Genomic DNA, 72089 nt, shown 5'->3' on the forward strand with positions numbered 1-72089 from the left:
TTAGTCGGAATAGCTTTCTTGACTCTAGCAGGTTTGTCTACTAAATCCCAAACACCCAAACGTGCAAACTGCTGTAATTCCTCTTGCATAGCTTCTACCCAAGAAGGATCTTCAAGTGCCTTACGAGCTGTAGTTGGCTCAACTTGAGATAGAAAGCAATTGAATTTAGCAACATTCACGATTCCCGAAGAATGTAAACTAGTGTAAGCACATAATATGTTATTGTCACTTAACGAAGTAACTTGATGACGTGTACGAACGCCCACATCAAATTCTCCAATGATATTTTCCTGTGGATGATATCCATGAATCCGAAGAGTGGGATATTCAGGAACAACAACATTATCAAATAAGTTAGTGTAATATTCACCCAACTCGGGAGATGAAGCATTATCACTATCAAGATCAATAACTTGAACTTCAGCTTGATCAATAACAACTGGAGAGACAACTTGGGGTTCTTCAGTTGGATCATCTGGTTGAACTTCAACTGTATTAGAACTTGAAGATCTTGGAAAGTTCAAATGATCTTCAAAATATGCTCAAACCAGATCTTCATCGATGTGTTCAGTCGAAGGCGTAAAAGAATTAAATAAACTATCGTAGTCAAACATCCAGTCTGGACCTTTCCCTTGAGGAGGAGTTGTGTACTTTTGACAGTCCACATGATACCATTCTTCAACACAGCCAGATGTGAAGTTAAAAACCTTTTTCTTTGGAGATGCATATCCCAAGAAATACCCTTCGATAGCTTTTTCTTCAAATTTACTCGAATCCGTCTTCAACATTGTACACGGACACCCAAATGGTTCCAGGTACTTTAAATTAGGTTTTCTATTATTTAAGATCTCGTAGCTTGTTTTCTTGAGTCGTTTCACTGTTAGAACCCGATTAAGCGTATAACAAGCTGTATTCACTGACTCATTCCAAAATTGGACAGGAAGCTTTGAATCAGCCAGCATTGTGCGTGCAGCTTCAATCAGAGTTCTATTTTTCCTTTCAGCAACACCATTTTGTTGAGGTACATAAGGTGCACTATATTCTCGGTGAATACCCTTTTGAATACAAAAGAAATCCAATATAGTGTTTTTGAATTCAGTACCATTATCGCTTCGGATTCTCCTCACCTTTTGTTTATACAGTGATTCGATCTTAGTAATAAGGTTTTGTACCAAAACCGATGTTTGATCTTTTGAACTCATAAATAACACCCATGAATATCTTGAATAATCATCTGTCACTACAAGACAATACTAGTCTCCAGAAATACTCGCACGATTCACTGGACCAAATAAATCCATATGAAGTCGTTCAAGAGGAGTATCAATGGAATTCAATAACTTAGAGGGATGTGTCATCTTCTTCTGCTTGCCCTTTTTGCATGCAACGCAGTGATCAGATAAATCAAAATTCTTTAACGAGACACCCTCAACTAAGTCATTTGCCATTAAATAATTCATCTTTCTGACATGTATGTGACTCATTCTACGATGCCATAGAATCGAGTCTTTCTCGGTTGCTTTCGAGACAAAACATGTTTCGATCGATGTTGATATCTTAGAACTCATATTTAAGACATAAATATCATTTGATCGTGGTGATCACATGACGACCATGTCCTCTGGAATAACGTAACCCGGTTTTAAGATAAGACACTCTTTGTTAGTAAATATCGTAGTGTACTTTTTATCACAAATCTGCGATACACTCAATAAATTATGATCAACCTTGTCACAATAATTCACTTTCTCAAACGTAATGTGACCATTTGAAACTTCACCATCTTGTGTGATCATGCCCCCAGAATTCCCAGCAAACGCTACATAACCTCCTTGAATATTTCTTACGTTGGTTAATAGGTTGAGATTCCCAGTGATATGACGAGAACATCCGCTATCCATGATCCAGTTTTCACCAGAAATGGTCTTGGATGGACCCTACACACAAACAAAAGTGATTAGTTCAAAAAGGCAGCCCAGGCCTCAGTCTTGGGCACCTTTTGGTTTTCTCGTTGATCATTAACTTTAACAGATTTCAATTGTTGTTCAGCCACTTGCGAATAAGTTACCGGCTTCCTAGACTTTCGTCTTAAGTAAGTTGCCTGAACAATGTTTGAATTCTTGTTTTGACATATAGGTTCAGTTGGAATGAATTTTGGTTTCACTTGACCGTGTGTCTCATTGATATGAAGAACCTTCCGAGGATTCACATCAGAGAACAAAATATGAGTATCATCAGCAGACGACACAGGTCGTTTCAGAATCTCCTTGACCACTGGAATTGGCTTAGATTTGTCCTTGATAAAAGAATGAAAATTCTGATAGTTCTGCTGACTACAATTCCTCACAACATGACCTTGTTGACCACAAAGAAAACAACTTCGCATGTCTACACGATGTTGTTGCGAGATATTTGGAATGAATGATGCAGACGGTTGACGATGACTCACATTTTTAGTGATGCTCTTAGCAAACTCATCAGAACACAGATATGATATTTAATACACGGTGTTCGTTAAGTTTAAGTCTAGTTCGCTAGGGACGTTAGCGAACTAAGACTAGTTCGTTAAGGATTAAGTCTAGTTCGCTAGGGATGTTAGCGAACTAAGACATTATTATGTATTCCCTCCTGATTCATTAGGGGATGTTAACGAATCAGTAGGTGGTTCGTTGAGTTAAATTATGTAACGAAGGGGAAGCTGGTTCGCTAGGGGATGTTAGCGAACCAGGTCGCCTTCTATATATAGTGAACAACTGTTCACTTGTAATTAAATTTTTGAGAAAAGTTTCGGAGAGTAATAAGTTTATTCAGAAAAGTTTTGTGCAATTACTCTCTCTCAAGCTTCACATTAACGTTATTGATAATATATACACACATATACATAACATTAAATCAAGGTTAATTATGAGATAGATATTTAACAGTGGTAATCGTATAATTAACAGATCTGTGATCTGTGTTATTGTTATCGACTGTTAGATCCGGGATCCAACAATACTTAATCTCATGTAATCAATTTGTTTGACACGTTTAATACAAGTTTATAAAGTTCTGTGTATTCACCTTTCTTTGAAAAGATCAGCTTCAATACACTGATCGGTTCTTCCATAGCTATCTCGGACCTATAGTACGAGTATAACCTTTTATTAATACCAAATCCTTAATCCGGCTTATTACCTTTAGTCTCTTTTGTATAATCTTTACCTCGATTATATTTTCTTTTTAAACCTTTAGTTTAAATACTTTTCTTTCTTTTATAAGTTAAACCTCTAGTTTTACTTGTTTTATTTTTCTTAAACACTACGTTTCTTTTTCTTGAAGAAACGTATACTTTACATTACTTATTATTTAAGAATAATAATCATAAACTTAAACAATAATAATAACAAAGAATCACATTACATTTATATCTATTGAACCAGCGGATCAATCCAGATCTATAACAGATTAACCTAGATCTAAACCGTAATAGGATCTAATTCATGATTACTCTTAATTAGATTATATATATTATATATTAGTTGTATTAGGTGTAGTATATATTAATAGATTAACGAAGTTTGGATCGAGAGAAGATTTTGACCAAGTCTAGTCTTTAAATCAAAACTTAAAATATGCAGAGGACTAACCCTCTATATATAGACGATGGACTCAATTCGTTACACATGACATAACGAATTGGAGTCCAGGTCGTTACATTACAGACTCTGAAGGAAAACATAACGAATCACTTGATTGGTTATGCCCCATTTGTCAAAATTCCATGACGAGTGGGAACATACATAATGAACTACAAGCCCATTCGTTAAACATCCTTAACGAATGGGTGATACATTAAACAAACTGACTAGTTCGTTAAACATCCTTAACGAACTAGCTATACTTTAACGAACTAACTTAATAACATATATATCTTTTCCATTATAATAATAATAAATACAAAGACGATAAATACAAAGACTCGAGACGCAAAACCGTGCACTAACAGACACCCCCTCGTCTTGATCTCTTTGTCTTGTCTTTAATTTATTTGAAGCGCTTAGACTGCCAGTCCCGACAGCTGTAAATTCATACTCGTGATGCACACGAACGACACGTTGAAATTGCATCGCTCAGTCATAGTCTTCACGACGTTCCATCAATATTTTATTCTTAAATTGCACGTCATTGTCAGTCTCAGTCAAATTCACGAGCCACATTGGATCAATAATCTTAATTAGCTCGGTCTTTAAACCCTTTCCCAATACAATAACGGCCTCGCCAGTACGCTTATCATAATACCAACGATTGAGTGATAAATACATATGCTGATTAAGCGTATTGACTAGTACACGCTTCATCGTCTTTGGCGGTTTAACTTTAAGCACGAGCTTCCTCCAACCTATTCTTGGATCTATCTCGTCAATAAGTTTACGAATTGGAATCTGCGGCTTAAAGAATTTAAACCCTCAGTTGACCTCGAAAAGCAAATGCTGATGAAAACATTATGCTCGACGATCTCCACCACGGTTAATGAAAGGTCGACATGCGAGGGTTCGTACATCCCAACGCGGTAATTAGAGAACGTCAGTAATGTTTTCATAATACTGGACGCCGTTCTCCCAATTAAAGATACATACCTTTAATTCTGAATCATAAAGCCATGATATAATATCACCTCACACTTTTGACACGGTTTTGAATGAAGTCATCTGATTAGATTTAGCATGTGCAATGGCTTCCTGCTTTTGTTCTTTATCCATATATCTGTATGCATCGATAATCTTACGTGCCCGTTTGCTCCGGCACTTGAACCATTCAACAATATCATCAACTGACGGATAAGGCTTCGAGTTTAATCTTGTGTCAATGCCCTTACCCTTTGATACTTTTTCCAAGTGATCTTCGGCTGCTTTAACATTTTCTTCAGTAAATACAGGAGCACCCTGATCAACATTTGATCGTTGAAATAGATCAGGGTATTCCTCAGTCGTCACGTCCTCAATCTCGACCTCCTCATCTTCATAAATTAATGACGTGTTCATCGGAATCGTTGGATCATTCAAGACTTCCTTGTCATTCTCAACCTCCACATCATTCTCAGCCTCTAACACATCAAGTTCTTCATTATTTAAACCCATCAGTATAGGAATATGCTCTCGTGTCAAGGACCTATCAACGAACTGCCCTTTTTCAATCTCATCCATGTTGGCGGTACTCATGACCACACCAACCTTATAATCCATAAATAATACAGTATTAGCCTTTATCGACTCAATTGGTTTAACATTCGTAGAGTCCTGATAAACGACAAAACTGTTTTCCCAAATCACCAGCCTCACTCATACCTGCATTGGAAGATGAACCATGAGCTTGTTTCGGCTCACTACCTCCGGCACCCGAGACATCAGGATCATCGTCATCATTCTTCAGCTTCTTTAATGCATCGTCTTTACATGTAAGCTGCAGAATGAGATCCTCTTGTTCTTTCATCTTCACCCCTGAGTCGTAACAATCTCACGAAGGGCTTTTATCTCCTTTTGACAAAATGAGACATAGCTCATCAGCATACGCTCTTGAGCCATACGGCCAGCAACCATCTTATTTTCATAGAGATGAAGCAGACTCAAGAGCATATTCGTCTGATTCTCTGGAGGCATAGCATAAAATGATGGAGGCACCGGCTGTACAGGACCTTGAGGACGATTAAGCCTCATAAATGAAATATCCATAGGCGGTGGTGGCAACATCGTCGGTGTTGGTGAAACCACCGATGTAGCAGTAGTAGGCCTTGGCAATGTAGATAAAACAGATTGTGGAATCATGCCAAGCCTAGGATCTGAAGTGAGTGTGGTCGTCAATCTGGGTTTCGGGGTGCTAGTAGTAAGCGGCCCCGCCGGTCTATGAACAGCAGATGACCTTGGACGCTGAACTCCAAATGAAACACCAGCTCCTGCAGTGACCCGACGTTTAGATGGCTCACTGCTTGCCACCTCTTTTCCTTTTCTCTTTCATTGAGCAGCTTGAGCAACAGCTGCTCTAACGTCAGCACATCGTTGGTGATCATCCCCACCATCATCACCATCATTTCCATCACCACTGTTGTTCCCACCTGGTCCCTCTTCATGCTCAAAATCCGAATCCTCATGGATCCAGCGATCATCAGAAGGACATACATAATCAGGATCAGCTAGATGACCAATCAAGTGCTTATTCCGAGGATTTGGATCCTACCTGTACGACTTCATTCTTTTGATAGTATCAGCTGTCATATGTTCCAGTGGCAGCACATCATTCAGTATGGTTTGGTCAATTACCAAGTTTGGAATCAAATCTTGAACCATCAGCTGAATGAAACGTGGATACATTAGAAACTTCCCACGTCAATTCTTCATTGTACAGTTAACCTTAAGATCATAGAAGATCATCTTTGAGAAGTTGAATTGCTTGTTCACGATTAACGCAACAAATGCCGATTGAAGCATGATTCGGCATTCATCAAATCCACCCTTTCTCCCACCGAGGAAATGGATAAGAACATGTAATAGATACTTATAAGTGGGACAAACATATGCTTTGTTGTACATATACTTGTCAAGATCCCTAGTACAGAACACCCGATTAAATAAACCTCGTATCAACATCATGTCAAATTCACTGGGGTCGTCCATTGTGTCCCCTAACTGTAGAACCCGTCTAATCACACCGTGTGTAATGGTGATTGGCTGTCTGTTAATCTCGGCCACAAAGTGATCTTCTGCTTCAATATAACGTGCTGAGTTCCAGAATTGACGTACAATGCTGAAATGTACAGTCGGGCTGGCAGTTATAGCATAATGTATACGAGATCTCCTCAAGAAAGCTAGCATATCTCCAAATAGGTTCTCATCAACGAAGTTTGTACCGACAAAAGCACAAATGCTATGTTTTTTGTCGTACGGGAGCAATGGAAGATCTTGTTCTTGTTGTTGTTGTTGTGGCTCAGCAGCAAGAGGATCTTGAATAATATTGTTAGCCATAACTGAGAATAAATAAACCCAAGACTTATTAAAACAAATAATAAGTTAAAATTAATTTAAAAATTTTATTTTATAACAATTTAAAATGTCATTCCTTAGACAGACCGATTCGTTATAACGAACTGATGTTAACTTATAACGAGTTGACTAATTCGTTATCAAGTGAATTATACAAATTAGTCATAACAAATCATTGATAAAAAGAGAACGAATGATCAGTGATTCGTTATCAATTTCACAAAGGGGTTGATTCGTTAAACTTTAGTAATGAATTGATCATGAAGCAGTTTCAATTCGTTACCCTATGACGAATGGCCACTATAAAGCTTAATGTTTGACTAATTTAAGTCCAAGTCAAAATTAACAAGAACAATAAAAGTCAAAGTTCAAATCTGGAATCGATTAACACATAATCTACGTTGTAAAGCCGAACAAATGATTCCAATGATCTCAGAAACACATCGATATATGATTAGTGTTATCCATTATGACCTATTCATGATATAAAATAGGTAAATTTAAGTTTATTAATATAAGTTAAAACCGACTATATAATCAATCAATTGACCCTCTAAACGATTATGTAATCTGAAGAAAAGCATCACGTTTTGATCCCCATTACCTTGCGAATATGAAATAAGAATCAAAATAGGGTTTGGTTAAGGTCGGATTTTCTGGAAAATTTGGCCATAGTGACTTTGCTTAAGGTTGAAGGAAATGAATAGTAAAATGAAGACGAATGGGTTCACAGTTCCTATAAACAACGATGTGGCATAGCGAATCATCTGATTCATTTAAATTTGAAATAACGAATCAGTTGATTCGTTATCATAATTGTTACACGTGGCAAACGAATTAAAGTTAAGTCGTTAATGCTTAACACGAATTAATAACGAATTAGCAGAAATTCTTGCTTAGTTCATGCTTAATTTGTTAAGTTATGGGAACTGCCCGCATAGCGGAAGCTTCATAAACGCGGGAGAATAAATATGTGACGTTAGTAAAGACGGTTGTAATCAACTTCCTTCTAGAAGATTGATCGAAATATTCCCTGAAAGTAACATTCTCCCATCCTTGGAGAGCACTTGATAGTGCGGCCAATCAGGAGAGGGCAGCTGGACGTTTTGCTATAACCGTGCACATGGCTAGCTGTCACCTCTTATTAAATCTCACCACGTGTCCATTCAGGTAGAGAGAAGCATCTTCTAGACAGTGACAATTCCACCAATCATATTTCCTTGACCACCGGCTATAAATACTCAACTTATCATCACGAGGTATTCATTCACATTCCACACATTACATCAATCACTTAATAACGATACTTACTATCACGCCGGATGGTGGTTACGAGAAGACACCCCATCTTGTCACTCCCATAAGGAGCTCATGGTGGTTCTGTTATGCAGGTCACTCTTGTCGCAACTGGTTTGGCTCTAGACCTATTTTAACTTAACCTCTAATCTCACAACCATACATGGTGGAAATATAGATCTAACACATACTAGTTTGTGTCCGTGTTTCTTAAGATGTTAATTGTTTATTTTAGTCATTAGCTTTATTATAAAAGATATCACTTTAATTAGTTTATGTATTTGATAGGTTACATAGAAAATGATCTAAAAGGATCGAATTAGACAAAATGATGTAAGCTTAAGAAATATTATTATTTAACATAACATTATGTATAGAGTAGAGTAATTTATTTTAAACGTACGAAGATCGAACGAAATGTTATTTTGACTTTTAAGTTTTAAACGCAATGGAAATGGACTAATGAAACACTCATAATGGGTTGGGCCATAAACAAGTAAAGAGGGCAATTTGCAAAGAGTCGGTTGAAGGGAATAAAAGTCGAACGAGGTTTTTATTTTCTCGGTTGGAAGGCGCACGCAAGGCTAGCGCCTTGGCTGCTGCGTGGAATTGAGGGATCGGCTTGATTTTTTTCTTGTTAGCTGTTGTGCACTAGATCGACGTCTGAAAATGGAAAGGACAGTTTATTATTTAGTTTATAACTTTAATAAAGAATTGCGTAGTGACGGTATAATTTTAAAATGATTGCCTTAATTTTTTATCATAAACGGGTGTAAGGTTCATGTTAGCCATTTGTATTTAACCTAGTGTTTATGTTTATGTGTTTGACGTTTTGAGTTTGGAAGACATGTTTTATTAGAACGAGATGTCACTTATTGGTTTTAATTTAATCGTTAACAACCATAAGGTTAAGTGAATTTATAGAGTATGTTGGTAATTGTTTAAACATCTTAGCTCAGGTCTTTAATAGAATTAGTATCGTTAAGAAACTCAGCCAGATTCCTTAGTTTAATATTACTAGTATTTGTTTAAACAACAAGCTAACATGTGTTCTTATTCGGTTACGTGTTGTTAGCTAAACATAGCCGGATTCCTTGGCTTTACAACTACCTGTTTACCTTATCATTAAACAAGTTGTGTCTTTGTGGCTTTCAACTTGATAAAGTAATCATCTTATAAATTGTACTTCTAAACCTGAAACCAAGGTGTGATCACATTTTTATTAATTGTTTGCAAATCAAGTTCAATTTGGGTCTATGCTTATCAATCAACTTTTCAAATTCAGTTTGACATCGACTGTCAACTTAAGTTAGTTAATTTTAGTTTAAATAGTCAAATATTTTGTGCAATACTGACCACATGCTTATGTTATCACAATTTCCTACTTACTCCAGTTATCTAACTTAGTTAGGTTTTGTAACGAGCATCAGTAACTAAACAGATAAAAAGAATATGCGATCAAAATCTAAAAGTTTTTATGTCACAAAACATACTTCTCAATCAATATTTATAATCTAAGAATCAAGTAAAAGTCAAATATGATTATAATATAACATACAACTATCCATATGATTGGATCAAATTTATATTATATAAGAAATGTTGAAATATAACTATATAAATTGATATTTATTTAATTATATACTAGATAAATATCTAAATACGGTGTCACAATTAAGCTTTTTACTACTTAGGAACAAGAGTTTGATCATTTATAAAGTTAGTTCGATGAATAAACCAAGCTAGTGCTTTGGTGTGATGGCTTGATCTACCTTTTCTAACTACTCTTGTAATGCTTGGTGCTGAGTTTGACACCCTTTGATATCAACTTCCAATTTTTTAGTTTTGTGAGTTATCTTTCAAGTACTGTTTTATTGTTATACTAGGTTATTAACCCGTGTACGACACGGGTGGAAATATATAATACGTTTAACAACACTCGAGGAGACAATAACATGATATATAGTTGTTATTATAACGTATTATAAACAAAAAGTTGCTTCAACATAAGTACAACCAAAACAACATTGGTTCTACAATTACTATATACATAATACTTTTCATAAACAACAAAGTAACTTTCGTTTTACAATTATTTGATAGATAAAAAAAACTTGAAAATTAAAATTTCATAAATAACTAAATAGTTCCTTATAAACCACATTTGTAGTTTTATTTGTAACATTACCCTCCTTATCTAATATAAGCATTTTAACACCAGCTCTACTCTTCACTCGTGATAAAGCCACATATAGTTGACCATGTGTAAACACCGACTGTCGAAAAAGATGAAAGGGCTAATTGAGGAGTTGATATTAGATAGTATGGTTATAAATTTATTATAGTAATATTATAATATTATTATGTTAACTTTCTAGACTTTAATTTGTAAGAAATTCTTTAATATGAATTACAAATATAGATTGTATATTTCCGTATACGATGAGATATTTTTTTTTATGATATGACGTTTTTAAAATTAAGTAGTTTGTTTTTATGAAACATTTATAATTGTCGGTATTGTTGTATGCTTGTTTACCGTTTAAAGTAAAAACGGTTCAAAAAGACATCTCAAATTTATAACTTGTTTGTAAATTTGTAGTTTGATAATGTTAGGTTTCAAAAAACAGGAAGCCAGTGGTGAAAAAACGCGCGTTTATGTTGGTTTTACAAATCTAAATGTTACATTTTTACGATCAAAATAGTTTTAGTAAAGCAAAGATGTTTAAATATTGATAAGTTAAAACTTTATTTTTTATAATATTAAAGGAATAATAAACTTATAGTTATATTAATGTTAATAAGTTTGAAAAAAAAAATAAATAAACAAATAGTTGTATCTAGTACATAAACGTTGGTGTTGCGTATAAGTATTATAATAAATTTTCTTTGACTTACTTTTATTTCCTTTCAACTTATTTGGTAACTAATACATAGAGTTTTAGGAAATACATCATTTCCTTTTAAAATTTTTGTAACATTAAACTATATATTATTAATGACTTTCATCAAATTTTGTAAAATTATGTGTTTTGTTATGTGTGGTTGTTAGATAATTATTAGTGGTTTTCATCTTAAAGTGTAATGTAGTATTTAATAGTATGAAGCTAAATAAAGTTGATTATTTATGCTAATAAAATTATTATTCATGTTAACTTATAATACATACATTAAATTTAAAAAGTTACAAATGTATGTTAAAGAGTGAAAGTGTAATAAAAAATAAGTTTAGGTATTTAAGTTTAAGAAAAAAGTACTACATAAGTTATATTGAAAAGATATGTCATGATAAATATTGTACATGTAGATGTCCAAAATGGGTGTATCATTATTCAAATTGCATGTTGGTAGTACCAATGTAAGTAGTAATCAGTGACGGAACCACGGGAGGGTCAAGGGGTCCGTTGACCCTCCGGTGGCCAAGATTTGGTTAACCTATATGTTCAACATAGAAACACTTTTATAGTTTGACCATGCGAGATGCATCAAGATTTGCAGTTAGTGTGAAGAAAAATGAGTAAACATTAGCATTTACTAAAAACTCCGGTGGCCGGTGGTGTGCTTTGCGAGCGGGAGATGAAAAGGAAGAAGAAAGAGGATTTGTTTTTTAATAAATAATTATAAACTAATATTTAATGCATGTCACCATGTGACTATTAACCTGTCCAGTTTGATTTTTGACAACTCCAATTTTTTTCCTTTTATTTATTTTATCTTCTTTTGACATATATTTCATTTTTCTTCTTAGTTGTTTATTAAAAAGGATAGAAAGTTTAGTTTCCTCTTCAATTTGTGAGCTTACATTAGTTTATTTTAGGATTTCCACTTTATATATTTGTTATTATAATTTTACCGTCTTTTTTTAAATATAACTAGATAATACATTTTTATATGATGTAGAGATATCCTTTTTAGGTAAACAGCATTATAAAATGCTCAAACCAAACACAAAGGGTAGCTAGATCGGTTTAATAATAGTAGTAATAACAAAAATAATTCGAAAATAAGTTGAAATGTTAACACTAACTAATGTAGAAAAATTTTATTACGACCCCCCAATTAAAATTTTCCGGTTCCGTCACTGGTAGTAATGTTAGTAAGATCACGATGATAAAGACTCCCTAATTTAAAGTTTTATAAAAAAAATATGTTATATTTAAACTAACATTAGAAAGAATAAACATAGTAGTTGGTGTGAACTATAAACCAAGGAGAATAGAGAATACAAATATAAAACAACACATAACATTAGGAAAACACAAATTCATTGCTATCCATATGAAATTTAAACACGACAAATAAAACCAAATTGATAATGTCAAATAAAGGACAATAAACACAAAAACATCCAATCTCAAACCAAAAAAATAAAGTAAACATGCATGCAAAACGTTGCATTGATTACGAAATTCCAAATCCGTTCATTTTATATCTTTTGCATTCCAACGGTATCTCCCTCACCAACATTAGCATCAACAATTGGTTCTTCGTCAACCTTCGTCTTGTTTGCAGACATACAAGTGTCATCATGAACATCATAAGTGTCATCCAACTTGCGCTTGAGTTTTGCATCAACGATAGGTAAAGAAATAACCTTTTCGTCAAGCGATGAAAGACGGTCAGGAATAACATCTTCAGAAATTGAAATCAGAGTGAACTGGTTGGACGAAGGCGTACACATATTCTACGAAGAAGTTTAGAAAAATGTTTTTAGTCTACACATTTAGATGTCATGAAATATTATATTTAGACAAACTGATACATATTTCATTATTATTTTTAATGTCTTACCTTTTCGGTTGAGTTCAGGTCATAGATTTAAATCATTTATTACAAACCATGTTTGAATTAAATATTACCATCTTGAAAAACATTTATCACTAACTTCATTTTCCAAATTCAAACGTGTCATTTCATTTTAACATTAGCAAGCTTTAAATGATCTGAATCTCTTAAAAGAAACAAATCATTGGATTTCAATATTGATTTATGATAGTACTCGTGTTACACACGATGGAACATATTTAAAAACATGATATATATATGTAACATCATATAAATTTAATGAAATGCAAATGTTGTAATTATAAAAAAAATGATACTTTTACATGAATTATAAAACATCATAAATTATTTAAATCAAATACAAAACATACAAAGACTAACAAAGATAAATGAAAAGTTAAAATATTTTATAACTTTTATCATTAATACAATAATAAGCAAACAAAGGAAATTAGTCTCCAAAACAATTAAACAATTCTACAATGTTGATTCATCAAAAATTTTATCTCAATGTTGATTAAAAAGATGAACTTTATCTAAGACATTTTTACGCATTAATAGCTGTAATATTTATTACTCTAAGATGGTACCCGTGTTTATTTGCACATCAATTTAAATCATTTATTACAAACCATGTTTGAATTAAATATTACCATCTTGAAAAACATTTATCACTAACTTCATTTCCAAATTCAAATGTGTCATTTCTTTTTAACATTAGCAAGCTTTAAGTGATCCAAATCTCTTAAAAGAAACAGATCATTGGATTCCAATATTGATTTAAGATAGTACTCGTGTTATACACGGTGCAACATATTTAAAAACATGATATATGTAACATCATATAAATTTAATGAAATGCAAATGTTTTACTTATAAATAAATGATACTTTTACATGAATTATAAGACATCATAACTTATTTGAATCAAATACAAAAATATACAAAGAATAACAAAGATAAATGAAAAGTTAAAATATTTTATAACTTATATCATTAGTACAATAATAAGCAAACAAATGAAATTAGTCTCCAAATCAATAAAACAATTCTACAATGTCGATTCAACAAAACTTTTATTTCAATGTTGATTTAAAAGATGAACTTTATCTAGGACATTTATTACACATCAATCACTGTAATATTTATTACTTTAAGATAGTACCCGTGTTTATTTGCACATCAATTTAAAACATTTATTGTAAACCATGTTTAAATTAAATATTACCATCTTGAAAAAATTATAGTTAGTAACGTACTATCTTGAAAAAAAAATTAGCACACCATGTTGAATTAAAAGGTCTAACTTTTAATTTTAAAATGTCATATTTTGACTTCAAAATGTCAAAATAATATATATGCATATTTTAAAATCCAAAATGTATCCACTGTTTTTTCTTTTGCTTGAAGCAAACTTAAAACAATTAATAGTAACTCTTAATAACATAATAATGTATTTTAAGAGAATATTTAATTAAAAATGTTACAATAGTCAAAATAAATGTATGTTAATTTTTATATGGACATAATTTGTGAGTGCAAATCTTAAATTTAAAAGTACTTAAATCATGTTGATATATTTCAAGAAAGTTATATTTACTATGTAAATGTTATTTAAAATTTAAAACGATTTAATATGAATGGTCAAAAATGATTTAATATGAATTATCAAATACTTAAATCGGTTGGAAATTTATTTAGTTTATAACTTCTTCATTCGGGTTTTTTAACAAATAAAGAAAGTCAAACCATATAAATTGTAATAATGAGATAATTATGGTATTATTTCGGTCAAACCATATTAAGGAATGAGTTTATAAAAATGAAAAAAAAAAACTATATACAAATAGGGTAAACAAAAATAAAGAATTGAAGTTCTGAGTTGTTTTAACATTGATTACAAATTTGAATTTGTAATAGTATGAACGGTAACTTGTAATTTTATAACAAAAATAAAAATAATAGTCTGAATGGTACTTTCTAAGGTAGTACTTTTTGAAATATCTAGAACAAAAAATAGTAAAAGTAATGACATACTTGTAAAGTATAATTTTAATAATTTAACATAATCTGAAATATAATTTTTGGTAATTATTAAGATACGGTTATAGTCAATATAATAATGAAAAACATATATAGAAACAATTATGTTTGACAAACAATTATGTTTGACAAACAATTATTATGGACATTAAATAGAAATTCAAATTTAAATCATATACCAAAACTGTAGAGAAATACTACAGAGAAAATTAAGACCTTCATTTAATTATTTATGTAAAATAGTAAACTTATTATTATCTACCGATTATGGACCATTAATTTTAGAGAACTTATTATTATCTACCGATTATGGACCATTAATTTTAGAGAACTTATTATTATGGAAATTATGGATAATTAATTTCAAATTAATTTTTATGATATACCAAAACTATAAACAATTACGGTAAACAAAAATAAAGAATTGAAGTTATGAGTTGTTTTGACATTTAGAACGAATTTTGAATTTGTAATGGTATGAATGGTAACTTGTAATATTTTAAAAAAAATAAAAATAATAACATACTTGTAAAGTATAATTTTAATATGTTACCTTAAACATAATCTGAATGTTGGTATATATTCCATGTAAATGTTGGTCAAAACATTATTATGAACATTAATTAGAAATTCAAATTTATGGGAACTTATTATTATGTAAATTAAGTATAATTAAAGTATATAAATTATGGGATAATTAAAGTATTAAAGTATATTAATTACAATATTGATGTTAATTTGGTTATATATACAAAATGAATGAATGAATAAACATTAATTAGAAATTCAAATGTTAGTCAAACAATTAAACGAAACCTATTAAATAGGAAACATGTTAATATTTCGTGTAAATGTTAGTCAAATAATTAGTATGGACATTAATTTTAAATTCAAATTCAAATTTATATAATATACCAAAAATGTAGAGAGATACCATAAATAAATTCGATATCTTGATTTACTTATTTATGTAAATTAGTAAACCTGTTATTATGTATTATTATTTATAGATTATGGACATTTAATGTTAGATAAATTATTATTATGTAAATTATGGATAATTAATTTAAAATTAAGTTTTTATGATACACCAAAACTATATACAATTACGGTAAACTCATATAAACTTTGAGTTGGGTGAAATGATTGCAAATTAATTTGTATTTCATTAAGATTTAAATTTTTATATAAAAGGGAATACAATAATTATATTATAAAAGGTAGTAACAAAGTTCTATGTATGTGTAAATGTTATTTTATAATTATCATTGATATGGCCAAATAGTAAATGAGAAAAAAAAATGAAGTTAATTTGTAAAATCAGTTTTCTTTAAAAAATAAGGAAAGAAATTGTGTATAAAATGTGAATGAAATAAATTATATTAAGCAACAAAATTAGGAAATAGTTAATTGAGGAAGTCAATGCATAAAAAATGGGAATCCTGTTATGACCATAAATTAGGAAAGTCAAACTAAATAATTCGAATTAATGGAATAGTTAATTGTGTCATTCATTAAGGCGTCGGAAAACAAAATATACATCAAAGTATAGATTAATATTTAGCTTTAACTAAAATTTATGAAATTGAAATAATTAAATACATGAATATTCAAAAAAGAAAATCTATACATGATAATATAATAAAAATACATCTTATAAAGTCTTGATCAATTGTGAAATCATATTATATGAGTCGAAAAATAACCTGAAATAATAAAATCGAAAATTAATTTTGATATTATGGTTTTTTGAATTATAGTTAATAACCGGAAAATTTAAAAGATGTAACCAGAAAAACGATATTGTGACAATGACCATGGTATGTCGGATTTTTTTGTACAATTTCTAGAGAAATGAACATCTATTAGTCTTGGCATTGACCTGAAATTATAAAGTAGAATATTAATGTTGATATTATGGAATATTTGATTTTTAATTTGTAATCGGAAAAATTGAATGTCTTACCGGAAAATAAGAAATATGGTTTTTAACCATAGAATCTCCGATTTTGATACCGTCGATGGATGAACATAATTTGATCTAGAACATAGATTAACGACATGTCAAACAAAAGAACACGAAAAATTAAAAAAATACTAATAAATATAAAACAATCATCATTGTTATAAGTATAACACATAACCGGAAAATAATACCGTCAATCATTACCGGAAAAACGTAAACATGTCAAAAAATTGTAGGCATCGCCTTTCTTTATTAAAAACCTAAACTGATTTTAATAAAATTAGTTAACAATTAAAAGAAACATAAAAAGATTAGAGGAAACAATAACCAGAAGAAATATAATATTGCCGGAAATACATATATCAACAATTGGAATTTAATATATAATAGAAACTTACTAGAAAACAATTAATAAAGATATAGATTTGGATTTGCCGGAATATGGGAGAGGATGAAAGAAGATCCGGCTATTAGAGAAAGAAAGAAAAACATGATTAGGGTAAAAAATTAAGAAATGTTATTGTTTAAATATAAGTTAAAGGATGAGTTGGCATTAGTATGAAAGGAATTGTTTAAATATGTATAGATTGATTTTATTTTTGATTTATTTAATTGGTAAGAAAAATAGAGAAGTGCAAGATATATTTGGAAAGAAAGGAAATCATCAAATAGAAAAGTGGCATGTGGAGGCAAACTAATTTGTTTTAATAGTATAGTAGGATTAATGTGTGTTTTTCTTTTTTTCCCTTTAATCGAGTTCCTTGGCTACAAGATTTTTTTAGTTATTCTAGTTATGTGTTGTTTGATTATGTATTATCTTTTAAGTGTTGTTTAATTGTTATATTAATGCTTCTTTCTCTTAATCGAGTCCCTTGACTACAAGTTTTTTTATCTATTCTTTTTATGTTTTTATGTGTTGTGATTATCTATTTATGTATAAAAGTATGTTTTTTATTTTGTTTAAATATGATAATTATTTTTAGGTTTAGTTCCATATTTGTAATGAACCTAACTGATATCGAGCGAATTGATACCCATGTTTTTTCTTAATATCTTAACTTGACGAAATTAATTTTTCGGTTTAGTTTTGGTAAACAAACGTAGCCGATACGGCCCGAATTTTGGGGTCAACTCGCCACTGCAATGCCCGTCTATTATCGACCGAATAATTGTCGTTTTAAATATGTTGTTTTTTTGTATCAAATGCTATACGAGTTTCAATACTATTTTGAGCGTCTATTAGTTTATTTTTAGTGCATAATGCATATACCGGCACAAACCTAATCGATGGAAACCAAATTCGTCACTTTTATTATAAGTTGTATGTGTCTGTATACTCTTTTTGGCCGTTTAAAAACTTAATTTTTATTTAGTCTTGATGTTGTAACGAACTTAACAAATACTAACTAAATTCATGTCCCGACGCCGCAATGCGACGGGCAAGCCCGACCCAAGGGAGGGCGAGGTGGGCTACAGCCCAGGCCCACTCTCTCTTGGGGGCCTAATTATTTAGTAACAAACATATATCATATATAAAATTGTTTTATTAAAAAACATCAACTAATTGTAAATTGTGGAGTGGAGGCCTTCAACAGTTCAACGCTTGTTTCAAGAGCCTTCAATGCAAGTTCGACTCTTCCTCCAGTCATTTTTGTAACTGTTTTTTTCTTTTAACATAATACAAGCTAAAGGCAAAAAAATAAACTAGGCCCCTTTTAGCCCCAAAAACACACGTGTATCAAATTATCTAACATATTTAGTTATTTTTTTTTATTTGCGATTTGTTTTTATTGTTTATTGTATCGTATTTTTAATATGTGACTGACCTGAAGTGTTAGCCCATCTATATCATTATTTTACCATTGAATAAACCATTTAAACATTTAAATCGTTAATGTTATTATGAACGATATATTAGAAAGTATGAACTACGAGGAGTTGATCGAGAGCGTTGCTTCCAAAAATGCTACAAGGTTCACGATTCTTTTAAGTAGTTAAACGAAATCATTTTGCTATAATACTTTTATTTTGTTTAACGTTGTCACAATCCTTTAAATTATATATGAATTACTGAGTTTACATTTAAGGGGTGCATACTTTTTTATTAGCCTCGGGCCCAAAATTTTTAAGAGATTTTCAGAGACGGCCCTGGCGACGGGTTTATTACCCAGTTATATTAAATAGTAGCTAATGTATCTCCAAACCCCAAGTATAAAAACAATTCATATTCATTTTATTTTTTTTTTCTTTTTTCATTTTGAAATCATTAGTATATATAATACAATTTTTTCACTTACAGAATGTACATGATACATAAAAGTTTAAGAGTTTTAATTAATATTTTTTTTACCCTGTGTAATATACGAATTCTAAGCCAGTGAATTTAGTTTATAAACACTTTAATAAGGCAAAAATACCTGCTTTAAGTTTTAACCAAATAAACACTTTTGGTTCCTCATAAATCGTTAGTTGAATTTAGACCACCCGTAGTGGCAACGTTGCCACCAACGTTGAGGACGAAAACGCGGGGGGTACACCGCCCCCCTGCGTTATATGAAATTGATTTTTGGCTGCGTTGTATACAAAACGCGGGGTTGGTACACAAATAAAAAAAAATAGCCGTTGGGTGGGTGGGTCTTGTTGTTATGATGGTGGTGGGTGAGTTACAGATCGGAAAAGAAGGAGAAAAATGGTGGTGGTGGTGGGTGGTAACGGGATCGCCGGAAAAATGGTGGTGGTGGCCGGCGAATTGAAGAAGACGAGAAGGAGTGGTGTTATATATTTTTATTTTAATTTATAACCCACACCATTTTGTTATTGTAATTTTAAACACATAATATATTTTTTATTGCAATTTTAACCCCACACCATTTATAGGTAAATAAGTTTCAAAATCTCCATATTGGTAAACACTTTTTACCCAAACCTCTTTGGTAAAAAAAAACTTGGTTTATGTTTATGTTTATGTTTATGTTACTAATATCATAACTATATCAAATATTCATCGTAAAAATAATAATAATATTAGATTACTACATCCGTTTAATGTATTTTTTAATTTTAATGTAGTGTTTTAATTATATATTTAATTATTTAAATGAATTATTATTTAAAAAAAATAAAATTAATAATGACTGGGCGCCACGTGGTGCATAATCCCTGGATGTGGAAAGTTATGACTACAACCTGTTTTTGTATAAAACCATAACTCTGACTGGGCGTCATGTGACGCATAACCTCTGGATATGGAGCTTTATGACTACACATGTCTTACATTGAATAAGTGGATCATATCATATTTATTTATTCATAACTTTCTTACGCCCAACTAACCAACTTGGTTGAGTATTTATTTATCTTTTATTACACTTTACAAGCAAACTGAAGTGTTTTGGATTATTAAAAGTTAAAAGGCATATCTCACTCCTTCAGTCCACTTGCCCTCCTTGGTTTTTCAACTTGTCCATGTCTTCGAAGCTGCATGCAAAGAAACCAAAGAAGACCATCGCCGTTTGATTGTTAATTATCCATAGATTACTTCTAAGAAACAACTATTTAAAATCATCTACTAGCGTGTAAAATTGATAAAACAGAATGTGTACCTAGTCGAGAAATTTTCCAATCTTGATCACTGACAACTGTCCAAAAGAAATACCCCCCTATGTTAAGCGATCGCGCATACTGTACCTTTCTCTGTACCGAGTTAAAATCATCATATCCTATCCAAGAGGTTCCTGCAACAGAATAATAAGACACCGTTGGCTCGTCAAACACCACTCTCGCATTATTTTGGGCATTGAACGTTTGCACTTCTGAGTAAAGCATTGCCCCTTCATCCCGGTCCTATACCGGATGCTGGAGCGCCGATACCATTCACACTTGGATTCTGTAACTTCCACGTCCTGCCAAATAATGGCAACCCCATGACCAACTTTTCTTTTTGGATCCCAGCGTTGATCCATGATTGTAGCCCGTCACGTGTGCTAACTTGGCCATTTGGATCATATAGCGCGGCTGGGGGGCCAGTTGCACTAGGGGTCCATGGCCCGTAATAATCATAACACATTGCATTTATCCAATCCAAATTTCTTTTATGGATTCCACCGGATACTTTAGAACTCCATCAACTACTAACTTATAATTAGTGGCGGCTGAAAGAAGAAGTGGCGGCTTACCCGTTGACTTAGCTTCTTGGTTGACCGCCACACGCCACTCGTCAAGCAAGCGGCCAAAGTTGTCCATAGCGGTTTGGGTTTGGGGATATTCCCAATCTATGTCAATTCCGTCAAAGTTATACTTCCGTGCCACTTGTATTGTGGAACGGATGAAAGTTCCCCTCGAGTTTGGGCTCGAAGCCATGTTGGTAAAGGTTTATGTGCCAAATGAGCCACCTCCAATGGAAAACAACGTCTTGACGGGTGGATTTTTTCCGTGTAGGGTGGTGGTAAAGCTATTAAGCGCCGACGCTGTTGCTTGATCGATGTTGAACTGGAATGTGTCTTTGTTAGGGGAGAGAAAAGCATAATAAACATGAGTGAACAAGGTTGTGTCAATATTGGATGGCGGAAAACTATCTTGGGCCCATGTAGGCCAATAACCACCTTTGTTTGTAGCACTCATAGTACTACTATAAATGGTGAGACTCAATATCACAAGAAAGAACATAGGAGCTTTGAGGAATCCCATGGTGTTATAATACTCTAGGAATGTCATGATGATGTCTTATATATACTTGAGCTTCGTGGAATTCAACTACAAACAGTATTTGATACAATCCAATAAATGTGAACTTTCTCTTAACGTGGAAAAATTTGTAACGTGACGAAGAAAATAGGCAAACGATGACTTTTACAATGTATTTATTCTTTTATAGAATCAAATAATTATTAAAATATAGTAAGATTATAATGAAATAACTATTATAAACTGACAGGAGGGTTGTGACACCAAACTTTATCGGAAAAGCGTCACAAAAGACCTTACTAACGCATTTACGACACAATATTCATGCCGGAAAAACCCTTGTCGGAAATTCTTTTGTGACAGGTTCCGACGCAAATTTTTGTGAAATACAAAATAATTTTATTTCATAGTTTTGTGTGATCCTTTTGAGCAATGGATGAAATGAAGCGAAGATAGTCAAATTTTGTATTTTTAATAGTCAAAGGATGTCATCTTGCGGCTTTTGTTGACTATTTTTTACATCGATTATCCTTATGAGTGCATCAGCCAAACATCAATTATTTTCCAGAAGATCGAATGTTGACTACAACACCATCCCACCTAAAAGTAGGCCCTGCGCAATTCGCTGCACTAATAATTATGTATTAACGATCTCTCACTCTTTTTCCAACATGGTACAGTGATAAAAAAAAGTTTGGGTTTTTTAACATAGACTTAGGTTTAAAACTCACTAATAACACTTTAGAGGGACACGGATAGCTTAATGAAGAAATATTGGAATCTTTGTCATCTCCAGTTCGATTCTGATGGCGTCCAAGTTTTACCACCAGTAGGCACTCGGGCGGGTGGGTTTTCCCTGGATCTGAAGATAATTTTGAGGCGCTTAAAGACTTCGTGCCACTGGATTGGGCCAGTTGGCGGTTGCCTTTTACCATTGAGTCACCCCGTATGGAGTACCTAGGCAATTCTGTTTGTTAGCAATTATTTTTATCCACCTATACTATTAAAATAGTAGAGTTTTTTGACACATTGTCTTTTTATTGGTCGAACCTGATTGTTTCCACATATAACAAACACCTTTTTAATTTTCTTCATAATTCAAAAAGAAAAATAAAATGTCAAGTCTTTCTAGATTTTCTTTACATTTAAATATTTTAAATTTATATTGAATGCCAACTTATTTAAGATGACAACTAAACATATTTTTTATTTCTTTTGATGGACGTTTGTCTCGTGTATGATTTGCAGGCACAAAATATTAGTCACGTTTGCTCCTTATGTTCATTAAAGTTTGTTTGTTTAGCCCTCGGTCCTTTATTTATTTTGTTAGTTAGTATAGTTAATTCATGTTTTTGTCAATCCTCAAAAATTCACACACTAGAGTGCAAATTCTTTATTTTCTCCCTTCTTCTTCCCTGTAACTTGATCAAGTCTGCAACCCACCATTTACACCATCTTTTATGAATCATTAATTAGTTTTATCCATTTTATGTTACAACACAATGATATTATCATATTTTAGTGACTATTGATCATAAACAATGGCATAATTGCGTTTTAAGAAGCACTATGGTCATAAACTATGAAACGCAAACCGGACTTAATTTCTTCAAATTAGTTCGTTGTATGAACTGTTTTTTTATAAATTGAGACCTTTAAAACGTTCTCTGGCCCTGCACGAATCATTTGGTAACATCAATTTTACCAAAAACACTCTTTGTAATCGTTTTCAATTTTGGCCAGAGCTTGGAACGAACCAACCTCAAAACCTTTCAATTCATCCATAATCCGGGTAATTGCTTTGCGTGTTTTTGATAGAAATCATGTCGTGATCATTAACCCTTTATCAATTTCAACTGATAAAGGGTTAATCACACTCAGTTTGGGAATTCATATTCTAGGGTTCATGTGAGAATTAGGGTTTTCTTTTTCTGTAGTTATAAACAAAGTTACCAGTTTGGTACAAGTGGTAGTGTATTGTTTGTCTGGGTGTGGGAATCCAAGTTCAAATCCCTCCATGCCCATATATTTTTCTATTTGATTGACATTATACTCTTTCTATTTGTATTTAATAGATGTTCATATTATGCAATTGTTCATTTAAACTATATATATATATAGGGTGAGGATCCTAAGAGAACCCTCTAAGAATTGAGAACTTTGAGAACCATTTTGGTTCACATATTTTAGAAAACATGGGTTTTAAAAATCAATGGCGTTTTTGAAAATATAAAAAACTTGAAGGGGCAATTATGGAAACTTGAAAAATCAAAACAAATATTCTAACAAACCCCAAAATCATAAACAAAAATCAGATCCCGATAACTTCTCATACACTACGGAGATCTAGGCTCTCCGTCTCGCTCTCCACCGTTCTCCGCCGTTCTCTCCACCGTTCTCCGCCGCTCCAGTCGTGCTCCGCCGCTCCTGTCGTGCTCCGACGCGGTGCTAATTCCAGTCCCTGTGTATAACTAAGTAAGTATGTGTATAACCTCAGTCGTACGCGAGAACCTACATACACTAGATTCTTCTCCGAAAACGACAATTTTCTCGCGTTTCACGGTCCTCGTATTGTTTCTTCGCTTATTGTTATTATTAATACGTGATTGATTGATTGATTGTGGAGACTCTAAATAATAGTGTGGACGGATTATTATTATTGTTGTTATTATTATTATTATTAGTTGTTTGTTGTAGAAACTGCTTTGGATTGGTTTTGATTAGTTTAATTGATTTATTATTTGTTAGTTTCATTGCTCATTTATCATTTCAAAAAATTAATGTGTCTATGTTGGTTGTTATATAACTTGTTTTGATTTTGATATTGAGAATTGTTCATTGTGAGTTGATTTTGAAAACTAGTGACAAATCTGACAAAATACATTGCTAAATTAAGCTTGTGTAATAGATATTATAGTTAGTTGTTTGATAATTATACACGTATGTACAAATATGATGTGACTTAATTATACATATATGCATAATAATTATAATAAAATGAATGTTAATAACATGATAGGAAATATACGTAAGTGTATAGTTATTCATTAAAATTGTACACATATGTAATTAACAAAATATGATGTGCCTTTTTATACTAATATACATAATATAAATGTTTTTATATTGTTAATAATAGTAATGACTTTTTGTTATGCATATGTACATATATGATTTTACTCTATATTCATACATGGATGTTTATACGTATGTGTATAATAATATTATATGTATATGTATAATAATACTAATGAGTTTTTGTTTGTTAATTCAGGTCCAATTTCAGGCTAACAAAAATGGCTAAACGTAAGTGTTTAAACATCATGCTTTGTTTTGTTATTATGTGTTAATATTTATGATGTGTTTTAAAGTTTTGAAAATCTAATTTTATAGGTAAAAAAGTGAAAGGATAGCAATAAAAAGATCAAGTAGATATTCAAACACAAAAGATAATCCAATTGACGTTGAAGGTATTGCTTAATTTTATATATGTGTATAACGATGTTTTGTTTACACATATGTACAACACACGTTTATAATATGATCAACAAATTATACACATATGTAGAATCATTTTATATTATAATAATATCAAACAATTGTTGATGCTATTATAAACTGTTTGCACATGTGTGTATGATATGTTATATGCATACGTATATGTATATTGTAATTTTAAATTAGCTTTAGTTGTATATAAAACTGTTATATGTAAAATATGTGTTGTTGTTATGCAATGCAGAGACCGATGACTTTGTCGAACCGATTCGGAAGAAAACTGAAAACACATCTAAAGTTATTCAGAAAATGAGTAAAGACGGTGGAAAAAAGAACTTAACTGTTGAAGGTATTTCTTAATTTAATCTATATAATTTATCTATTGTTAAATCTAATTTTGCGTATTATATACATGTACGTATATGTATAACATGTTATGCACATATGTACAACACAAGTTTATAATATGATCAACATATTATACACATATGTACAATCGTTTTATATTATAATAATATCAAACAATTGTTGATGCTATATAAACTGTTTGCACATGTGTGTATGATATGTTATACGTATACGTATATGTATATTGTATTGTAAATTAGCTTTAGTTGTATATAAAATTGTTATATGTAATTGTTGAACTATAATTGTATGTTATACAATTATTCCGTGAACAAATAATTGTTGATGCTATTATAAACTTTTTGTACATACTTGTATAGAATGTTTTACATATATGTATATTAAACCAAATTTAGCATATTATATACATGTACATATGTGTATAACATTTTAGTATAGTATATTAAACCTAACTTAGCATATTAGATATATGTATATATATGTTTAACATTTAAGTATAGTGAGTAATATGTTTGTGTTAGGTATGTATAGATCTAGTTTATGGTACATGTTGGTGTTACATATATGTATATTTAGTAATTTATGTTTAGCTTATATGTGTACAACAATGTTTTGTTTTGTAATCGTACATTGTCTATGTCATGTACGTATGTATATATGGAGTAATAGTTCCCTTTGTACATATGTGTATAATTAGAAGTTAAATTCTCTATAATTGATATTGTTGGTATACGTTACAGATACTGATGAATTTGAAGAAAACATGCTGTTAAGGGATCTTGCAAACCCCAAATCAAAAAAAAAAAAAAAGAAAAGAAAATTGATTGAAGTTGAGAAAACTCAAAAAGGTAAAGTTATATACTTATATACTTCACTATAATGCGAAGTTTTTATTGTATGAATTTATTTTAACTAATTGAAGTGTGTTGTATGTAGGACAACAAAGGAAAACAAGGTTGACTTGAAGGGGAAAGGCAAAGCTGGAAAAACCGGTTAACAAAAACAAAATGTGTGGAATCCGTGCAAGAACATATCCACATACATTATACGAAACTGTTCAAAAGTTGACTCGAAGACAAAGAACTATGGTGAGACAGATGGGTTTTGGGAAGCTAGTGGAGAAGATTAATGCAAAAATTGGGCATTATGTTGTTGATTGTTTCAACCAAGAAGAAATGGCAATAATTTTGAGTGACGAAAAACGAATACCAGTCACCAAAGAGGATGTGAAGAAACTGCTTGGAATACCTTCTGAAGGTATTAGGATTTGTGAAGTGGAGAAATCTGATAATGTGCCATTACTTTCACATTGGAAAGCTAGGTATCCAAATATTATTCCGATAAGTCCCGGTGAAATTGCAAGTAAGATTCTAGAGAACGAGTACGAGGAAGAGATGATGTTTAAAGTTGATTTTTTGATGCTTTTCATATCAACTATGATAGAGTCTCCTTTAAACGGAAAATGCCTTAATAAGAGTTTGAATTGGGTTCAGAAGAATACAAATTTTGGTGAATACGATTGGTGCCGCTACATAATGGACGTTTTGAAAACATGTAAGAATAATTGGAAGCAGTATGATCATTCAAAATACTTTGCGGGGTCTTTTACCTTTCTCGTGGTACGTAAATATAACTCAATATAGTAATGAATTGTGTGGTAATTGTGTATAGCTTGTTTTAGAATTGTTTGTATACATGTCAAAACATGTATAAAAGTAATGAACTATTTGGTTATTGAAAGTTTGTTTACTACATATAGTGAGTAATATGACTGTTTGTACATATGTGTATATTGATAAAGTTTGTGAAAATTATAGTTATTTGATGTGTACATATGTGTATAGTTATAATTTGCTTTGGTATTTGATGTTTGTTTACTACATATAGTGATTAGTGATTAATATGACTGTTTTAACATATGTGTATAGTGATGAAGTTTGTGGTGGTTAATATAGCATCTTAACGTTGTGTACATATGTGTATAATGATTAAAATGTTCATTAATTGCAGCTTATATATGCTATTTAATATGTGTATAGTAAGATATAGCTATATACATATGTGTATTGGTTTTATAAAAATGATACATGTGTTTGTACATGTCTTTAGCTTGTTTAAAAGTATTTGTATATATGTGTAAGGTAAAGTAACTTGTTGTATTTGTAGCTTTTATATCTTGATAGGGTTACATGCGAAGGTATGGACAATGAGAGGACAATGCCACCAATTGTCTATTGGACAGGAACTAGACAAGAAGTTAGGGAGAAGAAAGAATGTTTGAATGGGGGATTTGGATTAGGAAGTTTAAGAGAATTATATGTTGATGAATATAATTATGATGTTGAAAGTGAAGAAGAGGTTGAATTTGACGATGAAAGTTTGGAGGTAATGCTCAAAGTGTTAAACAAAAAATGCATAGTTCTAAAAAAAAATGTTTTAATATTTTTACTAATAACACATGTTATCATTTCTGTTTATAGAATCAAGTTGCAAAGTTGGAAGGGTTGTGTGAAGTTAATTTGCAAGAAAAGATAAAGCTCAAGGAGGAAATAAGAAATTTCAAAAGAAAATTTCCTGATAACATTAAGGTGTTATCAATAATTGAAAAGTATAAACAGATCTATATGTGTTGTGTTAATTTTGATGAACATGAGGGAGAGGGGAACATGGGGAATGAGGTACTGATGGAGGGTGAGGGGAACATGGGAAACATGGAAGAAGATGAGGATTATGATAATGTACACCAAGAGGGGGACGTGGAAGCTGGGCATACTAATTCAATCAAGTTTTATGAAACACAAGACCCGACATGGATAGATGCTGCTATTGAAGTTGCTGATGCTATCCAAGACGTGAGTAATGAAAAAGATGTTGCTAATGCTATTCAAAACGCGAGTAATGAAAATGAAGTGAGAGATTGTAGGCAACCTGATTTCACTGATGACATGCCAAGCTTTAAGCTGCTTTCACAATATTCCCATGAAAATGTAGAAAAAGAAGTTTGTGAGAGTTTTCAAAGGTTGAAAAGGGAGACAAAGTTATCAGAATATGATAAATCTCCATGGCTGGAAAGAGCGGTGAATGTTATGAAGGGACTTACAAAAGAAGAGAAGATGGTTTGGAACTATGTATTAGAGGGCGCAGTTTATTATGGGTAACGTTTTCTCTTTATAATATGATGACCATACATACGATTTGTTTGCATATTACATTTTGTAACAAAATGAAAATTATTAATACATACAGGAAAGCTGAAAAAAAAAGAATGACAATCAGCTTGTTGAAGATGGAAAGTATGTTTACACATGTTCAAATTAGTATTTTATTTCAAAAAAAGTACCTATTTATACATATATGTATAATATGTTATACATATATGTATAACTTAATGTATGTTTATTCGTAAAATGCAGGCAGCTAACAAAAAAAGGAAAGGCAGCGCAAGAGAAGAAAGAAGTAACGCCAGTGAAGAGAACCATGGGGTATGTGTTAAAATAAATTAACAAAAAAGCCATTATACATATACATATATGTATAATGATTGTTTTTATTATAGATATATGTATAAGGTACACATATATGGGATCCACATATATGTATTGTCTATCCTCTATACACATGTTAAATGTATAAAAATTTTTATACACATATGTGTACATACCGTTTATGTTAAATGTTTTGGTGCATTAAAAATATTTGCATAATAAGTTGGTGTTTCTTGAAAAATGCAGGATCCCCGCATATGAAACAAAATTTGGGTTTAAGTGCATGCATTATAGCTTCTCAGAATTAACGCCTAGCACACCAGTTGGTTCAACGGTTATTGATGCTTGGGCTACTATACTAAATTTTGAGGAAGCAAAACGAAGCAGTAGCTCGCCATATAGACTCTTCGGCTATATAGGCTTATATGTAAGTAAAATAAAATAAAACATTTCTCTTTAAAAAATTCTTTATTCTGATTAGTTAGAAATTGCTTAATATTATAAAATTTTAAAAGGTCCGTAATTTGTGTTTTTTCTATATGATAGCCACAACCTGTCTTGTACGGCTTATTGTGTGACAAAGAAAGACGGTTGGAGTATTTTAAAAAAAAGCTTACGTCGTGTTCTCGAAGAGAAAAACTAGAAGATGATCATAAGAGATTATGATCTAATCGTTTTTCCCGTTTTTGAGAAAGGCCAATATTATCTTGTGAGTTTCGACTTCAAAAATCCGGCAATCAATGTGATTGATAATATGGATCCCAATGAAACTGTTGTCACATGTGGTAAGTTTTTTATGAAAAATTCTACAATTCATGAAGAATTTTATAAAAAGTCAATTCCAGTACAAGTGGTAAGTTTTTAATCTACAAAAAAATATTATACGTATATGTACAAACAGTTTTTAATAATATCAAACAATTGTTGATGATATTATAAACAGTTTGTACAATGTGTATGATATGTTATGTATATATATAAATGTATATTGTATGCTAAATTAGCTTTAGTTGTATTTAAAATTATTACATGTAATTGTTGATGCTATAATTATATGGTATACAATTATTATGTGAACAAACAATTGTTGATGCTACTATAAACTGTTTGTACGTATGTGTATAGTTGTTTTACATATATGTATAAGTGTTTAGTACATATGTGTATACTACATTTGTGTTTGATAATAGTTCTTGTACATTAATGTTAGGTTATGTGTGTGTCTTGTATGTAGATTAAAAAACTATTTGTACATGTGTATAACGATGATTCGATGTTATTACATTTGAGTATAGTGAGTAATATGCTTGTGTTAGGTATGTATAGATCTAGTTTATGGTACATGTTGGTGTTATTACATGTGTATGTTTAGTAATATTTATGTTTAGTACATGTGTATAATACGTTAATGTTAAGTTATGTGTGGATCTTGTCTTAGGTACATGTAAAAATAACAAAAATTAGCAGTTATAAATGTGTAAATTAAAAAATATGTGTACATATGTGTTTAATATAAATTATTAATTTTAAAATCTCTATATTGATATTGTACGTATATGTATAATATTGTTATACTCATCTCTTAAATTTCATTTTTTTATTTTTTACAGAAAGAAACATTTGTGGACTATTTGAAAGAAATTGATCATCCAAGGATGATTGATATTGAAAAGTTAGTACCAGAAAGACTGCATATTGATTGGGTGACATCTGGTAATATTGTTGACTCTGGAGTGTTTACAATGAGACATATGGAGACTTGGATGGGAAAAACAAATGTTAAGTGGGATTGTGGGTTATCAATCGATCGAAAAAAGATTACAAAGAAAATTGCAGTTCTTAGGAAGAAGTATGCAGCAACAATATTGTTATCAGAATCGAATACGCTGCGGGAAAAAATTTTGATGGAAGCAAATGATTTGGCAAGTCAACAAAAGAATAACTAAATGTTCTTTTAAATTTTGTTTGAATTGTAGTGCTACATGAAGTTTACGAATGTTAGATTTATGCTACTAGTTTAATTTGTGTATGATGTAATAGTTTTGAACCGAATGTTGTTTTATTTCTCCCTATTTTACTGCTGTAATATCGATGGCTGCATTGACACAATGACTTGAATATAAAAAGCGTCGCGTAATGTACATGTATAATTTATTAAAATAAGCATATGTCAACATAAGTTCGTAAAACTAAATCACATATGACAAGTATTATGTTTTGTAAAGTTCAAATATTTAAAAACATATGTATAATTTGTATAGTACACGCATATGCTTAACATATAATACACATTTATAATCTGGAAAAAGAGAATAAACGCGTGTATATGTATCCTGTATAATATACACATATGTATAACCTGTATAAATAAATATTTTATGAAGGGATTCTAAGTTGAGTGTATAATATTTATACTATACACATATGTATAATCTGTATAATACACGCATATGTTTAATATGTATAATATATAATACACATTTATAATCCGAAAAAAAAGAATATACGTGTGCGTATATTTATTCTGTATAATATACACATGTGTATAACCTGTATAATAAATATTTATGTTGGGATTCTAAGTTGGGTGTATGATATTTATACTATACACAAACGTATAATCTGTATACTCGCATATGCTTAATTTGTACGCTATATATAATAAACATTTATAATCTGCAAAAACAAATATACGCGTGTGTATATGCATTCTGTATAATATACACATGTGTATAACATGTATAATATACATACCATAGCACAAACTATATCACAAACAGAAATTATTTAAGTGGAACATAACAAATTCAAATAAAGTAATAGTAATGTCTAAGTTGATTATCAATGTAAAAACATTATTTAAAAAAAACAATTCAATAAGAAAAAAGAATCATGTCCAAATAAAGTCACTCACATAGTCTTCAAATATCTTCATTTGATTCTTCGCCATTTGTTTCATCATCGGTTTCTTCATCATATGTTTCATCAACATCGGTCTCCTCATCAGTTGATGTTTCCCCTGTTTCTACATCCGGAATACCTAACTTTAAAGGACATTCCTTTTATCATGAAGCCTTACTAGTTTCTTACAAAAATTACATTTTCTCCTGCTCTTCTTTCTCTTCTTTCTCATCTTGTTCTTAACCTTTTTCTTAGCCTTTTCACCCGGGCCAACTGGACGTTTCTTTTTTCGAGAACCTTTGTTCCGAATTCCTTTTGGTGCTCTAATTAAAACTTCTGTGGTTATTTTATGAGATAGAAACTCCTCAATTACAACACCTTTGTTGTGTGTAGACTCAAGTGGGAATTCCTCAAAAATCTTATCCTTTATTGCTTGAATTTGTTGATCAAGTTCTTCAAGATTATTAATATTGCATCTCAGCCTATCCGTGCACATCTGAATATTATCAAAAATTCGATGTCTAATTATCGAACTTTGGGTTTGATAGGCATTGTACCTATTGAATAAAAATCAAAATATATAGTTAAAAACTAATCCTGCCTATACATATATGTAACAGAAACTATGTAACAGAAACTACACCAATATGACATTACTTGTTTTCCTTACTATAGACACCGCTTGGAAGAGCATCTCTAAGCCATCGCTTATTAATATACTTCATAGGAATCTTATCTACTTCGTGGTGCCTATAAATGCAAAACGCATGACGACAAAGATACCCAATGCGTGTGAATCCCAAACACTCACATGTCACAGTGAAGTCCGATGTATCAAGAGTAACCTAAAAAATTGCAAATACATGACAATAAGCATTAATATGTAAAATATACATATATGTATATTATTTAAAAAACTTTATACCTTGTACTCATTCACAATATGTTTCAAGTGGTTTTGATGAGCAACGACATAACTATTTATGTTAATTGATTCCTCTCGAGATACAATGTAACACAAGCGCATAGCTTTGTACATCTCCTTCTGGACTTCAAAAAAAACAGCTAGGGTGTAAACCTTATAAGCATGACGTTCAATCGGAAATGGTGTTTTGAATTTGGGCTGGTTGTTTCTGTTTTATCCTGAAGTTCGCCCTGCTCGTTTCGTTGGCCATCCATAGTTGTCTCAAAACACAACATAAACTGAACTAATGTGTTATGTGAACTAGAGTTAGTTTTAAAGAGATGATTGGCACTCTCACATCTGGATGTAATCTTCATTAAACAACACATAGGGACATTTCTAAAGTAACCGGGAACCCACTGATCACGGATGGCATACATTTCAGATAACCATTCATGGTCTTGCAGCCCATACTCATTCATCAACCGATTCAATCAACGCTCAAATGTTTCCGGATCAATATAAACATTCCAAACAAGCTTGTGAATCGATCGGCGAAGATTTTAATTGTTCAAAAGATTCCCATCGATCTGAAAAACAGGACCAAAAGTGAGATTCTTTCTGTATATAACAAACAATTTTTAAGTTTATAAAAGTCCTAATTATACATACAAGTACCTAACGCTAACTTATTATACACAAGAGTACATAAAGAAAAAATATACTATTCACTATACGCATATGTATAACATAAAATAAAGAAAATATACCTTTAATGACAATTTTGTAATAATATGCCACATGCACAATCGATGAATTGATTTGTCCAACACACTATGAACAGCTTGCTTCATTGAAGGGTCTTGATCGGTTAAAACAAAAGTCGGTTTCTTGACATGTGTGTCGAGAAACATTTGAAGAAGCCAAGTGTATGACTCAATAGTTTCATTACTCAGCAAACCAGCACCAAAAACTGTGCACTTTTTGTGGTGATCAACACCCATGAATGGGACGAAAATCATATCATACCTACACAAAAAAAAAGGAAATAAAATCAATGTTTCACTATTTACAAAAAGAAATATTAGATTACATTAATGCAAAAATAGATATCTTACATGTTGGTGTGGTATGTTGCGTCAAAAGCCAAAACATCACCAAAAGCCTTATAGTTGATTTTTGAAACATTATTAGCCCAAAACAAAGATGTAAGCTCAGTTCCAACTACTCGGTATTTAAAAATGAAGTTGTGTACATTTTTGGAACGTTCATTGAATTTATCAACCACCATCTGAGCATCTCCATCAGCAATTGCCTCTCGTATATCTCTACTAAAATTATTGTAATCTGTTAGTGTACCTTTCAGATTATTATGACCACCCTTTAATGCCACATGAAGCTTGAACGCTTTGGTTGGCCCGACACAAACCAAACGACAACTGGAAATAAACTCTTTTGTTGCAAAGTCTAGTTTTCTTCTTTTCTTAGTCAAATGGTGAGGAGAAAGAGGTCCATGATTGTGTGCCTCCTCAAAACCATATATCTCATAATCCGAGGAGCCTTTTATAAGTCTAACTTTTATCAATGCTTTACAATCAGTTACTTTGAAATTCACGCAACGGGAACTAGAGGCTGAAGAAATGTCAACGCAACCCTCCTCTTGATCCTTTGGTTTATTAGCTTTAGAGCACAAGATGTATCTAGTTTTTATGATACCTTTACGCTTCTTAGTGGTACCCAAGCGGGTGCAGAACCCAGCCATCTGAGCATACTCCTCATACATAACAACAACTTCATCTAGTGTACGAAAATTAGCTCCAACATAAGGTTTGAATTCAGGGGAAACAAAAGGAATCCAAGACCTCTCCCCATTCGGTATATCATACACACTCGCTGATATAGATTCTTCACAAACAAAAGCAACATGAAAAAACAACAAACTGTTATGGATGTAAATAAATAATGGTATATTAAAGAATTAACCAATTCTTAAAAATTATACATATGTGTACATCATATACAATGTGTCTTAAAAAATAAATTAAACATAAGCAAACCAGAAAATTACGATTACCTTGTTCAAAGCTGTTTACTTCTTCAATCGAGTTAGATGTAGATCCAGTAACTGCAGCATCCATTATTAACTTCTAAAAATCTATCAAATGTAGCACCTAATTAAACGATTAGAGTTAACCGATCAAAATAGTTAACATATCAAAATATATAAACTAAAATCAATCAAATCTAACACCTAAGAATCTATCAAAATATATAAAAACTAAATTAAACAATCAGAGAAACTCCTAAATTCAGCAACTCATATGTAAAAACTAAATTAAACAATCATAACAAAGCATATATAATATAAAAATCTATAATCGAAATCTATATCAAAGCTATAATCGAAAATCTATAATCGAAAATCACCTAAAATCAAATATGTTTTGAAGGTTACCTGATCGGAATTGAACCGTGAATGAGATAATACAAACCCTAGATACTTCGATTTGATGTTAAGATCGTTTTCTGCAAACCCTAGGTCATTCGATCTTTTCTCAATCGTTCCCAATCTTCGTCTACTGATAGCACGTACATCACAGATCGTTCTCTGATGTTGTATTCATTCCCCTGCCGTATTTTGATGTCGTATTGTTTCCCTGATGTTGTAGATGTTAAATTCCCTTTTTGCCCTTATGTTAATTTTAATTCATCAGTTTTTAAAAAGGAAAAATTAGTGGTTAAAAAGAGGTTCTCAAAGTTCTCAATTTCAAAAAGGTTCTCTTATGATCCTGATCCTATATATATATATATATATATATATATATATATATATATAGGGTTGGTATCATTTAAGAACTCTAAAAAAGTTAAGAATTCTTAGGAACCCTTAACAATCAAACAATTTTTTAATTTTTTTATATATTAACATTATTTAAGATTAGTTTTATCATATTTCATATAAAAAATTTTTGATAACATATATTAATCACAAGTTTACATATATGTAAAATTTTTGTACTAACAAATTTACATAGGTGTAAAACAAAACATAGATATGTATAAAAACTAATTTTCAAAATTGTAATCGTAGATATAGATATAAAAAATGATAAAACTACTCTCAAAGAACATTAACATACAAAAACTTTTATAAAAAAACGTTAGTTTTCAAGGGTTCCTTCAAGTTCTTAAATAATTTAACAGTTCTGTAATGATACTCATCCTATATATATATATATATATATATATATATATATATATAGGTATTGAATCATTTCAGAAGTGCGAGAAGTGAAAGTGTAACTCCATTAATCCCTAATTTCACTCCCTTGCTTATTGTATCGGTGCGTATGTACGTGTGTAGGTACGTATTTTTGTATATGTGTATGCATTTTTGTATGTGTAGGTGTGTAGGTTTGAATTTGGCTCAGTACGTTTGTATGTGTGTAGGTAGGTTTGAATGTGTGTAGGTACGCATGTATATGTGTGTAGGTAGGTTTGAATGTGTGTAGCTAAGACATAAATACAACCAACCTACATACATGTAGGTAACATCATAAGAAAAATAGTGAAATTAGGGATTAATGGAGTTAGACATTAACTTCTCGCACTTCTTGCTGTAATATCACTTCTCGCAAGATCCATCCCCTATATATATATATATATATATATATATATAACCATTGTTTTGTTAACAATATATTTTTTAGTAAATATTATATAACATTTTAGACTCTTTTTATTAAAATGAACTTACAACGAGTGTAGTTGTTGTTTTTTATTATTATTATTATTATTATTATTTTTATTATTATTATTATTATTACTCGTTAAGCTTTTATTGTTTTAGAATATCATACTACATGCCCTTTCGTCATGCCATTTATTAAACTATTATCGTGTATTTAATCGAATCCCCAAATTCGACACATGAAAACTAAATCCCCAAAGTTGTCTTAGTTTCATTTCGTTAGTAATTTATTGTCTTATATATTTATATAGGAAGACTTGTTTGAGAATTATCAAACTGTTTATTCAAATCGTTCATCGTTTATCCTCGCTAATAAGGTGAGTTTTTCACAACCCCATTTTAACGGTTTTAATATTTTTGGGGTGTAGCATGTAACAAGTTTTATCTCATTAGTTATGTACTTATTTATAAACTGATTCACAGTTAGCGTACATGTTAATACTATTCTTGCATATTGTTTATGATTATACGTGAACTTTCTTGCAACGTGTCAATTGTTCTTATGGTGGAAGTTACACAAACGCATACACATAGTGGGAGGGTCCGACGGGACGTACCTACACCGTCTAACGTTACGAATTCGGCTGTTCGTAAGGTGGTTATCATTTCCCCTTTACTACGGCCTCGGCTAAGGGAACGAGATGACGACAGTAATTGATTTCATTTACTTTGCGCTTGAATATTAAATGCATTACGAAAGTTGAATCATGCCTTTATATATATATATATGTATACGCAAAACTTATGAAAAACTCGCCAACTTAATTGTTGACTAATATATTATTTTCAACGTGCTACAGGTTGAATCGATGACATGCTAAGGATAAAGATCATTAGTATACCTTAGGTTATTTGAATAAAGAACTCATTTATGGTTTTGATACAGTATTTCTTTTTATTTTTAATTATGAATAATTGTGTACTTGTTACTTTACGAAATGAAATATATATAATTATTGCCGCTTTAATAGTGTTACGAGCTATGAGTGATTTGTACTTTATACCCGGCCGTATTCCGCTTAAAGACGGGGTTTTACAGATTGGTATCAGAGCCGTAACTATAAGATAGATTGTTAGAGGTATCGGCCGAGTATATTTATAGTTTATTTTAGGGCCCCAAATTTGCATGTATACCATATGTGCTATGTGCCCGCACTTTCATTAAAAGCTCACTCATACGCTCGAATTTATTATGCTTTATAGCGTCGCCTATACACATGTTCACATAAAAACTCCAAGGCTTATGCCTAAACTATTTATTTTATTTTTATTTATTTTTTTCTTTCTTTTTGTTTTTGTTTTACGATTTTCAAAAAAAAAAAAACGATTTTCAATCCTCTTAAAGATGGTTCTACGTGACGGGTATGTCGTAACTAGAAGGGTGACACACTTGTTTTTTGAACTCTTGACACCAAGGTTTTAAACCTAAGGATAAGCAATGTGCATAAATTCCAATCAGACGCGGGACCCGGTTGCTTACCTGGAGGGTTCGAAAAGGGTGCTAGAACTTATTAGGACAAATCATACCACACCAAAACGTCATACGAACCATAACTTTAAGTTGTCAAGCGTGGCCATTTTGCTTTGTGAATAGAGAATTTTTGCAATCCTGCTCTTAAATTGCATACAAGTCATGGTGGTAAATGAATATCCTAATTTCAATATAATTTTCATGTGATTTTAGTATTATCAATATTTTTTCTTATTTTATTCAATTGGTTTAAGTATTCCACTTCTCGAAATTGTCACTTGATAACTCACGCACATAGTATTCTCTTTTCAGTATGTCTGCTCGTTTCCCTCATCGCCTCTCAAGAAACTCCAGCCGCAAGATGACAGCCCAGATCACTAAGCAACGGGCTGCTGTTCTCCCGGAAATGGTGGCTCAAATGCACCAAACCATAGCTTCCAATTCGAACTCAGCCACTTCGGGTTCGAACTCCAACTCTTGTATTTATAAGACCTTCACCGATTCGAAACCTCTTAAGTTTGATGGCTCTGAAGGTGCCACTACCCTACTGGAATGGTACCAAATTATGGAGAGTACTTTCCTTTATATCAAATGTCCCGAGGACAAGAAGACACGCTTTGCTTCAAGTGTCTTCGGAAAAAGAGCCTTAACTTGGTGGGTTCAAGAAAAATCCACTCGTGGTGCTGATGTAGCCATGACCTTGCCATGGGAGGAACTTAGGGAAATCATGACCGAAGAGTTCTGTCCACCCAATGAACTCATGAATCTTGAGGTGGAATTTTGGAATCTTAAGAAAGAGGGTGGTGATAACGTTACTAACACCGCTCGCTTCAACGACTAGCGTCTTGGTGCCACATCTTGTCACTCCTCTCTCTCGTGGGATTAGCAAGTATGTCCGGGGCTTACCAAGACAAATCCAAGACTCGGTTTAAAGAAGTGCTCCCAAAACTCTTCGCGAGGCTATCGTCCTTGCTGCATCCTTGTCTGAAAACCACATTAAGGCGGGATCCCTCAACGGCAGCAAGAAGACTGTTGAGAAAACCGAGGCCGAACCTTCCAAAAAGGTCAAGGCCGAAGCCACACCCAAACAAAACCACAGCAACAACAACCCATCCAAGAAACGAAAGCAACTATGCCTTAACCCAGCCAAACCCACCACAACCTCAATACCAACAAACCCGAACCCAAAACTATCAAGCTCCACCCCCAAAAGAAACATTACCACAACCCTCACCCGTTTTGCCAAATTTGCCAACGACACCATCAACTCGGCGTCCCTTGCCGACAATGCACCCATTTTGGCCGTTTCGGACACCTGCTAGGTGCATGTCTTGAACTCAAGCGTACCCAACCAACCCTCACCAAACCACCCCGCACTCCCCAGACTTTCAACCATAACCGTGTTTTAAGTCAAGCTCAACCCATTGCTCAAGCTTACCCCACCCTCGAGTGTGTTTCAATTGTGGAGATCCTAGTCATTTCCGCAACGAGTGTCCCCGAATCGCATATCAAGTCGAAATGGTCGCTCTGCCTGTGTACCCTGCTCAAGCCTATCAAGTTCAGGCCTTTCAACCAGTTTCGCAACTTATGGCAAAGTGGCAAACCGAGTTGTTCAACCGGTTCAAGCCAATCAAGCCTCGACTTCTCAAGCTACACCAGCCGTCCCCAATACTCGCGGGAGGGCATTCGTGATCAATGAAAATCAAGCTCAGCATAACAATGATGTGGTGAACGGTACATTCTTGGTTAATAATGTTTATACATCCATTTTATTCAATATCGGTGCCGATATGAGTTTTATGTCTTTTGAATTTGAGCCTATGCTTTCGTCGTCGCGTTCTAAACTCGAAATTTCCTTTACGGTTGAAGTCGCGAATGGTAAAACTATCTTGATTGACTCGGTTATTCGTGGTTGTACTCTAAATCTCAACGAGTATGATTTTTCTATTGATCTCATTCCAATGAAACTCGGAAGTTTTGATATCATAGTAGGAATGGATTGGTTAGGTTAACATCATGCCGAAATCATGTGCTATGCGAAGTATATTTGTATCCCACTAGATGACGATCGGATTTTGCATATTTTCAGCGAAAAGCCTTCCAAGGGGCTCAAGCTTATGTCGTGTACTCAAGCCCAAAAATACTTAAGTAAAAAGTATGTGGATTTCCTTGCCAACGTCGTGGAAAAGAAACAAGAAAGGAAGACAATAAAAGACATTCCGGTAGTTCATAATTTCCTGAAGTTTTTGCTGACGACGTTTCTGGTTTACCTCCTACTCGCGAAGTGGAGTTATCTTGTGCCTGGTGTGAATCCCGTCGCCAAAGCTCCTTATCGTCTCACACCTTCGAAAATGCAAGAGATAGCGAGTCAACTCCCAGAACTCTCCAGCAAAGGTTTCATCCGCCCAAGTTCGTCGCCTTGGGGCGCACTTGTCCTTTTCGTTAAAAAGAAGGATAGTTCCTTTCAAATGTGTATCGATTATCGTGAACTCAATAAACTCATGATTAAGAAGGGTTACCCTTTTCCTAGAATTGATGACCTTTTTGATCAACTTCAAGGCGCATCTTGCTTTTCAAAAATCGATCTCCGTTCGGGTTATCACCAATTTCGCGTTCATGAGGATGATATACCCAAAACCGCTTTTCAAACTCGTTACGGTCATTACGAAGTTATGGTTATGCCTTTCGGCTTAAACAATGCACTTGCGGTGTTTATGGACCTCATGAACCACGTATGCAAGCGTTATCTTGATAAATTCGTGATCGTATTTATCTACGACATTCTCATTTACTTGAAATCTAAAGTTGATCATGTAAAGCATTTGCATGATATCCTCTTTTTGTTGAAGAAAGAACAACTTTTTGCCAAGTTTTCCAAATGTGAATTTTGGTTAAACGAAGTCCAATTCCTTGGCCATATCGTTAACGGAAAAAGGTATTCATGTTGATCCTGTTAAAATCAAAGCCGTTAAATTTTGGAAGACCCGACTTCACATACGGAAGTTCGATCGTTTCTTGGTCTCGCTGGTTATTACCGTCGTTTCATTTTGAACTTTTCCAAGATCGCTTTACCCCTTACCTCCTTAAATCATAAGGGTAAACCTTATGAGTCGGGGGCTAAGCAAGATGAAGCTTTTCAAACCTTGAAGCGTATGCTTTGCGACGCTCCTATCCTAGCCCTTCCCGAAGGAAACGAGGATTTTGTTGTCTATTGTGATGCCTCGAATCAATATCTCGGTTTCATTCTCATGAAACAAGGCAAGGTCATCGCCTATGCCTCATGACAACTTAAGGTTCAAGAAAAGAATTATACGACACATGACTTTGAGCTCGGTGCTGTTGTATTCGCGTTGAAAATTTGGATACACTATTTGTATGGAACGAAATGTGTGGCATTCACCGATGACAAGAGCCTCCAACATTTTTTTGACCCAAAAGATTTAAACATGAGGCAACGACGATGGGCCGAACTTCTTAGTGACTACGATTTTGAAATACGTTACCATCCCGGTAAAGCAAACGTAGTAGCTGACGCCCTTAGTCGCAAAACCCATGTCAAAAGCATTCTTATTCTAAGCGTTGTTATCCAAACCGATCTTGACCTACGTATCTTTGAGGCCCAACACATCTCTGTCACTGAAGGCAATATGTACAAAGAGATGTCGTGTGGTGCTGAACTCCAACTCGAAACCAAGCAGGATGGTTTGCTCTATTTCCTCAACCACCTTTGGGTCCCAGATCGTGACAATCTTTGCACATTTATAATGGATGAAGCTCACAAGTCATGGTATTCCATCCACCCTTGTGCGGATAAAATTTATTTCGACCTTCGAACGACTTTTTGGTGGCCTGGCATGAAGAAAGATATCGCTATCAATGTCGGAAAATGTTTAACATGTGCTAAGGTAAAATTAGAGCATCAAAAACATGTTGGTTTTCTCGTGAAACATTTTATTCTAGTCTGGAAGTGGGAGAACATTACGATGGACTTCGTCACAAAAATTCCAACCACCAAGAGGCAACATAGTATTCGGGTAATCGTTGATCGATTAACCAAATCAACCCATTTTATTCCCATTCGGGAAAAGCTTTCGATCGATCAGCTCGCTCAAATCGGTGAGACACAACTCACTGGACCCGAAATGGTACAAGATACCACCGACATAATAGCTCAAATTCGTAATAATATGTTTAATGCTAGAAATCTCCAAAAGTCTTACGCTGATAAGCGATGACGACCCTTGGAATTTGAAGTCTACGACCTTGTCCTCCTCAAGGTTTCACCTTGGAAAGGAGTAGTCCGTTTTGGTATGAAGGGTAAACTACCCCCCCCCCCCCCCCGTTTTGTTAGTCCGTTCAAAATCCTTGAACGAATCGGAGATGCTGCTTATCGCCTAGAGCTCCCGCAAGAGCTTCAAGTCATCCATCCTGTGTTTCATGTTTCGAACCTTTGAAAGTGTTTAGCTGACGAGAACCTTCATATCCCTCTCAACAAGGTACGCATCGATAAGACAATGCACTTTGTTGAGAGACCAATAGAGATAATGGATCGAATGGATAAGGAAACCAAGCATAGCCGATTTCCTTTGGTCAATGTTCGTTGGGAATTTCGTCGGGGTGCTGAATTCACTTGGGAACGTGAGGACCAAATGAAGATCAAGTATCCACATCTTTTTGCTACGGATGTTAATTCCTAATTTTGGGACGAAATTTCTTAAAAGTTGTGAATGCTGGAAATTCGTCTATTTTTTTCGTATTTCTAACCCGACCCGATTAGAGTTAATCATTTACGATCGTCTATTTATTATTTTAATTTCCTTTTTTTGTATGTTTGTCTCGTGTATGATTTGCAAACACAAAATATTAGTCACTTTTTCTCCTTATGTTCATTAAAGTTTGTCCATTTAGCCCTCGGTTAGTTTGGTTAGTCCTTTATTTATTTTGTTAGTTAGTGTAGTTAGTTCATGTTTTTTCAATCCTCAAAAAATCAAGGACTAGAGTGCAAATTCTTTATTTTCTTCCTACTTCTTCCCTGTAACTCAATTAAGCCTTCAACCCACCATTTACACCATCTTTTATAGGGAATGTCATAGAATGTTTTCTTGCAATATGTTCCCTAACCCTAGGCGCGTGTAATGAATGGGGCTATGTCCATTCGTTAAGAAGAGAATAGCGAATGAAATGCATTCGTCAAGCGAGTCGTTATGCTAGTCATTATTGAAAACTAACGAATGATACCCCCCATTCGTTGGAAGACCCATTCGTTAGCCAGGTGAGGAGAATGAGCCCATTCGCCATGAATGCTCATTCACTATGAAGGTCCATTCGTTATGAAGAGCACACTCGTCAATAAGCAATGGATGAGCCCATTCGTTATGGAATACCCATTCGTTACGAAGAAACCCCATTCGTTATATAATCCTTAATCATTGGTAGCCATTCGTTAGACAAGACTAACGAATGAGCTCCCATTCTTTTGATGCTCATCCGTTAGTAAACTCAACGAATGAACCACCATTCATTAAAGGATCGGATAACGAATGGAGTTTGATAAAATGACCAAAAGGTCCCTGACTAAGAATAAAATGGATTAATTACAAAGAAGCCCTCGAACTTTATGAATTAAACAAAGGTAGTTAATAAGTAACGAATAAGATAATCATTTAAGAAATGTTAATGAAAATTTTGCTAGGAACCCTTAATGGAAATAAATTTTTTCAAGCAAACCTGGCAGCTTAACCCCAGCCAGGGGCTCTGCCGCCCCTAGAACCCTACTGCCCCCAGACTCCCGTTCTTCGAGGGTTATAATAAATTAGAAATACGTTATGGATAGTGATAGTTAATTGATACGTGTAATTGATATACAGTTAGCCATGCCCAGTTAAAGAAAGGAGTTACCATTAACTCTGAGAGGAACCGAGTTCAGGTGAGTTTCTAGCCCCATTTCCTTGTTATATTTTCGGGGTTATGTGCAAACTCGATATGAATAGTTAATACACTTACCTTAAGTGGTAAGTGTATGATACATGAATATGTATGAATCATATATGTGTATGAGGTGTATGATATATGAATGGATGATATTTGTAAGAGATTAGAAGTATGTATGAAAGTAATTAATGAACGATGTAAAGAAACGTATGTATGGTTGTAGAATAAGAAAGGGATCAGACCCTAATAATATCTGAGATAGAGAATAAAGGGATCTGACCCTAATAATATATGAGATAGAAAAGAAAGGGATCAAACCCTAATAATATATGAGATAGAAAAGGCAAAAGGAATCCGACCCTAATAATATATGAGATAGAAAAGATAGTAAGTATGTAGTATGTAAGTATAAAAGTATGAACGTATGTATGAATGCATGAATGCATGAAAGAAAAGTAGTAACTAAGGTATTTAATATGTATCCTTGGATGCATATATGAAGGTAAGTGTATGTATTGTATGTTGCCTGATTAACTAGAACTCACTCAGCGTAGCTGACTTTTAGTATGCACGCAGGTAAATAGGATGAGGTAGCTCACTTGAATAAAGACACGTGGCATTGGACTAAAGATTCTGGCATCTTGAGAAGAATGTTATGTTGTCATATATGACTGTGTTTAATTTTAAAAGATAAATTTGAATGATGTTAAAAGAATAATTAAAAATGTTATGTAATATATTGTTGACTTATTATATTCCGCGAAAAGTTTAAATTCACTCTGATGTTTAGAACTGTGTTTATGAGTAAATCCAACACCAAAGTAGAGCACTGGGACCGGGGACTTACAAGTTGGTGTCAGAGCATAAGTTCGAGAGAATTAAGCATCCTACATTCTTAAAATCGAACAGCGATTGGGACATGAATAAGAAAAGAAAGAAGATGCAAGTTCGAGAAAGCCATGTGTTACTCAAGCACGCTAAGTAAAGGTAAAGTACATGATTAATTCAAATGTAATGGGAGAATGTATAAGAAAGTTAGCTTAATTGCTAGAGATAGGAGTATGTGATTATATGAATTCTTTGATAGTCTAACTGTTAAAGTAGAACTAGAACAAGTGGACTCACAAAGGGAAGTGTATAGGGCACAGAAAGTAACGTGATAAGCTAATCACAGTTGCCACTGTTATTACCTGTTAACCTTACAATCCTTGTACTAAATAGTTTATTGAGTGATGACGTTTGTGTTTCCTTATAGAATACGAATGGCTGGAGCTAGGAATGTTGCAGGACAAGGAGGTCGTACTGGACGTCGTGGTAGGCCAAGTATTGTCCGAGAACCTTCTGAGCCAGTTACTGACGCGAGAGAGGAAAGGAGTGAAACCCTACGAGGGCCAAGCCACAATGAAGGGTATCAACTTGATCCTATTGTGCAAGCCGCCATTGCTCAAGTTGTAGCTGCTGCAGTGAAGAACCTGCAACCTTAAAAGTCTGTTGGAAGTCATGTGAGGACTGCCGAGAGGGCAGGGATGATGGTAAGAATGCTGATGATGGGGAAGGTGATTCGAGTGAAGCTCGATCTGTGAAAGTTGATGAGAGAAAGAGAGGCCGAGGTGGGTGTAACTACAAGTCGTTCAAAAGTTGTGACCCGCCAAAGCTAACTGGTTTGGGGGATGCGATCCCTACTCCCCAATGGATAACTGTAGACAAGGTTATCCGAATTAGCGACTGCCGTCCTGACCAAGCAGTGGGTTATGCCACCCAATCGTTCTGAGATGAAGCCATGTACTGGTAGGAGTCGGTGTATCAGAGAAAGACTCGAGAGGAAGTTAAGGATATGAGATGTGATGACCTGAAGGAGTTAGTGACGAAGCGATTCTGTGCTGATGCTTTGGTTGAGAGGGGTGATATGAAGTTTTTGAATCTGAAGGCAGGTAAGATGACACACCGCGAATACACTACTGAATTCAACCTCATGTCTAGGCTGGTGCCTGACATGGTGAATATTGAAGCTAAGAGGATCAAGTGTTACATCAGAGGACTTCCATAGAACGTTCGCACCTTAGTCAGGGCAAATAACCCTACTAATTTTGACTCTGCTTTCGAACTCGCAGAGATGGTTTACGATGACCTGGCCTAGGACGAAGTGGTGAGACACAGCTCAATGGACCCGAAATGGTACAAGATACCACCGACATAATAGCTCAAATTCGTAATAATATGTTTACTTCTAGAAATCTCCAAAAGTCTTACGCTGATAAGCGATGACGACCCTTGGAATTTGAAGTCTACGACCTTGTCCTCCTTAAGGTTTCACCTTGGAAAGGAGTAGTCTGTTTTGGTATAAAGGGTAAACTACCCCCCCCATTTTGTTGGTCCGTTCAAAATCCTTGAACGAATCGGAGATGCTGCTTATCGCCTAGAGCTCCCGCAAGAGCTTCAAGTCATCCATCCTGTGTTTCATGTTTCGAACCTTTGAAAGTGTTTAGCTGGCGAGAACCTTCATATCCCTCTCAACAAGGAACGCATCGATAAGACAATGCACTTTGTTGAGAGACCAATAGAGATAATGGATCGAATGGATAAGGAACCCAAGCATAGCCGATTTCCTTTGGTCAATGTTCGTTGGGAATTTAGCCGGGGTGCTGAATTCACTTGGGAACGTGAGGACCAAATGAAGATCAAGTATCCACATCTTTTTGTTACGGATGTTAATTCCTAATTTCGGGACGAAATTTCCTAAAAGTTGTGAATGCTGTGAAATTCGTCTATTTTTTTCGTATTTCTAACCCGACCCGATTAGAGTTAATCATTTACGATCGTCTATTTATTATTTTAATTTCCTTTTTTTGTATGTTTGTCTCGTGTATGATTTGCAAGCACAAAATATTAGTTTTCTCCTTATGTTCATTAAAGTTTGTTCATTTAGCCCACGGTTAGTTTGGTTAGTCCTTTATTTATTTTGTTAGTTAGTGTAGTTAGTTCATGTTTTTTTCAATCCTCAAAAAATCAAGGACTAGAGTGCAAATTCTTTATTTTCTTCCTTCTTCTTCCATGTAACTCGATCAAGTCTTCAACCCACCATTTACACCATCTTTTATAGGGAATGTCATGGAATGTTTTCTTGCAATCTGTTCCCTAACCCTAGGCGCGTGTAACGAATGGGGCTATGTCCATTCGTTAAGAAGAGAATAGCGTATGAAATGCATTCGTCAAGCCAGTCGTTATGCTAGTCATTATGGAAAACTAACGAATGATCCCCCCCCCAACCATTCGTTGGAAGACCCATTCCTTAGCCAGGTGAGGAGAATGAGCCTATTCGCTATGAATGCTCATTCGCTATGAAGGTCCATTTGTTATGAAGAGCACACTCGTCAATAAGCAATGGATGAGCCCATTCGTTATGGAATACCCATTCGTTAGGAAGAAACCCCATTCGTTATATAATCCTTATTCATTGGTAGCCATTCGTTAGACAAGACTAACGAATGAGCTCCCATTCGTTTGATGCTCATCCGTTAGTAAACTCAATGAATGAACCACCATTCATTAAAGGATCGGATAACGAATGGAGTTTGATAAAATGACCAAAAGGTCCCTGACTAAGAATAAAATGGATTAATTACAAAGAAGCCCTCGAACATTATGAATTAAACAAAGGTAGTTAATAACGAATAAGATAATCATTTAAGAAATGTTAATGAAAATTTTGCTAGGAACCCTTAATGGAAATAAAATTTTTCCAAGCAAACCTGGCAGCTTAACCCCAGCCAGGGGCTCTGCCGCCCCTAGACCCCGCTGCCCCCGGACTCCTGTTCTTCGAGGGTTATAATAAATTAGAAATACGTTATAGATAGTGATAGTTAATTGATACGTGTAATTGATATACAGTTAGCCATGCCCAGTTAAAGAAAGGAGTTACCATTAACTCTGAGAGAAACCGAGTTCAGGTGAGTTTCTTGCCCCATTTCCTTGTTATATTTTCGGGGTTATGTGCAAACTCGATATGAATAGTTAATACACTTACTTTAAGTGGTAAGTGTATGATATATGAATATGTATGAATCATATATGTGTATGAGGTGTATGATATATGAATGGATGATATTTGTAAGAGATTAGAAGTATGTATGAAAGTAATTAATGAACGATGTAAAGAAACGTATGTATGGTTGTAGAATAAGAAAGGGATCAGACCCTAATAATATGTGAGATAGAGAAGAAAGGGATCAGACCCTAATATATCTGAGATAGAAAAGAAAGGGATCAAACCCTAATAATATATGAGATAGAAAAGGCAAAAGGAATCCGACCCTAATAATATCTGAGATAGAAAAGATAGTAAGTATGTAGTATGTAAGTATAAAAGTATGAACGTATGTATGAATGCATGAATGCATGAAAGAAAAGTAGTAACTAAAGTATTTAATATGTATCCTTGGATGCATATATGAAGGTAAGTGTATGTATTGTATGTTGTCTGATTAATTAGAACTCACTTAGCGTAGCTGACTTTTAGTATGCACGCAGGCAAATAGGATGAGGTAGCTCGCTTGAATAAAGACACGTGGCATTGGACTGAAGATTCTGGCATCTTGAGAAGAATGTTATGTTGTCATATATGACTGTGTTTAATTTTAAAAGATAAATTTGAATGATGTTAAAAGAAGATTTAAAAATGTTATGTAATATATTGTTGACTTATTATATTCCGCGAAAAGTTTTAATTCACTCTGATGTTTAGAACTGTGTTTATGAGTAAATCCAACACCAAAGTAGGGCACCCGGACCGGGGACTTACATGTTGGTGTCAGAGCATAGGTTCGAGAGAATTAAGCATCCTACATTCTGAAACTCGAACAGCGATTTGGACATGAATAAGAAAAGAAAGAAGATGCCAGTTCGAGAAAGCCATTTGTTACTCAAGCACGCTAAGTAAAGGTAAAGTACATGATTAATTCAAGTGTAATGGGAGAATGTATAAGAAAGTTAGCTTAATTGCTAGAGATAGGAGTATGTGATTATATGAATTGTTTGATAGTCTAACTGTTAAAGTAGAACTAGAACAAGTGGACTCACAAAGGGAAGTGTATAGGACACAGAAAGTAACGTGATAAGCTAATCACAGCTGCCACTGTTATTACCTGTTAACCTTACTATCCTTGTACTAAATAGTTTATTGAGTGATGACGTTTGTGTTTCCTTATAGAATACGAATGGCTGGAGCTAGGAATGTTGCTGGACAAGGAGGTTGCACTGGACGTCGTGGTAGGCCACGTATTGTCCGAGAACCTTCTGATCCAGTTACTGACGCGAGAGAGGAAAGGAGTGAAACCCTACGAGGGCCAAGCCACAATGAAGGGTATCAACTTGATCCTGTTGTGCAAGCCACCATTGCTCAAGCTGTAACTGCTGCAGTGAAGAACCTACAACCTTAAAAGTCTGTTGGAAGTCATGTGAGGACTGCCGAGAGGGCAGGGGATGATGGTAAGAAAGCTGATGATGGGGATGGTGATTCGAGTGAAGCTCGATCTGTGAAAGTTGATGAGAGAAAGAGAGGCCGAGGTGGGTGTAACTACAAGTCGTTCAAAAGTTGTGACCTGCCAAAGCTAACTGGTTTGGGGGATGCGATCCCTACTCCCCAATGGATAACCATAGACAAGGTTATCCGAATTAGCGAGTGCCGTCCTGACCAAGCAGTGGGTTATGCCACCCAATTGTTCTGAGATGAAGCCATGTATTGGTAGGTGTCGGTGTATCAGAGAAAGACTCGAGAGGAAGTTAAGGCTATGAGATGGGATGACCTGAAGGAGTTAGTGATGAATCGATTATGTTTTGATGCTGAGGTTGAGAGGGGTGATATGAAGTTTTTGAATCTGAAGGCAGGTAAGATGACACACCGCGAATACACTACTGAATTCAACCTCAAGTCTAGGCTGGTGCCTGACATGGTGAATATTGAAGCTAAGAGGATCAAGTGTTACATCAGAGGACTTCCACAGAACGTTTGCACCTTAGTCAGGGCAAGCAACCCTACTACTTTTGACTCTGCTGTCGAACTCGCAGAGATGGTTTACGATGACCTGGCCTAGGACGAAGTGGTGGTGGAAGAGAAGAAAGAGGAAATGGGTTGTTCCTGCTAAATGACCTGGTACTTAGTTGTGGAACCCTAGGATAAGAAGGAGAGAGTGTGGAAGAAGAGGTCGTGTAAGATGTGTGGTATGATGCACCGTGGTGAGTGCAAATGGTGTAAGGATACGGATGTATTTCACAAGTTTGGTAAAGCTCACGGTAGAGAATGCAGTCCTTGGTCGAACGCTTGTTACAAGTGTGGAAAAATGGGGCATTATGCTCCAGATTGCACTGCAAAGCCCATGTGTTACAAGTGTGGTAAAACTGGTCATATGGCAAGGAAGTGCACTGACGGTGAAGCTGGAGGAAGCGAAAGGAAAGATTCTGATCAAGCAAGGCCAAGGACTAGGGCCTTCATGTTAATTCAGGAACAAGCCAGACAGATTCCTGATGTTGTGACAAGTACGTTTCTAGTGAATGGTATTTTTGCTTCTGTATTGTTCGATTCAGGTGCAAATAGAAGTTTTGTAGCTACTACATTTTGTAAGTCAGCAAAAATGAAATGTCGTCGTGTGCCTGAAACATTTAAAGTAGAAACCGCGAGTGAAACCTTGGTTAGGATAATGAGAATGGTTAAGGATTGTAGATAGAATTAGAGGGACATGAGTTTCCTGTTACCCTGTATGTCATGACCTTAGGAGGGTTCGATGTGGTTTTGGGAATGGATTAGCTATTTGAGTTCGAGGCTCAGATATTGTGTAAGAGTAGGTTAATAAGGTTAAATTCCTTAGATGGTAGTACGGTGACGGTTTATGGTGATAAAGAAAGTTCAGGGCTTAATGTCATTTCGATGATAAAGGCCGAAGGTTTGTTAAGGCAAGGGTGCGGTGCCTACCTGGCGTATGTTGTCAAAGCTATGGCCGAGACGAACGAAGTGAAAGATGTTCCTGTTGTGTACGACTACCCAGAAGTATTCCCTGAGGATCTTCTGAGGTTTCCACTGGAGCGAGAGATAGAATTCCAGATACACTTAGTACCAGGAGCACAGCCCATCGCGAAAGCACTTTACCTCCAGGCGTCGTTCGATATGAAAGAACTGATGTCTCAACTACAAGAACTCCTCGATAAAGGTTTTATTTGGCCGAGTGTTTCCCCGTGGGGCATACCGGTGTTGTTTGTTAAGAAGAAGGATGGAAGTATGAGAATGTGTATAGACTATCGTGAGTTGAACAAGATTACGGTGAAGAACCAATATCCGTTGCCACAGATTGATGATATGTTTGATCAACTATAAGGTTCGATTTGGTTCTCACGGATATACCTAGGGTCAGGCTATCATCAGCTTGAAGTGAAGGAGGAAAACATCCCTAAGACAAAGTTTCAGACGCGGTATGGACACTACGAGTTCCTCGTTATGTCGTTCGGTCTAACGAATTCTCTTGCAGCATTTATGGATATGATGATTAGGGTATGTCGATCGATGCTAGACAAGTCAGTCGTTTTTATTGATGACATATTGATTTATTCGAAAAGCGAGTCTAACCATGCTAAACATTTAAGAGAAGTATTGGAGGTTTTGAAGGAAGAGAAGTTGTATGCTAAGATTTCTATATGCGCATTTTGGATGCGAGAAGTGCAATTTCTTGGTCACGTAATCAATCCTGAAGGGATTACGGTGGACTCAACTAAAGATTGAGGCGATAACGAATTGGAAGACTCCACAGAACCCGACTGATATACGCAGCTTCTTAGGGTTGGCTGGCTATTATAGGAGATTCATCGAAGGCTTCTTTAAGATAGCCGCTCCACTGACCAGAATGACCCGGAAGTCTGTAGTATTCAATTGGGGTAAGTTTCAGGAGGAGGCTTTTAAGGAATTGAAGAAATGACTCACACAAGCTCTAGTCCTTGCTCTACCCGATGGTGACGAGGATTTGGTTGTGTGTACTTATGCCTCGTATCGTGGGTTAGGTTGCGTGTTAATGCAACGAGTAAAAGTTATAGCTTATGCCTCCAGACAGTTGAAGGTTCACGAGAGTACTTACCCAACGCATGACTTAGAGCTAGCAGCAGTAGTGCACGCTCTCAAGATATGGAGGCATTATCTATATGGTACTAGGTGTACTATTTACACCGATCATAAGAGTTTGAAATACTTCTTCGAGTAGAAGGAGCTGAATATGAGGTAGAGGAGATGGTTAGAGTTGATAAAGGACTACACTTTTGATATCAAATACTGTCCCGGAAATGCCAATGTGGTTGCCGATGCGCTAATCCGTAAGAATGAAGAAGTCATTGCAACAATAAAGTCCTATAAGTTAATCATTAACTCAGATCTCTTCGGAGAAATAATCAGAGTACAGTCCGAGGTGCTTATAAATGAAGGGCCTGTGAAAAAGAAAAGAATTTTCAGACAACAAGACGAGCTGATGGAAAACACTCATGGTGTTAAGACTATATTTGACCGTATGTGGATTCCGCGCCATGGAGATCTTAGAGGTAGAATCTTAGATGAAGCTCACAAGTCAAGATACTCGATCCATCCAGGATCCACCAAGATGTATCAAGACCTGAAGAGAGATTATTGGTGGCCGGGTATGAAGAATGATGTAGGAGATTATGTCAGTAAGTGCTTAATTGTTTGCAAGTCAAAGCTGAACACCATAAACCTTATGGGAAGATGCAGCCTTTAGAGATACCAGAATGGAAATGGAAACATATCACCATGGATTTCATAACTAAGCTACTGCGTACAGCTAAACATCATGATACCATTTGGGTGATAGTGGACCGTTTAATTAAAAGTTCTCACTTTCTGCCTGTACGAAAGGCTATCTCATCAGAAATATTAGCAAATGTGTTCATAAAGGAGGTTGTGACTAAGCATGGAGTACCGCTGTTGATCGTGTCTGACAGAGATACTCGCTTTACTTAAAGATTTTGGAAGAAGTTCCATGAAGCTATGGGAACAAGATTAAACATCAGTACGCCGCATCATCCTCAAACAGATGGGCAGTCTGAAAGGACTAATCAAACCCTTGAGGATATGCTACGTGCTTGTGTTTTGGATTTTGGAGGAAGTTGAGATGATCATCTACACCTTCCAGAATTCTCTTACAACAGTAGCTACCATTCAAGTATTGGTATGCCACCGTTTGAGATGTTGTATGGTAGACGTTATAGAACTCCTGTATGTTGAGGAGATATTGGTCAGAAAGAGATTGGAAGCCTAGAAATTGTGCAAGAAACCTCGTTAAGGTTCGAACAGATCAAGGCAAGAATGAAAGCTGCTCAAGATCGCTAGAAGTCCTATGCTGATAAGCGGCGAAGACCAATTGAGTTTAGCGTTGGTGACAATGTAAGGCTCAAGGTATCGACTTGGAAGGGAATTATCATTTTAGGAAGAGATGAAAGTTTAGTCCAAGGTATATTGGACCGTTTAAGATTATCAATCGCGTGGTCGATGTGGCTTACAAGCTAGATTTACCAGAAGAGCTAGAAGAAATTCACTCTACCTTTCATTTTTCCCACTTGAGAAAGTGCCTAGCTGATGACACGTCACATGTGCCATTAGTAGACATTGAGGTTGATGAACAGCTAAACTATATCGAACAGCCTGTAGAGATCGTTGACCGCAAGGAAAAGCAACTTCGTCATAAAGTTATCCCTTTGGTGAAAGTGATACGGAAGCATCGTAAAGGATCAGATGCCACTTGGGAAGTTGAAGAAGAGATGCGCAAGTTTTATCCATATTTGTTTAAGTAATATTAGGTTTTGGGGACTAAACCACTTATAAGGAGGGTAGACTTGTAACATCCCGTTTTCCAGTTTTGGTTAATAAAATGATATATATTATTATGAGTTGGGCTTGTGTTGGGTTAAGTAATTAAATGAATAAGAAAGATGGGCTTGGATGAATAAGGAAGAAAGAAAGACTATGGGCTTAGACCCATGACCCATGACTCATGACCCAGGATCCATGATTTATTATATAAACCATAATTCCCCATTTATCTCATTTATTCACTCATTTTACGCCACCTAAACATACACTTAAGCTCTCTCTCTCTCTCTCTCTCTCTCTCTGTCTATACCTCACCCTAGCCGAAATAACAAGAAGAAACTGAGCAATGATCCGAGGTAATGATGCTATGATATTATATGAATCCAAACCCGCTAGATTTAGTCACGAAATGACGAACTGACACCCTCAACCGTTAAAGTCATGAGATTCGGATGGAATTGGGTATGAAACGATCGAAAGACGAGGGGGACAAAAACTGATGAAAACGGTGGAAAAACGGGTGAGATCTCGCTTTTCCGGCGAGATCTCGGTTTTTCGGCGATGACTTCACCGGAAAGCGGCGCGGAATTTTAGGGAATGTCATAGAATGTTTTCTGACATTCTGTGCCCTAACCATAGGCTCGTGTAACGAATGGGGCTATGCCCATTCGTTAAGGAGAGAATAGCGAATGAACTACATTCGTCATGCCATTGGTTATGCTAATCGTTATGAAAACTAACGAATGATCCTCCCCCCCATTCGTTGGAAGGTCCATTCGTTAGCCAGATCAGGCGAATTAGCCCATTCGCTATGAATGCTCATTCGCATGAAGGTCCATTCGTTATGAAGTACACACTCGTCAATAAGCAGCGAATGAGCCCATTCGTTATGGAATACCCATTCGTTAAGAAGTAACCCCATTCGTTATATAATCCCCATTCGTTGGTGGCCATTTGTTAGACAAGACTAACGAATGAGCTCCCATTCATTTGATGCTCATCCTTAAATCTCGGCCCGTTTAGGGTTTATAAAAGTCAGTTATCGTGTCTAATAGATTATTATAGCTTGTGACCGGAATTGACTTTCGGTCCAGAAGACTTTATCTTTGTTTTCACTTATTACTTATGACGAACCCCGAACCCGAACCCAAATTCGTTGTTCGAATTCGGACTCACATTAGCTCGTTTATATCTTAGTAAATTCATAACTAGAGAATATGCTTGCTTTGGTTTTTGTGCATTTCATGTAACAGGCTTGTATGGTCCTGGCATATGGGTGCCTGATCCTTATGGGCTAACAGGAAAAGTACAATCTATAAATCCATCGTGGGGTGTGGAGGGTTTTGATCCTTTTGTTCTGGGAGGAATAGCCTCTCATCATATTACGGGAGGGACTTTAGGCATATTAGCAGGTCTATTCCATCTTAGCGTCCGCCCACCCCAACGTCTATACAAAGGATTGCGTATTGGCAATATTGAAACTGTCCTTTCCAGTAGTATCGATGTTGTCTTTTTTGCAGCTTTTGTTGTTGCCGGAACTATGTGGTATGGTTCAGCGACTACTCCCATCGAATTATTTGGGCCTACTCGTTATCACTAGGATCAGGGATACTTCCAACAAGAAATATATAGAAGAGTCAGTGTTGGATTAGCCGAAAATCAAAGTTAATCAGAAGCTTGGGCTAAAATTCCTGAAAAATTAGCCTTTTATGATTACATCGGAAATCATCCGGCAAAAGGGGGATTATTTAAGGCCTTTATGTCTTCCTTATTCTTTTTATTTAGGTTTTATGAATTCTTTATTCAATTATGACATAAATGAAATGTGAAATTCTTTAGTAGTCTACTTCCTCTCGAATGATGAATCCCGTAATTCTTAATTAAAGAGAGTACCTTGAAATTCATAAGGAATTTACTTGTCTATGTACTGTATCATTCGATCTTTTAGGTCCCGACTTCATCTTGACAGTTAGGCCACGATGCCCTTAAAGTCTATATGCGATAGATAGACTCTTGTAACCATGACACCTTTTCTATTTGCTTGTTTACTTTGATTCCAGCGGCGTTGTTTTCGATTTTAATTCTATTTTATTGTTTGAAAGTTTCAGGTTTATTCGTGTCGGATCAGTCAACGCGTTAAAGATTCGAGTCTCGTTATTCTTCTTATTTTATTATTATCTCGCCTATCTTTAAGGTGAGTAATCACTCCTCATTTTTTTATTTGTTTTAAACCTTTTGGGGACCTTATACGTACTTTAAAGTTTTTTTGTATGTCATATTATATCAATTGCAAATCTTGAATATTGTATGGCTGATCAATTAAATGCTTAATTGCTATTTGTTTAATTGTCTATATTTTTGAATTAAAGAGGTCCATCATAATCACAATAAAGTATGATCATACGCCGTCTTATTCGCCATATCCCGTGTTCGTGAGGCATGGTCAAACGACACCGTCTATTTGTCTTTGTTTAGTTGTTGATACTCCCGATATTGATATGCGGTTTTCTTATATATTATTATTATTATTATTATTATTAAACTGGTGATTACTTTCTCAGCTTTATGTTGATACACCTATTCTATTTTTGCGAATTTTACAGGATATTATATGAAGTGAAGTGAAGTATGAAGAATTAGTTGGACTTTAGGGTATTGAATAAAAGACAAATTATTAGATGTTGTGTTTAATTTTCTTTTGGATTATTGAATTTGATGAGACGATGTTTACTTGGTTTATATGATAAAATATTCTAGATATTGTCATAAATAATGTACGCTAGTGTCTTATGAATCAGTTCACACCCTGGCATTCTACCATAGGTTGGGGTGTGACAATCACCCGCCATCGCCACTGCCAACCACCATCACTACCAACAGCCACCACCCACCACCGCCACTTCCCGCCACTCTTTATCGCTACAAGCCATCACCACCACCGCCACAACCCAACACTGTCACACCCCAACCTAAGGCGGAAATGCCGGGACGTGAGCTGATTGTTCACAGCTCTCAAGGTACTATCATGCAATATTTAAAGTGACAATATCTATTATTTAATTTCAAATATTCCAACAAGAATCGAATAAACAAATACAACAATCAATAAATAAAACAAATAATACAAAATCTAAGTTTAATCTTAATATCTTCTTTCTATCATAATAAAGCCCTAGTTTCTTCAAAATATCCTGATCAATCAAATCGTACGATAACCTGCAGATGTGTTGAAAATAAAAATAGGTTTTGTCAACACGAGGTTGAGTGGGTAAAACGCCAGATTTTGTGATATATATGATAATAAATAAAAGTGCAAATTGTATCAAGTGAGATAACCAATTTAACCAAATAAGCAAGTATATAAGTTGTAGATACGCACGATGTCAGATGAACTGGGCGATGGCTACTTCATAAGTAAGTAAATAAGTTGTAGATACGCACAATGCCAGATAAACTGGGCGATGGCTACTACATGAACAAGTAAATAAGTTGTAGATACGCACGATACAGATGAACTGGGCGATGACTACTACGGCAATACAACCAAATAAGCATATAACATGTTAGGCATAAATTGGTATACACACATGATTAACAGTTAAAGTTGAGTATTAAATAATAAAAAATAATTAGAAACGCATATGTCCTCAAAACGGTAAAAATGAGTTAATAAAAGGGAGTATAATACTCACCTTAGTAAATAAGCAACGGCAAATGAATACGGTAGCAAACAAGAGTCACGTTCTTTGAGAAATACCGACAAGAAATCCTAATAAAGAATAATTGCAGAACGAATGTAAATGAATGACTAGATAGAGATTCGGGAAAATAAATGATCGAGTATATTATTATGGAAGTTAAACATTACTTAGACTTATTCTCAATTTTATAAGAAATAGCATATCATTAATAAAGTTATAATTATAAATAACATACTTAAATAAATAGATATTTATAATTTTCAATAAATTATATAAAGAGATTTGTTTTAAATAATTATTTTAAACTAAAAGTACATTTTTAATATATGTGTGCATATATATATACATATATTCATTATTAATAATGATTTCTTTTAATTTAAAGAGTGTAAACAATAATTAATAAATAATGTATATAAAATCTTTTATAAAGTACTTGACTTATATTATATTTTAATATATAAATTAATGAGTTAAAATTATGTATCTTAAATTATAATTTATTAAAACCTCTATTATAAGCCTTTAACAAAATTTAATAATCAAAACATATTCATATATACATTTATATACCTATACAAATATATCCATTCATATAGGGTTTTTAACAAGGATTCGGAAAGCAACTAGTTTGAATGTCGGTTTTTTAAAAATTGTGAGTAAATATTATATTTAAAATATTTGTAGTGTGGTTTAAATAATTTAAATAAAATAAAAACATGAATAAATGATTTATTAACAAAAATCAACAAAAAACTGGGCTGGGGTGGCTCGATCCCGCGCCCCCATCCACTCTAGTCTTTACACGCACCACCCTAGCCAACTGGGCTAGGGGGTTAGATGATTATAATCTGAAACATAAGATTTATAAACAGACAGAAAACTATGCTATTATGAACAAACCCTAGAATTAATCAATCGATCAATCCGTTCATTGATCGTTCTATTAACGTTAGGGCTTTTGACCACGGATCATAGACGACCAGACTGGACATATTAATTACCTCTACGATGAACCGATGATGGTTTAATTAGTGTAGAAAGTGGCCGGCCAAACGCGAAACAAAACATATACGAAAAGACTGTTGTATCTAAATAAATCAAAGGGGTTTTGATGTTGATACCGTAAGGATTGATCAGACGAATCCAACTGAATTATATTGAAGATTTATGGTGTAATACAAAACGGGTTAAGGACGGCTTTTATTTAATAGTAATACGAATCAACTTTGATTGTTGTTTCCTAATTAGTTATGACGGTGATGTCGTTTAAGTAAGCAGATCAAAACGCACAAATCAATTTTTAGATTACATCGAAGATTAAGGCACAAGAAAACTGATTGGGTCACGGGTTACGGATTTGGATCTAGGATAAGGGTTAAGGGTTTGGGTTAATGGGTATTATAATATAATTTTTTGATTAGTCCCTGAACTATTGAGATGGATTCAAACAGGGATTAATGTTTAGTTTTGGGTAAATATGTATTTAAATCAAATTTAATTTATATATTAAATAAATTATAACAACAAATGATATTAATATAATATTAACTCGAATAACGCAGTAAAATTTCCCGAACATCAAAATAGGTCGGGTTTTAATAAAAGTATAAATTTTGAAAAGTCTGAGTTGTTATAATCTCCCCTACTTTAGGAAATTTTGTCAAAAAATTAATGAATGCTAAAACAACACCATTTAATTTTAATAAAAAAAATTTACATATGATTTAAAACTAATCATAATACATAACCTTGAAAGTTGAAGCAACGCTCCAAATGAAAATCCGATAAGGGCACTTATATTTATGATGTACCAGCTGTGTATCCACCATGTCCTTGTCATCTTTGCATTTGTCCCGTTATCTCAACTACTTTCGATTCCATATTACAACACACAATTTTACGTATTATGATTTCCATGCGAGGACTTCGACAATTACATTCGGGACCATAATTACTATTATCGTAGGATGGTCCACATGATCCGTCTAATCGTGTGGGTTTACAAACGTTTTGAAATACATGATTTTGATGAACAAGAGTTTCAAGGAGTTTTAATTATAAAACCAATGTATAAAATATTTCAGAAGTTGCGGTGGATTTAAATAAAAGAGTTCCTAAGGCATCTTTTAACACAAAAGTATAAGTCGTGAAAGTTAAAAAAGGGTAGCTATCAGAAGTAGCCTTTTATAACAATTTAATAAGTTTTATTCATAAGATAGGGCATGCAAAAGATAAATAGTTCAAAACGAAATAATTCAATGCCATAAAATGTAAGACCCTAACCCGTTTATAACATTTTTAGGCGTAAACATACACTCGTTAGGACTTCAAAACCAGGTCTAATTAAAACTTTTACGGATGACGTGATAACATGACACGACATATATTACTAGTAATGGAAATTTTACAAATTTTATATTTATATGATACGAAGACTATATTAGACTTTGTCTTCTAAATTTAATTATTATAGCAGAAGCTTGTTTAGTTCAGTTGTGTTCAGTTCTTCGATAGCTTGACCATCAATCCATGTCCTTCAATTAAATTATAACCTGTCGTGGAAATTCATCATAACAATTACTCATGCATGATTTACATCTACTTATAATAACACACAAGTATACTTAACCATTCATTAATACTTTCCCTATAATTGTCTTTATACTTTTTTTTTCTTTTTAAACATTTAGAGGGTCTAAGTGTTCTCACTTAGTAGTATCCCCCTTTTTTCCTTCTTTTATCTTTGTCATTTTAGAATTTACAACCAAAACTTAGGATTTGCACGTTCATGCACAAAACCTTAGCCTCTACGACCCCGTGAGTCGTTTATACAACTAAAGTTACTTATTCAGATTAATCGTACGAGTTAAACGGTTTTAAAGTTATAGATTAAACCACGTAATCGGTAATGTACTCTGGCACTAACAGCCCATTTACACAAATTTCCCGTTTCCATGTTATCCAGTTACCTTATTTTCCACTATAACCATATTATAGCCTGTAACTTTATGGTTCGTAAATCTAATCTTCAAGACCCCGTTGTTATCAAATGCACCCATACCATTGCTCGGAGGGCGTTTTGGTCATTTTTTAACATTTACCGATATCGTGATTTAATTCACGTACCTGGCAGGGTCAAAGTTGTGACCCATTACCAATACCTTGTAACTCCTATTAGAGAACTCAACAACGCATTTTATTACCGTCTTGCTTACCTGTAGGACAATTCTCAACAGGACAAGCATTATATATCAACTTTATCAACTTCAAGTGGTGATAGTTTCACCATTTGACATGTATAACCCATTCATGCATAAACCCATTCCGGGTCACTCCTTATTATTTCTTAATCTTACAACGGGTTATTACCAAAATAGTGATTTAGCACCAATTTACCCATAGTACCCATTTATGACTTGGTCTATATAAATCACACCCGATAACCATTAAAATCCTTATCCCATATACTAAGATTATTAGTTTTCAATTCTCATTTGATCCATTTAGACCAAGTTGAACCAAGTCTCTAACATTAAATATTACAACCCAATCCTCGGTTGTACCTTAATACCACCAAACTACCCTTCTTGAGTTTTCTTAACATTTCATTCTTTTGTTAGTCATTTAAGCAATATTACAATTCGACAAGAAACTTTAGCTTATAATTTGAAGTGAACAAAGTCACTTACCTTTCTTTGCTAACTAGAACTCCCGTGCACTCCATTAGCTTGTTTGACCCGTTTCATCCAAGCCTCCACCTTATGTTCACCAAGTTGAGATGAGCGCAATCTTACTCACATGCATGGTTTTATCACCCAATTTGTCTTTCAATTTGAGGAATTTGAAGAACAAGGGTTTCTCCCCTCTTGTTCTTCTCATGATGATCGACACATACAAACACACACCAAGTGTGTGTGTTTTGATTTATTTTCTCTTTTAAGGTTTCTACTTTCCAACTTAACAACTTCAACCCCTCATTATTAATAAGTTATCTAGTTTAAGACTTTTTGAAGTATATAAATATTTCACCATTATTAACATAAAGACTAACTAGGTTGAATATTATCCTAGTTACGTGTTTCAAACTTTTCATGTTTCATACTCGACTCGATTAATATAATAGTTTAGGGTGTTACAAGTCTACCCCCTTAATGAGGTTTCTTCCCCGAAACCTAGATTACGTTGTTCTTTGGGTTAAGCTGGAAAAGCTTTAGTTTTCCATACTCAATTGAGCACCGCTCAACCTTTAATCATTTTATCACCTTACCATTAAATAGATGATATATTGTTATACAACATCCGCTTTATCTAGAGTCACACGACTCTTTTAATTTAATTAAATGATATATTGATTCAAAGATCCTTTCTATCATGCATTTTTTTAGGTATACTTTGTGCCACTTATTTGTGGCCGTGTCAGAATTCAACCCGTCCGGGTCATCTGTACATATTTTCTTTCAGAACCTTGACCTGGCCGTGTCAGAATTCAACCCGCCCGAGTCACCTGAACATGTTTTCTTTTCACCCAATTTGCATCCAAATCTATCCAAAACTCATCTAAACCATAATCCATTACCCGGATTCAAAATTCTTAATTTTTTTTTGCTCTCGTTGCCCAGTTTGCGTTTATGTTTATTTAACCCTTTTTGACATTTAAGCACTATAACTTAAATCGTCCACAATCTTTTTATAGCATTATTTCTCTAAATTTACAACTTATTACCCGGGCTTGTTAATCTTGTGTTCCACGCTTCCGTTAACCGATTTACGTTTACACAAATTTGACCTGGTTTATGTTCAAGTACTTAAACTTGATTCATTCATATTCATTTCAAGAAGCTATACTTTTTCAACTATAACCCAGTATCCGGGTTTATTGTTTTATGACTCACGCTCTCGTTACCCGGTTTGCGTTTATATTAATTACAACCCATTATCCAGGTTCATCGTCCTTATTAATCACGCTTTCGTTACCCGGTTTGCGTTGATATTAATTACAACTCATTATCCGGGTTCATCGTCCTTATTAATCACGCTTCCGTTACCCGTTTTGCGTTTATATTAATTACAACCCATTATTCGGGTTCATCGTCCTTATTAATCACGCTTTCGTTACTCGGTTTACATGTACATCTCTTTGACTCGTTCGGTTTGCTTTTGTGAATACTATCACTTATGAGAATACCATTTTCACTTATAAACATTTTCATGACTTGTAAGACCCTTGAATTAACACAATTAGCTAATTGAAGTATATAACAAAGCATACTCACTTTTCTTTATATGAAATGGTGTCGATTTGTGATTACGACCAAACCGGTCCATTTCAAACATTGAGTATTACTCGACTCACACCACCAAATTCCCTTTTTGGCTATTTTCACTTTAGGGGTTACTCTTCCATTTCTCCTGACCTCAACCTAAGATAAGGTTGGATTTTTTTATTTTTTATTTACCTTCTTGGTGTCATTTTGGGTAAATACCCAACTTAACCCATTGTCAAGAAATTGAGTGTTATAGCTTAATTCCCTACTTTCTCATCTCGACTTCTATTTGTGTTTTACCAACCTAAATTGTAGTTATGGTTGATGTCATGGAACAATACCTCAGTGTCTATGACCCCATGGGTCATTTATACTTTGGTTTTACGTGCCTTCTTGTCAATCATGGCCATCTAGACCATAATCAACTAATCCTTTATTTTCTTGAATTATTTATACTTACGTGCGTCGCACATCGTTTCTATGACTCCCACAAGAGCTATTTATACGAGTGTGCCCATAAGGCTTATGACCCCAAAGATCCCTTCGACACCCCCACTTACCTACTCCTTGCTACATGAGATATATATGTACTAGTTATAAGAAACCCATCGTATCATGCGTTTAACACTTACCTGGACAGGGTAAGTAATCCGCACATGGTACACATGGACTTATTATAAATACTACACTACCTCCCATGTAAACAGATTTTCAGTTCGTGTCCGTGTCCATTGTTTTATCTGGTAATTAAAGACCCTATTTTGTTACATAAAGCATTATTAGGTTTCACCTTTAATCATTCAAAACGAACTATATGTTTTCAGTTCATAAAACTCTTTATGTAATGTTAGTGCACGGTTTTGCGTCTTAAGTCTTTGTAACTATCGTTAACGTTTTGTTTATTATTTAATGTAATAATTAGTTAAATTATTATCTAGTTCGTTAGGTTTAAAGTCTAGTTCGCTAGGTGATGTTAGCAAACTAAGACATTAAGTGTATTCCCTCCTGATTCGTTAGGGGATGTTAATGAATCAGGGGGTGTTTCGTCTAAATTAATGTATGTAACGAAGCAGTGTCTGGTTCGATAGGGATGTTAGCGAACCAGACCTCCTTCTATATATAGTGAACACTGTTCACTGTTAATTTAAGTTTTGAGAGTTAATTATCGAATCTCTGTCCAATCGTTCTCTCAATCTTCAAACTAATATTATACGAATTACTAGTATACATATACTGATAATATATAAACACATACAACACTAAATCTATAGTAATTATGAGCTAGATCTATATAAACGTATTAATCGATTATCCACAGATCTGAGATCTGTGGTGTTATAGTTATTGAATTAACATGTAATCACATTCGCTGATGTAATCATTTTTTTTTCTGCATTTTTTTGTTTTAGGACGTTTGATTGGATGATTACCTCCGTCCCGATTGCTGAGTCTAATATTTTTTTTCTTTGTGCATTTCTATTCACTATTATGAATAATGAACCTTACCAACTTATTTTCTCATGGGAATATCATCCTAGATAAATATCTCATTCAAGTTTCCCAAGCATTGTTCGTTCATATGCAAATACTATTCACCACGTGAATGTCGCATGCCGATAAGCGTGTCATAATTTAGAACATGTACTTGATTGATACCCGCCCTGATGAGTCTCCATTGTTGTTTTGCCAACATATTGAACCATCACTTGATTTAGGTCTTTAGCAAGCATGCTCTCTGTCATGTTTCGGAATCCTCCAACATCACATTAGGTGGGTCATCTAATTCCCATCATCTTAGAGTGGTCATGGTATCACTGAAACATTCACAATTGATTAATAACGATTCAATCTAATGTTAGTTTGTATTATAATACAAGACATTATATAACACTTGTTAACACAAGTTATTCCTTTTCTTTACACGTCTTTGGATAAGCCTTAGGCTACCATAACCATCTTTTACCGATTTATTTGGGCAACCTGGGTTCCACTAATAGCCCCAGTTATTGTTAACAACAATCACATATTAATTTGTATTGTTCATTAAGAATAACACTTACTGGATTCCATGATCAAGCCTCAAACCGAACATCAAACCGTTATCCTTTAGCTCTGAATACCACTTGTAAGACCCTAACCCATTTATAACATTTTTAGGCGTAAACATACTCTCGTTAGGACTTAAAAACCAGGTCTACCTAAAAATTTTGAGGATGACGTGATAACATGACACGACATATATAACTACTAATGGAAATTTAACAAATTTTATATTAATATGATACGAAGACTATATTATTCTTTGTCTTCCAATATGAATTATTATAGCAGAAGCTTGTTTGGTTCAGTTGTGTTCAGTTCTTCGATAGCTTGACCATCAATCCATGTCTTTTAATTAATTATAACCTATCATGGAAATTCATCATAACAATTAGTCATGCATGTTTTACATCTACTTATAATAAACACAAGTATACTTAACTCATTCATTAATACGTTCCCTGTAATTGTCTTTATACATTTTTTTTCTTTTTAAACATTAAGATGGTCTAAGTGTTCTCACTTAGTAGTATCCCCCTTTTGTCCTTCTTTTATCTTTGTCATTTTAGAATTTACAACCAAAAATTAGGATTTGCACGTTCATGCACAAAACCTTAGCCTTTACGACCCCGTGAGTCGTTTATACAACTAAAGTTACTTATGCAGATTAATCGTATGAGTTAAACGGTTTTAAAGTTACAGATTAAACCAACGATCACGTAATCAGTAATGTACACTGGCACTAGCAGCCCATTTACACACATTTCCTGTTTCCATGTTATCCAGTTACCTTATTTTCCACTATAACCATATTATAGCCGGTAACTTCATGGTTCGTAAATCTAATCTTCACGACCCCGTTGTTATCAAATGCACCCTTACCATTGCCCGGAGGGCGTTTTGGTCATTTTTTAACATTTACCGATATCATGATTTAATTCACGTACCTGGCAGGGTCAAGGTTGTGACCCATTACCAATACCTTGTAACTCCTTTTAGAGAACCCAACAATGCATTCTATTACCTTCTTGCTTACCTGTAGGACAATTCTCAACAGGACAAGCACTATATATCAACTTCAAGTTGTGATAGTTTCACCATTTGACATGTATAACCCGTTATTACCGGGTCACTCCTTATTATATCTTAATCTTACAACGGTTTATTACCAAAATAGTGATTTAGCACCAATTACCCATAGTGCCCATTTATGACTTGGTCTATAAATCACACCCGGTAACCATAAAATCCTTATCCCATATACTAGGATTATTAGTTTTCAATTCTCATTTGATCCATTTGGGCCAAGTTGAACCAAGTCTCTAATATTAAATATTACAACCCAATCCCCGGTTGTACCTTAATACCCCCAAACTACCCTTATTGAGTTTCTTAACATTTCATTCTTTTGTTAGTCATTTAAGCAATATTACAATCGACAAGAAACTTTAGCTTATAATTTGAAGTGAACAAAGTCACTTACCTTTCTTTGCTAACTAAAACTCCTGTGCACTCCAGTAACTTGTTTGACCCGTTTCATCCGAGCCTCCACCTTATGTTCACCAAGTTGAGATGAGCACAATCTTACTCACATGCATGGTTTTATCACCCAATTTGCCTTTCAATTTGAGGAATTTGAAGAACAAGGGTGTCTCCCCCCTTGTCCTTCTCATGATGATCGACACATACAAACACACACCAAGTGTGTATGTTTTGATTTGTTTTCTCTTTTAAGGTTACTTTCCAACTTGACAACTTCAACCCCTCATTATTAATAAGTTATCTAGTTTAAGACTTTTTGAAATATATAAATATTTCACCATTATTAACATAAATACTAACTAGGTTGAATATTATCCAAGCTACGTGTTTCAAAATTTTCATGTTTCATACTCGACTCGATTAATATAATATTTTGGGGTGTTACATAAAAGGCGTTACAATTTATAATTGAAAAGGACAAGATAAATTAAGATAGATTAAGAAAACAGTAAAAGTCTACGGAGTCCTTGTGTATCTTAGTTGATTTGGCTTGAAGCACCTTGAGTAGTTGCATTCGTGGGAGCTTGACAAGAAGAGGTAGATCGATTCGGCATTGCTTGAATAACTTGAGCTTGAACAGTTTACATAATGGTTGTTTGGTTAGAATAGGTTTGGTAAATTGAGCTTGCGGGTGCGGAATTTGGTAGGTTTGGGTTAAGTATGAATGATCTTGCTTGACCAAAGGAGCTTGAAGGATGTGTGATTGATAGGTTTGGATTTGATGGGTAATGTAGCAGGGTGTAACTATAGTTTAAACTTGGTTAGTTTGGATAATCTGAGGGCACATATCATGAAGAGTATTAGGGTCTCCTGAATGGTAGCAAGCACAGGTAGTAGGGCATCAGGTTGAACATGAGGGCTAGGCTGTTACGGGACGGCTTGTGCATTAGGTGGGGCCCAACAAATATTAGCATTGGGTGCAACGACGACATAAGGATTTAACTTGGTGATGATGGTTACAAATGAAGCATAAAGGGAAAGTACCAAGGTAAGGTTTCTTGTTTGGAAAAGTTGAAGAGGTTTGGGTTGGGTAGGATTTGTTGCAACAAGGTTTTTACGTTTCTTGCGGTGAGAAAGAGTGGTGGTAGATTGTTCGTAGTTACCAGTAAGGGGAATTAGTGGAAAAAATTTGATTGGTTGCTTTGATGTTTTGAATTTGTGTTACTATCCTAGGGATCGCACCAGCTATCTCCTTGGCGATAGAGGCGGCCATACGGTGGTCATGAGAACCAGATGATCGATGTCGAGGACGAAGGTGGTTTCTTAGGTGAGACAATCTATGAGGACCAAAAATAGAGAGTTATAAGATGAAGGATAAATTGAGGAAAACATTTAAATAATAAAATGTTTAATTATTTAGATAACTTATGATAACTTTGCTTTGAGAAGTGAAGGATTTGCGTCATATCATGAGGATTAAAGGATAAAAGATTATATGATGAGGGGTACATAGCGTAAATACTTATGAGTTGATGCAGTCAATATGATTAATGCGTTATAATTAGATGAGGAGATGAGGTCAGTATAAAATTTAAATTTCTATTTGATTAAGTTAACTTCACTATAAACTAACGAAACATAATTTGTGTGTTGGCCTCCCATGAGCTTTCCATGGCATCTTGAATGGCCCAACGAAACTAACGAATAAAAGTAACTGAGTTGGACGGCCCATGAGCTTTACATGGCATTTTAACTGTCCCACCTAATAAAAGAATTAGCAATATGATGTGATGCGTTTGAGTGCTTAAAATGATAACTAATTGGGGTTTTAGCTTTCACACAGGATCATGTTTTAAATTTATGAAAGTGATTTCTACTAAGACTAAACACACACAAATAGGCAAGTGTACCTATCGTATATGTAGAATAGTATTGGTAAGAACCAAGTATCGATCCATGGACACAAATGTTTCTATAACAAATCTCTGTCTTACTTTAATCGGAAGGTTTAATCATTTTGAGGTTAATTTTGAAACTTTTTATAAAATAGATTTACTTATATATAATATATAGGTGACAAGAAGAGAAATTCTAAGTGAGTAATTCAATTATATGAAGGATACCATCTAAAATCAAGAATCCACTCCATTATTCCTTAATATATATTAAATGAACATGTGATTAACTTGTCCTAATATAATATGATAGAATAGTCCCTCATTTCTAAGTAAACGTATTATATGACATAAAAGAAAGTAGCATGCACATTTTAAAGTCCATCCTTTCCTAATGTCATGCTACCATGAGAATGTCAAATTAAATAGACAAGCAGTTTGGTATAGTAGAACGATTAAGATTGACTTCGATTCTCAAATATCAATCCTAACAACTTCGAGTGGTTGTAGTTAACTCACACAATCTCCCCTTGGTTGATTTAATTAGGTTATAATTACACATTCTATTAACATATGATTTCTTTAACTAGCATGATATCCTAAGAAATCGTGTTAACAATGTTATTTTAGAGTTATCAAAACTAGAGAAATAGATCATAACTCATATCTCATCATTTCTAAGTACAACATAAGGATCCATGTTTTATCTTGAATAAGTTATCAAGGTATTCGTTTTACCATTTCTAGTATCCAAGAACATGAGTTAACATGAATGATTATCAATCATAAACCTTGATGTATTGAGTTAAAGTGATAAAACATTTCTTTATCAAAAGATAATTGCAAAATAATCATGTACTATACCAAACTAAACCACATGTTTCACATAATCATCAAGTAAAACAAAGCTTCTTCATAGATTATACATGGTAAATGGAGTTTAGCTCATAATGAGCATTGTTATAAACATTAAAAGGGATGATGATAACAAACACATGATTAAACTAGAACAATCTAACCAAATATGGATGAATCTTCCTTCTTAATGATGATGATGGATGATAATGATGATGGTAATGATGGATGATGATGACAATCTCCAAGCCTTCAAACTCCTCACAAGATCTTCAATATGAGTGTAATGTGGGTGTTTTTATAAAAGAAACCCATTTAGAGATTTTCTTCAAGCACACTTAATTAATGAAAAATTCACCTCTATTTATAGGCAGTCTAAGGAGTTAGGCACAGCCCCGTGCTTCTAGAGGTACGACCCCGTGTTCAGGTGTCCAGTTGCATTAAATGCTTTCAGATCATACATGATGACTCACCACAGCCCCGTGCTTTCTGAGGCACGGCCACGTGCTTTTTAGTGACATGTGCTAATTCTTTTTGTCTTATCTGAAAGGTGACCACGGCCCCATGGTGGCTTAAGCACGGCCCCGTGCTTTTGTGTCCAGTATTTGTCTTTTCTTGTAGATTTTTGTCTTTTCTTGTGTTCAGAAGCTTAGGGGGCATGGTTTTAGGAGCACGGGGGCGTGGTTGAGGGTTTTCTTGAGTTTTCTTTCGTTTTTTTCACCTGTTTCTTCGTTCAAGGCTTAGGTTTACCTGAAATTGCATTTTAAAGTGATAAGTAGCCTTCTGAGCTATATTATTTGATAGAAGTTGCAGTTTTTAGAGATTATATGTGAGATTTAGGGTTTGTTTAAGACCTAGAATGATGGATTTGAACAATAAATTTATTAAATTAACGTACCTTTGGTTGTAAATCGAAGATTTGAAGCAAAGAATTGAGTTATAGGCAGAGAGGCATCAGTTTTTGGCTTTGGACGAGATTGGTTTTAGGGTTAAGTGAATGGAAATGTTATTTTATTGAAAAGAAAAACGTAATTGTGTAGTAGTCAAAAGCACGGCCCCGTGCTTTTGGAAGCATGGTACCGTGCTGCAAGTAGCAGTCAGGTATTTCTTTGTTTTCTGTTTGTTAAGTCCTGGTCTGATTTTAATTGATTTTCTTTGGAGATTATAGTTAAGATAGAAAGTCCTAATCTTCATTAATATAAAACATGAGTAAAACATCATAGAAGGAAAAACAACAATCCCGAACATTAAAAGCATGAACTAGCAAGAGTAAATACTAGCGAGACAAAATCCGAACTTCTAACTACCACCATTCCCAAACAAGTCCTGAATGTGTGGCGGGACTGGTTTGGGTTCCAAGAGCTCGGAGAGATTCTTGTCGAGCTTTGCAATTTCTTGGTTAAGATAATTGTGCTTAAAGTACACATCTTTGTTGTGGCTATCCACGATGTGGAAATTCTCGAATCGTAGTAATTCGACTTTGTTGGTCAGCTCGATTAGGCGAGCCTCAGTTTGGATGTTACTCTCGACTTGGTCTCTTAAGATGCATTGGAGTCTGATGATTTCTTCATCAAGTTGTGAGGAAGATTCACCATTCTTGGCTTTTCTCACTGGCCTCCATTCTGCCCTTTTGTTTTCCATTTCAATAAACTTTGGTTGGTATGAATTGAATAGTGAGTTTTTGCATGCGTTATATAGAGACTGTAACGTCGAGCACAACCTCGTGCTTGGTAAAGCACGGCCACGTGCTGCTAGGGGAATAAATTTTTCTGATTTAGAGAATTGTACGGAGTCAGCGCGTATCATGCTGAAGATTCTACGGTGACCATGGCCCCGTGCTTCAAGAAGCACGGCCCCATGCTTTTTGTCACTGAAATTTTTCTTTGATATTTCAACAAAGAGCGAGAGCCGGAATTCTTGGATTGATGTTTTAACAGTTAATTGAACATTTTTAATTTCCTAAGATTACTTTTTCATTAAGTTAAAAGTTCTAAACACAAATCCGGGATAAGCCCCGTTTTCATAAAATATAGATTTTACTCGGGTTAAGACCGAGGGTCCTAAAACATTGTGCATATTGCACTTGTTTACACATGAAAACATAAGAACAAATGTCTCTGATCCCACCGAAAGATTCTCTTCCGTCAAATGGTCCGAGCGGAGGGAAGTACGTGAAATGGAGTACTTGAAACTGGAGTTGTTCGTTGATGTCTAGAAGCTCCATTTTCATGCTCTCCACAGATTCGGTGAGTTGGATGAGACGCATCTCCACAAGTAGATTCATCTCGGTGAGTTCCTTAACAAGTTCTTGAAGTTTCATTAGAAGCTCAGTTTTGGAAACGTGTCGGGTTTTGTTCCTCGGTTGACGAGGGATGGGGATAGCTTCGCTCATCTCAGTAGGCATGTTGTACGCAGGAGTGTTTGTGTTTGGGTTGGTGCAAGGAATGCATTGGCAAGAGGTGCCTTTTATAGCCAACCAGTTGTCAGGCACGGCCTTGTGCTTGTACAAGCACAGCCCCGTATTTTTCATCTGACAACTCTGTTACAAAGCAGTCTGACAGAGATTTTTGCAGCGAAGATTCCAGCACGCACTCTGTGGTACGGGATCGTGCTTCTAGGAGCACGCTCCCGTGTTTTGAGACACCAAATATATATATATATATATATATATATATATATATATATATATATATATATATATATATATATATATATATTCAAGTAAAACATAAATACAGGGCCTAGTTGATCAAGGGTCTTGGCCAAACCCTTCTCTTTGCATGCTTACTGAGTTGTTTGGAGGATTATTACCTTTGAAACATCTTCAAATGGGCCATCGATGTATGGTTTTAATCGATATCCACTAACTTTGAACTCGTGGCCTTCAGAATTTGAAA

General features: G+C 34.3%; 2 protein-coding genes and 2 pseudogenes across 3 annotated transcripts; 2 read left to right on the forward strand and 2 right to left on the reverse strand.

The window, feature by feature from the left end:
- Nucleotides 1–20397: 20397 nt before the first annotated feature.
- Nucleotides 20398–21894, reverse strand: LOC143613375 (nod factor hydrolase protein 1-like; annotated as a pseudogene). Its single transcript, XR_013150107.1, has 2 exons — nucleotides 20709–21894; nucleotides 20398–20583 (listed from the first exon to the last, which is right to left on the reverse strand). The product of XR_013150107.1 is annotated as a nod factor hydrolase protein 1-like (transcript).
- A 4753-nt stretch (nucleotides 21895–26647) lies between these two features.
- LOC143613376 (uncharacterized) lies at nucleotides 26648–29699 on the forward strand. The gene is made up of 3 exons (XM_077087094.1): nucleotides 26648–28810; nucleotides 29070–29138; nucleotides 29388–29699. The coding sequence occupies exons 1-3, from the start codon at nucleotides 28281–28283 to the stop codon at nucleotides 29584–29586; spliced, it is 798 nt and encodes a 265-aa protein (XP_076943209.1). The 5' UTR covers nucleotides 26648–28280; the 3' UTR covers nucleotides 29587–29699.
- Nucleotides 29700–32062: 2363 nt separating this feature from the next.
- On the reverse strand, nucleotides 32063–35084 carry LOC143613373 (protein FAR1-RELATED SEQUENCE 5-like). The gene is made up of 6 exons (XM_077087093.1): nucleotides 35021–35084; nucleotides 34065–34851; nucleotides 33717–33975; nucleotides 32700–32887; nucleotides 32287–32599; nucleotides 32063–32200 (listed from the first exon to the last, which is right to left on the reverse strand). Exons 1-6 carry the CDS (start codon nucleotides 35082–35084, stop codon nucleotides 32063–32065), a joined length of 1749 nt encoding a protein of 582 aa, XP_076943208.1.
- A 15224-nt stretch (nucleotides 35085–50308) lies between these two features.
- Nucleotides 50309–55765, forward strand: LOC143613374 (photosystem II CP47 reaction center protein pseudogene; annotated as a pseudogene).
- The last annotated feature ends 16324 nt before the right edge of the window (nucleotides 55766–72089 follow it).

The sequence above is a fragment of the Bidens hawaiensis genome, unplaced genomic scaffold (genome assembly GCF_021521415.1).
Source record: "Bidens hawaiensis isolate Kalapana, Puna unplaced genomic scaffold, B.hawaiensis_p1.1 tig00037194_1, whole genome shotgun sequence".
NCBI classification, from domain to species: Eukaryota; Viridiplantae; Streptophyta; class Magnoliopsida; order Asterales; family Asteraceae; genus Bidens; species Bidens hawaiensis.

Coding starts and splice junctions, on each gene's coding strand:
- LOC143613373 (XM_077087093.1), bottom strand. CDS start 35,084: ATGGATGCTGCAGTTACTGGATCTACATCTAACTCGATTGAAGAAGTA. Junction 33,976..34,064: donor GCAACATACCACACCAACAT/GTAAGATATCTA, acceptor TTTTTTGTGTAG/GTATGATATGATTTTCGTCC. Junction 32,201..32,286: donor GTGAAAAGGCTAAGAAAAAG/GTTAAGAACAAG, acceptor TCATGATAAAAG/GAATGTCCTTTAAAGTTAGG.
- LOC143613376 (XM_077087094.1), top strand. CDS start 28,281: ATGTGTTGTGTTAATTTTGATGAACATGAGGGAGAGGGGAACATGGGG. Junction 28,811..29,069: donor GAGGGCGCAGTTTATTATGG/GTAACGTTTTCT, acceptor CGTAAAATGCAG/GCAGCTAACAAAAAAAGGAA. Junction 29,139..29,387: donor CCAGTGAAGAGAACCATGGG/GTATGTGTTAAA, acceptor TGAAAAATGCAG/GATCCCCGCATATGAAACAA.